A 72,089-nucleotide genomic window follows, 5' to 3' on the forward strand; every position below is an offset into this window, starting at 1 on the left:
CTATACAGGATTACAATCCACATTTGCTATACAGGATTACAATCCACACTGCTATAGAGGATTATAATCCGCATTATCATGCAGGGTTACGATCCATACTTGTGGGATGGACAAAGTCATTTGGGTATAACACACCAATCTTTTTGGAAACTAATTATCTTCAGCAAGCATAGAGTGTGAGCATGGAAGCAACCCAGGAAGCCTTCCCAGCTGAACAGGGAGCCTCAGCAGAGAGCCTGAAAACAGAGCCTGTATGTGAAGGTTTGCATTAGAATGCCAGATGTGAGCGCATTGAGCTTTTGGGGACATCCTTGAAGACTGTTCTCCAAGACAATCTCGGTTTGAAGATGTCAACACAAAATATTCTTGATTCCTTTCAATTTTCTCAAGTGACTATGATGGATGGCTCTATGCCTCCAACAGTTCAGCAGGTCCTCGTCTTTACATATCTGCTTCAGTCTGGAACAGCACATCTAAAATGTGATCTGTATTTATGTCTGACCTGCAGGCTGCAGGTCACTCTGAGAAACTCATGGCAGAGTTCAGAGACTGCTGTCCAGAAAGTCCAGGAGTCAAGTGTAGATTGATAGGATAAAGTAAAAAAACACTGTCTTCACAGATCTCCATGCGGCTCCTCGTCTTTTCTTATCTGAGAGAAGGCAAGAGCAATTGATTGTTTCAGCAAACAGATATATAGAAATGTTGCAACATAACTGGGCTTACTCCCACCTTCCCTTCGCCTTGTTATGGTTCCTGTGCCTGTTGGACGTACAAGATAAATGGGCCCTCACCCTCCTCTGGTGGTCATCCCAAAAACCCTGGACTAACACACAGATTGCAGACATTTACGTTCAGCATTCCTCAGTGAGCCTGAACCAAAGGAGTTTTCACAATTGGCCCAATCCTATCCTTGTCTGAACACCACATGCTTATCTCCAGGAACAACTCAACACTGGGCAGGAGTAATCAAAAGTTAAAGGCCATTTCTAGCCCCTCTCCTAGAGTTGTAGAGTCATAGAGCTGTACAGCATGGAAATAGATCCTTCGGTCCAACTTGTCCATGCTGATCAGATATCCTAAACTAACCTAATCTGGTCCCATTTGCCAGCATTTGGCCGATCATCCTCCAAACCCTTCATATTCATAAACCCATCCAGATGCCTTTTAAATCCTGTCATTGTACCAGACTCCACCACTTCCTCTGGCAGCTCATTCCATTCACGCACCACCCTGTGTGTGAAAAAGTTGTCCCTTAGGTCCCTTTTAAATTTTTCCTCTTCTCACCTTAAACCTGTGCCTTCTAGTGTTGGACTCCCCTACCTCAGGGGAAAAACCATGATTATTCACTCTATCCATGCCCCTTGTTTTTTATAAACCTCTATAAGGTCAGCCCACAGCCTCCTAAACTCCAGGGAGAGTAGCCCCAGCCGAATCAGCCTCTCCCTCAAACGATCCAACTCTGGCAACATTCTTGTAAATGTTTTATCAACCCTGTCAAATTTCACAACATCCTTCCACTAGCAGGGAGACCAGAACTGCATGCAGTATTCCAATATCCTGTACAGCACAACATGACCTCCCAACTCCTGTACTCAATACTCTGACACATAAAGGAAAGCATACCAAACACCTTCTTCACTATCCTATCTACCAGAGACTTCACTTTCAAGGAGCTATGAACCTGCACTCCAAGGTCTCTTTGTTCAGCAACACTCCCTAGGCCCTTACCATTAAGTGTAATAGTCTTGTTTTGATTTGCCTTTACAAAACACAGCACCTCACATTTATTGAAATTAAACTCCATCTGCCTCTTCTCAGCCCATTGGCCCATCTGATCAAGATCTTGTTGTACTCTGAGGTAACTTTCTTCGCTGTCCACTACACCTCCAATTTTGGTGTCATCCGCAAACTTACTAATTATACCTCCCATGCTCACGAAAAGCAGTGGACCCAGCACCGATCCTTGTGGCATTCCACTGGTCATAGAGTCATAGAGATGTACAGCATGGAAACAGACCCTTCAGTCCAACCCGTCCATGCCGACCAGATATCCCAACCCAATATAGTCCCAACTGCCAGCACCCGGCCCATATCCCACCAAACCCTTCCTATTCAGATACCCATCCAAATGCCTCTTAAATGTTGCAATTGTACCAGCCTTCACCACTTCCTCTGGCAGCTCATTCCATACATGTACCACCCTCTGTGTGAAAAAGTTGCCCCTTAGGTCCCTTTTATATCTTTCCCCTCTCACCCTAAACCTATGCCCTCTAGTTCTGGACTCCCCAACCCCAGGGAAAAGACTTTGCCTTTTTACCCTATCCATGCTCCTCATAATTTTGTAAACCTCTATAAGGTCACCCCTCAGCCTCCGACGCTCCAGGGAAAACAGCCCCAGCCTGTTCAGCCTCTCCCTGTAGCTCAAGCCTTCAGTCTGAAAAACAACCCTCCACCACCACCCTCTGTCTTCTACCTTTGAGCTTGTTCTATATCCAAATAGTCTGTCTGGCCAATGGTAACTAACTCAGCTTAGACCAAGGATTGAAACTTTAACCAACCTGCTCAGTTCCCAAGTAAATTTAAAATATTTGCAGATCTGAAACAAATGCAGGGAATGCTGCAGAAACTCAGCAGGTCTGGCAAGCATCTGCAAAGATAGAAAAACAGAGTTAATGTTTTGAGTTGGTTATGACTCTTCTTTACAACTGGAGAAGATTCAGACTGGTTTTGAAAGGTTAACTCTGTTTCTCTCCCTACAGATGTTGCCAGATCTGCTGAGTTCCTCCAGCATTCTTTGTGTTTGTTTCAATTCAATCTCATGCTGGCTGGGATCCACTGCGTGAGCTGTCTGTGGAACCTGAATGTTTAATCCATCACAAAACTTGAAGATAAGAAGTTCATTGCTGGAACTAGTTAAAGTATTATATCAATTGCTACCCGATGTATCGACTCCCCTTTCACAGAATAAGCAGTCACCCTCATCACAGTCAAAGACTGCTCTGCAATATTTAGGTCTCTGATAAATTCTACTACAAATTCTCCTGTTGTGTGTCCTTTCATCTATCTTTCCAATTCAGCACGTCAAAATTGGAACTTTTAACACAGCAAACCTATCTCATCAAGCAGGCTGCAAACTGAGAGAAACAACTTGCATTCCAATTTGTATATTTTATCCTGACACTGAAAAATGGTGTTTTTATTCACAAGGGTGAAATCTGTGCAGTCTCTGTATCATTGTTAGGAAAGGCAGGGATGTGGTAGTGACAGGAATGAGGTACTGTGACACATGGTTTGGTGTTTGGGGTTCTGTTTAATGCAGAGCTGAAAATGTGTTGCTGAAAAAGCGCAGCAGGTCAGGCAGCATCCAAGGAGCAGGAGAATCGACGTTTCGGGTATGAGCCCTTCTTCAGGAAGGGCTGTTTAATGCAGTTCTTCTGTTTCTTCTTCTGTTTAATGCAGTCCAGCAGAGCCCTCCCTCCTCCACAGCCAACTTGTGTGTAACAACTCTACACCAAAACAGGAAGTAAAGTCTCAGGCTTCTCTCGTGCCGTACTGAAGGAATGCTATGTTGTTAGAGAAGCCTGCTCTTAAATTAGACTTTTAATGAAGGATCTGTCTCTCCTCTTGGGTGGATATCAAAGATCTTGTTTAAAAAAGTGCAGGGACTTAATCTCCAGTGTCCAAGCAAATATCTATCCCTCACCCCAACATTACTAAAACACATGAACTGCTTATTACTGTTTCATTTGCTTGTGAGATCTTGCTGTGCACAAATTAACTGCCACATTTCCCAAACAGAGACAGCACTTGAAAAGTACTTCATACTTTCTGAAGTGGTGGAAGAGGCTATGGAAATGCAATAATTTCTTCCTTTTTGCCACCCCCTGGACTCAGTTGCTCAGGAGTAGAAATGAACAATCCTGCAGAGCTCCTGAACGGTTACTTGCTGGTGTAAGGTTCACGAAAGGAACAGACTCAGCTCTGATAGCCCATGGTAAAAGGGTCAGTCAATATTTGCTGCTCGGTTCGAGACAGCAAACAGCTAAAATCTATCCCAATGTGAGTTAGCTCTGGCAGGAGTAGAGTGTGAAAGTCCGAAAACTAATCCTAAGCAGAAGTTTAGTAGTTTCATCACCCACCCACCCCCCCACTCCCTTCTAAAAGGTTCACATGTTACAATATCACTGAACATACACAGTATTCTGTGGTTCACAATCTTCTGACCCTAATTCCAGGGCAGATCATGGCCTTGCAAAGTTACTTTGATTTCACTTGCAACTCCACCACTATCGGCTAAATTGTTACAGAATATACTGCAAGTTCAGAATGTTCTTACTTAGTCCAACTGGGCGAGGGAGTTACAAGATCCAAAAGGAGCAAACCGTTTTTTTTCTTGTTGGACTAGCGGACTGACAATACAGAGCTGCCTGTCTATGGTGCCTAACTCATCCCAAGATCTGAGCCCAGGGCCCAATCATTCACGAATGATTTGAAGAGAAATGTCTTTACCCAGAGTGTGGGGAGCCTGTGGACTTTCCCGCCACAGTAAGCAGTTGAGGTCAAAACATTGATTTTTTTTCAAGTAGGAGCTAACCCCTACAGTGCCAATAAAGGCTATTTAGTCCATCGGGTCTGTACCAATTTCCATAGGTTTATCCTACCCCATCCCTAAAAACCCATATTTACTACAGTTAAACCTGTGAACTTCAGGGCAATTTAGCACAGCTGATACACCTAATCTGCAGATGTTTGAACTGTGGAAGGAAACCCACATAAACACAGGGAAAACCTGCAAACTCCACACAGACAGTCACCCAAGAGTGGAATCAAACCCAGGTCTCTGGTGCTGGGAGGCAGTAATGCTAACCATTGAGCCACCCATAAAGGGTCAAAGGGTATGGTGAGAAGGATACTGGCAGCCAGGATCATACTGAAGGGTCAAATGGCCCACTCTTACTCTGACCTCCTATGTTTTTTAGTGAGCATTATGTCTCCTTGTCTATGTCCATTGTTAATATAGATACTCCAGAAGGAACCACTGAACAAGAGAACAAGACCAAGAACACTGGCTTAGTTTGCTCTAGTCAAGATACATCTTGACAGCAAGATATGGAGGTCCAGTGGGTTTAGCACTTCATTAGCATCCCAGAAATTATGACTGCAAATCCTGCCATGGAATATTGTGAAATTAGATTTTGAATCTGGTTCTTTATGGATATCACCAATAAAATGGTGAAAAAATCGTTCAGATTGTAATTAATGTTCTTCAGATTGCAACAGTTTGGGATTGATAAGGAGGAGGCATTGGATTAGCCAAAAGTGGATAAGGCCACAGGACTGAATGAGATACTGAGGGAAGTGAGAGTGGAAATTGCAGAGGCTCTCCCCATAGGTTTCCACCTCCTTTACCCTCAGAGATAGTGCCAAGGGACAGGCGAAGTGTACACAGTACAGTTTTTTTCAAAAAAGGATGTAAAGAGAAACCCAGTTCCCCTAACATCATGGGGGTTGCGGTGAGGGATGGGGAGGTAGTTTAGTTACAATAATTCAGGGCTTGTTTTTTATTCGCACATGGAATGTGGGTATAGTTACCTGCAAACTGACATTGGATATAATTAAGCTTGTGCAGCCATTTCAGAGGGCAGTTAAGATTCAACCACATTGCTGTGGGTCTGGGGTCACATGTAGGCCAGACCAGGTAAGGATGGCAGTTTCTTACCCTGAAGAAAGTTAGAAAAACAGATTGGGTTTTATGAAAATTGAAATAGATTTTGTGGTCATCATTACAGTCTTAATTATGCATTTTCTACTTAATTCAACTATCACCGTCTGCCATGGTGGGACTCAAACCCAGGTCCCCACAACTTTACCCAGGCCTCTGGCTGGCTACTCGAGCAACAATATCACTAGCCTATCACCTGCACTCCCCAGCTCCCCCCAATAGCAAATAGAGAGTAATTAAAGACAGCACGGATTTCAAAAAGGAAAAAGTGTTTAACAAACTTGTTTTTTGAAGGGGTAACTGGTTCATGAGGGCAGTGCAGCTGATATACTGCGTGTGAACTCCCAAATAGCATTTGACACTGAGCCATTCCCCATCCTACCTTGGAAATATATTGCTGTTCCTTCAGTGTTGCTGGGTTAAAATCCTGGAATTCCCCCCCTAATGGCATAGTGGGTCAATCCACAGCACATGGACTGCAGCTGTTCAAGAAGGCAGCTCACCCCCACCTTCTCAAGGGGCAATTAGTAGGGACGGCCAATAAGCGCTGGACAGCCAGTAATGTCCATATTCCACGAATAAATAAATTTTTAAAAACCCAGTTTTGTGGGAAAGTTACAGGTCAAGAATAAAATGAACAGCAACAACATGAATATGGCTGAGTGGCTGAAAATAGAGAGAGGAGTGGGGAATGGATATTTGTGGACTGGGGGAAGGGTTTCCGAAGATGTTTATACATTAATGACCCAGATATTTGTGTCTGGGAGACAATTTCAAAACTTGGAAGTATGGCAAAGTATGAGGAAGACAGTGTAGACCCTCAAAGGGCCATGGGTACATTGGTGCAGTGTGCAGAAAGGTGCCAGATGAAGTTCAATGGAGAAATATGGAGAAACACAGAGAGACAATATAAAACAAAAGGCACAAATCTCAAGGGGCACAATAACTAAGGAGTATATGTACATAGATCCTTGAAGGTGACAGGACAGGTTGAGAGGTTAAGAGGGCAGTTAATAAAACATGCAGTATCCTAGGCTTTACTGATCAAGTTAAAAATCACACAACACCAGGTTATAGTCCAACAGGTTTATTTGGAAGCACTAGCTTTCAGAGCGCTGCTCCTTCATCAGATAACTCCGAAAGCTAGTACTTCCAAATAAACCTGGTGGACTATAACCTGGCATTGTGTGATCTTTAACTTTGTCCAGCCCAGTCCAACACCGGCTCCTCCACATCTTTTACTGATAGAGGCATAGAGTACAAGAACAAGGAGGTGATGCTATACATGAATGGGACACTGATTACATCTCAGCCAGAGTATTGCATTGAGTGCTGGCTGCTGCACTCTTGGAAGGATGTGAAGGTACTCGAGAGAAGGTTCACAAGCATGATTCCAGCAATGAAAAGCTTCAGTTATGAAGCTGGATTGGAGAAGTTAGAACTGTCTTCCTTGTAATGGAGAAAGCTGTGCGGAGATTTGAAAGAAATATTCAAAAGTTCAAGGTGTCCTGACAGAGAGAAACTGTTCCCACTTGTGGATCAAGAACAAAAGAAGTAAAAACATGAAATGAGAAAACCATTTCACACAGTGAGTGGCTGAGGTCAAGAAGTGTGATGAAGCATTCGATTGAAGTGTTCAACAAGGAGTGTTACTGTTATCTGATAAGGATAAATATGCAGGCTTAAGAGGAAGAAATACAAAGACTGGATCAAAGTAAATTGCCCATTCAGCAGGCCAGTGTAGACATGCCGAGTCTATGTCACTTCTTGTGTTTCTTTTAGCTGAACCTGTGGCTGAATTTAGGTAACCCACTGCATCTGAGGTGGGACCCTGGGGTCTTTAACCTCTGTTTTGATTACCACATTGGGTAATATGATAAACTGCTCTATAATAAACTGCCTTCCACTTTGTAACAATGCAGTGATTCTCTTGCGAATGTTTAAATGACTCATTAATTTCTTCCTAATGTGGGTCCTCTCCCATAACTTGTCGTTGCTTCTTAATGCCCTCAGGATAATCAGGGTTGGGCAATAAATGAATGAAATCACACAACCAGAAAATATGCTTTTATAGTGGACTTGTTTTCAGTTAATTCTGGGGCAGGTAATGGCAAAACATTGTTCAGGATCCTTAATTTTACTTCTGTACCATTCACTGCCAAAACATGTTGGTAAGCAATCAGCATCTGGGAGTGCCATCAATGACATAAAGCAGGAAGTGATTGCAAAATGTGAAGCAGCTTCAACAAGAGCTGTCGTCAGATTTTTCAGTAGGTAGAAAGGTAAATGGGTCCTTGGAGAGTAAGACTACATGCCTACAATCCACATATTATCCTATCACTGTAGCTGAACATGGCTCTAAAATTGGCATTCTACCACCTGGGCATCAAGCTGTCCAAAACCCTACGGGGCATGTTAAGTGTCTGAGCTTGATTAGAGGCTTTTATTTTCTAGAATAAAAACCCATGGCCTGTCCTGTCTTGCTTTTGCAAACCTTCTTCCCTTCTTGTTTTCAGCTCATGAAACAAGTCAAGATTGTCGATTGAAGCAGTTAATGTGAGTGGGTTGTAACCCACCATGAGATGAGACATGTGGAAGCAACACAGAGGAGAATTCAATGTCACTCACTGTGTTCCTTTCGGCTGAATTTAGCCAACCCACTGTATCTGAGGCAGGAGCCTGTAGTCTTTAACCTGCATTTTGATGACCACACTGAGCAATATGATAAACTGTTCTCATGCTAAGCTGTCTGCCTAAAGAAAAGATTGACCCACCTTAGAATTAGATCAGTGAGAAACGAGAGACTGACTGGTGAAGCCAGGTTTTCAGATACAGAGATTATCTCAAGAGGAAAAAGGTACGAGGCTGATTGCCAACTAACTGCACTGTGTCTGAGAGTCACTTCCGCTCACACAGCAACAGAAGGAAAGAAGCTGGTATTGCAGAGAGGCATCCCAAGGAGATAATTCTGCAATTAATCACAGTCCTGTCCAAAAGAGCTCCTTAAAAATCACATCATGAATTTTTGATGTAAATTTCCTTATGGTCCCAGTAAACTCTAAAGCTGTTCGAAATAATCAAACAGCTGAAAGTCTGCGTGTTTAGCAACTGGGTAATGGGGCTTACTCATGCAAACCACAACAATGAGAGCCCTCCGTCAGATTTATTAATGTCAGTATCTAACTATCTCTATCTCTCTTTCTATATCTCATATCCTCATTAGGCACCTTGGGATATTCTCTCCATTGAAGAATAATCAGAAATAAGTTGGGTCTTTCCTTACTGACATGTCTTTTCCATCTCATTTTCACTTAACATTGAAACCTTAACATTGCTGTCTTCCAGGATTATTTCTCTCACCATTCTTGTTTTCTTTCTTTATTTTCAATCTCTTTCTGCATCTTTCTCTTGGCTCTCACATTGTCACCCTTTGCCTCTTTTGCTCTTTCTCTCTTCCTGCTGTCTCTGCATGCTCTAGACCAAATAAGTGCACTAAATTCACCATTCACACTCGGAATATAGTTTGCTTGACTCTGAAGGACAATGGGGACTGTGGAGATGTAAAAGGACTATGTCTAGTGACTGCACACACATAGGGTGCACACACATAGCTGCTAGGATTTGATGCCATATGGATATGACAGTCCAGCTGACACAAATTGAGAAGACTCGCTCAAGATATAAAATCCAGCAATGAAGGAGCCAGGAAATCAAAAACATTTTCATGTAGAGTAGGAGCAATCTTATTATTCAGACATTTTGGTCCCAAGCTTGCGAGATTGTGGAAAAGCCAGCATTAAGCTGCCAGTCACACTGAATTAGACACTGGCTGGTGGAAGTATAGAACATTTTCTCCTTTTGTAATTAAAGTTATTCTGTTGCATCAAGTGAACAACATAAAGAGGTGACATTGAATAGAATGTAAGTTACACAACGTCTCTGAATAATTGAGGGAAATTTCTTTTGAAACAGACAATAAAGTTAAAACATTGGAATACTCGGCCCATGGAATCACAGTGGTATTGTGAGCTAGAAAGAGGCCATTCAGCCCATCATGACTGCACTGGCCCTTCAAAGACCATCCAGTATTGACCCCATAACTCTGCATTTCCCATAGCTAATCCACTGGGTGGCATGACGTCTCAGTGGTTAGCACTGCTACCTCACAGCAGCAGGGACCCAGGTTCAATTCCACCCTCTGGTGACTCTGTCTGTGTAGAGTTTGCCCATAGTGTCCAGGGATGTGCAAGCTAGCTGGGCTAGCCATGGGGAATGCAGGGTTACAGGCATAGGGCGGGTCTGGGTTAAATGGTCTTTGGAGGGTCAATGTGGACTTGATGGGTTAAAACGTCCAGTTGCACACTGTAGGGATTCTATGATTTCTCAACTGCACATTCTTGAACACTATGGACAACTTTGCATAGTCAATCGATCTAGCCTGTGCATCTTTGGTCTGTGGGAGGAAACTGGAGCACCCAGACATGGGGTAAATGTGCAAACTCCACATAGACAGTCGTCCAAGATTGGAATCGAACCTGGGTCCCTGGCACTATGAGGCAGCAGTGCTAACCACTTGGTCACCATGCCATGCCACACCTTTATCCTTATGGCTCTTGCAAACATTTGGAAGAGGAAGGCTGTTTGGTCTATGGTAGTTCAGCCATCCAGAGACATCCTAACCCACCCTTCCTTCAATGTAGTATATAATGGCTTCTTCAGTGGATTCAGCATTAAAGTGATAACCACTGATTAATCTAATTTATTGATGTTAGATTGAGGGATACATATTGCATGGATACACAGGAGAACTCCTTAATTCATCTTGGAAATCTTCTTGAAAATAGTGATGTGATCTAATGATAACAACTTCAAGTTTAGCTGAACAAGCAGACCAGGAACACAGGTTCAAGACTGTAACCTGTAATTTTGAAAGTACTGTCAGGACATTTTTCATACGATAAATGATCAAGTTGAAGATAATCCTCCAAGATCCTGCACTTGAAACATTGTCTTCAATCTGATCACTTATTGTATGAAAAATGTCCTGATACTAGTCTCAAAATGACAGGTTACAGGCTTGAACCTGTGTTCCTGGTCTGCTTGTTCAGCTAAACTTGAAGTTGCTATCATTAGATCACATCACTATTTTCAAGAAGATTTCCAAGATGAATTAAGGAGTTCTCCCGTGTATCCATGCAATATGTATCCCTCAATTAACATCAATAAATTAGATTATTCCGTGGTTACCATGTTGCTGTCTGTGGAATTGTGCTGTCACCAAATTGGCAAGCGTATTTCAGTAATTCCACTTCAAGTGTATTTAATGTGTATAAAGCACTTTAGGAACCCTAATGTTAACACTGCTTTCTCTCCACAGAAGCTGCCAAAACTGCTGAGCTTTTCTAACAATTTCTGTTTTTGTTTCTGATTTCCAGCATTTGGAGTTCTTTTGGTTTTTAATGCTAATTTTGTGACCGGTTCTTTATTAATGAAAGGTTCTTTTCTGAAAAAAAATCACCTTCAACTGTAAATACCTTCTCAGAGGCATACAAGCTGCATCACCAGACCCTTGTTAGCTAACTTCCTTTCAATTGGACCTATTATATGATATTGGTATTTGTTCATTCATATAATCTCTTTGATCGCTTCTTGCTCTAACTCTGTTGTAGTTATTCTCCTGCTCTGATTAGAATTTCCTTAGCTGCTGGAGTATTCAGGGAAGAACAAGGTAAAATAATCAGATTGAATCATCAAATGTCCAAAACAACTCCAATGTTATTTCTGGATTGGCCAAATCTGATAAATTACTGAAATAACTGCACACAGCCTACTATCCCGTCACCAAGTCACCCTTTATTTACATGTGGGAGTCTTTGACATTGGTCCAGCTCCCTCAGAGTCAGCTCTCAGAGTGAGCAGGATGTCTGACACTGTCAGCCAGGGCTCCCTGATTGGACCAGATTAACAGCCCTAATCAGGGAACTCACATTCTATGAGGTCCATCTGGCTGACCTAATTATAATCACTACATCCCTCCCCCAATGAGTCCTAGGGCATATGAGACAGTAAGGTCTGCAGATGCTGGAGATCAGAGGCAAGAGTATGTTGCTGGAAAAGCACAGCATGTCAGGCAGCGTCCAAGGAGTAGGAGAGTTGACATTTCGGGCCAGAGCCCTTCATTAGGAATGGACATAGGCCAGTTCTTTTTTTTTGTAGCTCTTCCTGGGCATTTTAGCACTGGGGCAGGTTCCTCTGACTGTACCTCTGATATGGGTGGTGAGGAATGTACAATAGCTTACCTCTTGTACCCTGAGTGGCTCTGAAGAAATTAATTTTCTTCTTCAGGTGGCTACCATCCTTTAAGGTGTTGGCACACTATAATCCCAAATGAGATCTGATATTGATATGTGGCATTGGGGTAGCATTAGCTCATAGGTAGCTCAGTGGGGAAGAACACCCAGTAATGAATACATCCAGGATTTTGGCTAATGCAGAGAGTAAATAAGCTCAGAGAGAGAAGGAAGGTTTGTGGGTCATATTTGGAGTCAGGACATTCCACCATGACCCTTGCGGATGGAAATTTGTAATAATAAAGGAGCACAAACCCCTGCTAGGTATACTTAAAGAGGACAAGGCAGCGCTGCCCATATATTCAGGCCAGATTCAGTGGGGAGCTACAACACTTACAAGTTGGAACCCCGTCCAGGGGGCCAATACAGGTAAGGAATGTTGGTATTCTACTAATAACGGTCAAAATTCTCCAATTGCGTTAAAGTTAATTTGCGTTGAGGAAACGCATGTTATAGAAGAACCCACTGTAATCCCACAGATGCTGGTATCCTGTCACCAAATCCCCCTTGATTCACACATGGAGAATCCTTGACACTGATCTACCTCCCACAGAGCCAGCTGTCCAAGTGAACTGACCCTCTGACACTCCTGTTATTTCTTTTCTTCTTTCTTATTAATATTATATTGTCATTTTTTTTGTTAACTTCTCTATTATGCTTTAATGGGATGATGTGTGTCAGTGACAGATGCTCCTGTTTATTATTTTTTTCCTTTTTTTCAGAGTGAACTGGATATCTGACACTCCTGTTCTTTTTCTTCCTCTTCCTTCTTATTTTTCGTCCCCCCACACTACAGCCTGACAGCAGGGCTGCTTATTTTTCCCCGGCACCCACGTCGTGTGTGTGCAGGTGTCGGACACACTGAAAAACAACAAGGGTGTAAATCTTTCTTTATATTCCACCGCCAGGAAGAAAGGAAACACCCGAGTGGCCAGTGACAAGCAGTGCCCTTCTCGACAAAGGTCAATGCTGTGTGATCAAACAGTGAGGGGACGAAATCAAAATAGAGTTGGGGGGAAATAATACACTCCAATCCCTGTGGTATCCACCTGTCCCTGAAAATCTTGAGGGTGGACACCGCATGGTCCTTCTCCAGAGACACCCGGGCTCTGATGTAACCACAGAAGAGGGGCAGGCAGTCTGCCCTAACGACCCCCTCCACAACCCACTGCATAGCCCTGTTTATGCCAGGCCCAGGAGCAGACCCACAAGGAGGGACATTTCTGTTTATATCTGTACTGCAGCTCAGTGCTATAGTGGGCACACAGAGAGGGGAGCGGGAAGGTAAGCGGAGACCAATTTAAATTAACGTTTTTCTTTTCACAGTCTGTGTCTTTTTTCCAACTAGGAGCGGGAGCCCAGAAGTCGTCAACAGAGGCTCTGGGAAGGTAAGAAGTTTGAGTGGAGAAGGAACCCGAGACACTACACGTGTAGTGTCTCCCACCCTCCCTCCTCCTCTAACCTAAAAAACAAGGACTCAGTCGGCTGAACAGGTAAGCTACTTAGTGTTCTTATTTTGGAGACTAAGTGTAGAGTTATGGCAGCGCAGGCAGTGGAATGTTCCTCCTGCAGGATGTTTGAGGTAGGGGCGACCATCGATGCTCCTGCCGACTTCATCTGCAGGAAGTGCAGCCAGCTCCAGCTCCTCACAGACCGCGTTAGGGAACTGGAGCTGGAGTTGGATGAACTGAGGATTATTCGAGAGGCTGAGAGGGTGATAGATAGAAGCTACAGGGACATAGTTACACCAGAGAACAGAGGTAGCTGGATAACAGTTAGAGGTGGGAAGGGGAGGAAGCAGGCAGTGCAGGGTTCCCCTGTAGTCGTTCCCCTCAACAATAAGTATATCGCTTTGGATACTGTTGGGGGGGACGGCCTAGCAGGGGTAAGCTGCAGTGACCGGGTCTCTGGCACAAGGTCCGGCTCTGAGACCCAGAACGGAAAGGGGGAGAGGAGGAGAGCGCTAGTTATAGGAGACTCTATAGTTAGAGGGACAGACAGGCGGTTCTGTGTTCATGGGCGAGACTCTCGGATGGTTTGTTGCCTCCTGGGTGCCAGGGTCCGAGACTTCTCGGATCAAGTCTTCAGAATCCTTAAGGAGGAGGGTGTGCAGCCAGAAGTCGTGGTGCACATTGGCACCAATGACATAGGTAGGAAGAGGGGTGGGGAGGTCATTCAAGAGCTCAAGGAGTTAGGCTGGAAGCTAAAAGCTAGGACAGACAGAGTCGTCATCTCTGGGTTGTTGCCGGTGCCACGTGACAGTGAGGCAAGGAATAGGGAGAGAGTGCAGTTGAACACCTGGCTGCAAGGATGGTGTAGGAGGGAGGGCTTCAGGTATTTGGACAATTGGACTGCATTCTGGGGAAGGTGGGACCTGTACAAGCAGGATGGGTTGCACCTGAACCAGAAGGGCACTAATATCCTGGGAGGGAGGTTTGCTAGCACTCTTCGGGGGGGTTTAAACTAATTTGGCAGGGGGATGGGATCTGGACTTGTAGTCCAGCAAGTAGTTTAGCTGTTTGTCAGGATGTCCAAGAATGTAGGGAGGCTGTGGAGAAGGTAGCACTGACAGGGAATACTTGCGGACACAGAGATGGGCTCAAGTGCGTATACTTCAATGCAAGGAGTATCAGAAATAAGGTGGGTGAACTTAAGGCGTGGATCGGTACTTGGGACTACGATGTTGTGGCCACCACAGAAACGTGGATAGAAGAGGACAGGAATGGTTGTTGGAGGTTCCTGGTTACAGATGTTTCAGTAAGATTAGGGAGGGTGGTAAAAAAGGAGTGGGGGGTGGCATTGCTAATTAGAAATGGTATAACGGCTGCAGAAAGGAAGTTCGAGGGGGATCTGCCTCTGGAGGTAGTATGGGCTGAAGTCAGAAATAGGAAAGGTGCAGTCACCTTGTTGGGTGTTTACTATAGGCCCCCCAATAGCAGCAGAGATGTGGAGAAACAGATTGGGAAACAGATTTTGGAAAGGTGCAGAAGCCACAGGGTAGTAGTCATGGGCGAATTCAACTTCCCAAATATTGATTGGAAGCTCTTTAGATCAAGTAGATTGGACGGGCGGTGTTTGTGCAGTGTGTCCAGGAAGCTTTTCTAACGCAGTATGTAGATTGTCCGACCAGAGGGGAGGCCATATTGGATTTGGTACTCGGTAATGAACCGGGACAAGTGATGGGCTTGTTAGTGGGTGAACATTTTGGTGATGGTGACCACAATTCTGTGACTTTCACCTTGGTTATGGAGAGAGATAGGTGCGTGCAACAGGGCAGGTTTTACAATTGGCGGAAGGGTAAATACGATGCTGCAAGACAGGATCTGAGGAGCATAAATTGGGAGCATAGGCTGTCAGGGAAGGATGTCGTTGAAATGTGGAACTTTTTCAAGGAACAGATACGACGTGTCCTTGATATGTATGTACCTGTCAGGCAGGAAAGAGATGGTCGTGTGAGGGAGCCTTGGTTGACGAGGGAGGTTGAATGTCTAGTAAAGAGGAAGAAGGAGGCTTACATTATGTTGAGGAAACAAGGTTCAGACAGAGCATTGGAGGGATACAGGATAGCCAGGAGGGAGCTGAAGAAAGGGATTAGGAGAGCTAAGAGAGGGCATGAAAAATCTTTGGCGGGTAGGATCAAGGATAACCCCAAGGCCTTTTATGCGTATGTGAGAAACATGAGAATGACGAGAACAAGGGTAGGTCCGATCAAGGACAGCAGTGGGAGACTGTGTATTGAGTCGGAAGAAATAGGAGAGGTCTTGAATGAGTACTTTTCTTCAGTATTTACAAACGAGAGGGACCGTATTGTTGAAGAGGAGAGTATGAAACGGATTGGTAAACTAGAGGAGACACTTGTTAGGAAGGAAGATGTGTTGGGCATTTTGAAAAACTTGAGGATAGACAAGTCCCCGGGGCCTGACGGAATATATCCTAGGGTTATGTGGGAAGCAAGAGAGGAAATTGCAGAGCCGTTGGCAATGATCTTTTCGTCTGCACTGTCAATGGGGGTGGTGCCAGGGGACTGGAGAGTGGCGAATGTTGTGCCCCTGTTCAAAAAAGGGAATAGGGATAACTCCAGGAATTACAGGCCAGTTAGTCTTACTTCAGTGGGAGGCAAAGCAATGGAAAGGGTACTGAGGGATAGGATTTACGAGTATCTGGAAAGACACTGCTTGATTAGGGACAGCCAGCTCGGATTTGTGAGGGATAGGTCTTGCCTTACAAGTCTTATTGAATTCTTTGAGGAGGTGACCAAGCATGTGGATGAGGGTAGAGCAGTGGATGTAGGGTACATGGATTTTAGTAAGGCATTTGATAAGGTTCCCCATGGTAGGCTTATGTGGAAAGTCATGAGGCATGGGATAGAGGGAAATTTGGCCAGTTGGATAGAGAACTGGCTAACCGGTCAAAGTCAGAGAGTGGTGGTAGATGGTAAATATTCAGCCTGGAGCCCAGTTACAAGTGGAGTTCCGCAGGGATCAGTTCTGGGTCCTCTGCTGTTTGTAATTTTTATTAATGACTTGGAAGAGGGAGTCAAAGGGTGGATTAGTAAATTTGCAGACGATATGAAGATTGGTGGAGTTGTGGATAGTGAGGAGGGCTGTTGTCAGCTGCAAAGGGACTTAGATATGATGCAGAGCTGGGCTGAGGAGTGGCAGATGGAGTTCAACCCTGCCAAGTGTGAGGTTGTCCATTTTGGAAGGACAAATAAGAATGCGGAATACAGGGTTATCGATAGGGTTCTTAGTCAGGTGGAGGAGCAGAGGGATCTTGGGGTCTATGTTCATAGATCTTTGAAAGTTGCCACTCAGGTGGATAGAGCTTGTAAGAAGGCCTATGGTATATTAGTGTTCATTAGCAGAGGGATTGAATTCAAGTGTCGTGAGGTGATGTTGCAACTGTACAGGACCTTAGTAAGGCCACATTTGGAGTACTATGTGCAGTTCTGGTCGCCTCATTTTAGGAAAGATGTGGAAGCTTTGGAGAGGGTGCAGAGAAGATTTACCAGGATGTTGCCTGGAATGGAGAAGAGGTCGTACGAGGATAGGTTGAGAGTGCTAGGCCTTTTCTCATTGGAACGGCGAAGGATGAGGGGTGACTTGATAGAGGTTTATAAGATGATCAGGGGAATAGATAGACAGTCAGAGACTTTTTTCCCCGGGTACAACAGAGTGCTACAAGGGGACATAAATTTAAGGTGAAGGGTGGAAGGTATAGGGGGGATGTCAGGGGTAGGTTCTTTACCCAGAGAGTGATGGGGGCATGGAATGCGCTGCCTGTGGGAGTGGCAGAGTCAGAATCATTGGTGACCTTTAAGAGGCAATTGGATAGGTACATGGATAGGTGCTTAAGCTGGGGCAAATGTTCGGCACAACATTGTGGGCCGAAGGGCCTGTTCTGTGTTGTATTGTTCTATGTTTTCTATGTTCTATGTACCAGGAGTCAGGGCTTCCTGATTGGACCAGATTAACAGCCCCAATCAGGGAATTCATATTCTATGTGGAGCAGCTGGCTGACCTCGCTCCAGTTTACTCACAGCAATATTTACCGTACTACAAAACTTTCACAGCATTACATCAAGGACAAGTGGGTTAAATGTGCCTTGCATCTATTTTTAATTCATGCAGTTCAATACAACAATTGGAAACAAGTGGCACAATCAATCAGTGGGAATAAGATTGCCATTTCACTACTAGCTACCCATTGTGTCCTGGTTTCATATAAGGAAAAATTGGCGTTTTAAAATTCATTCATGGAATGTGCCAGGCAGCTCATCACTATGACCTCATCAAGGGCAACTAGGGATGGGCAATAAATACAGGGCAGATGATGGTCTAGTAGTATTATCGCTAGAATATTAATCCAGAGACCCAGGTAATGTTCTGGGGACCCAGGTCCCAATCCCACTGTGGCAGATGATGGAATTGGAATTCAATAAATCTCTGGAATTAAGAGTCTAACAATGAATGTGAATCCATTGTTGATTGTTAGAAAAACCCATCTGGTTCACTCACATCTTTTAGGGAAGGAAGCTGTCAACCTTACCTGGCGATTCCAGACCCACAGCAATGTGGTTGACTCCCAACTGCCCTCTGGGCAATTAGAGATGGGCAATAAATGTTGGCCCAGCCAATAAGGATCATGTCCCACAAGTAAATAAAAACAAAGATTGTAGATCGATTTCGGGAGTAAGGAGATGAGTTACTCACTGCAGGATTCCCAACCTCTGGCCTAATCGTGTAACCCCACAAATTACTGAATGGCTCATTCAGTTCAGATTTTGGTGAATGGTAACCCTCAGGATATTGTTTGCAGGGTAATTTAGTGATGGTAATGCCACTGAAAGTGAAGGGGAGATGGTTATATTCTCTCTTGTTGGAGTGGTCATTGTTTGGCATGGCATGTTGCCATGGATACATCATGTAAATTTCCTACAGCTGAAGGATATGGATTATAAAATCTCCTTGCACAAGCAGTTACTATCCCCGGCTTAAATCATCCACTCAAAGGGCAAACGGAATTATATGTTTTAAAAACTGGTATCAGGAGTAAGTTAAAGATGATAATTATATCTGATCATGGTGATAAACTCCTACTTTGCCATGTTTATGATATATGAATTTGTCCATTATTCTATATTTAAATAGTAATTAGTTCTAAAGCCTACAGTGAAGTGGGAATCTGGACATCATTCCTTTTAGTTAATATTTCATTTATTTACAGAATGCAACATTTCATGTGTCTACTTTCTCTTTAATCAGCATCCTGTGACCTGCAAGCCTCTTGCAAGACGTGACATCAAGGACCTTACAATCCTTAAACTTTGGATGTAGGTTTGCTCACTGAGCTGGAAGGTTCTTTCCCAGGTGTTTCGTCACCCTACTAGGTAACATCTTCAGTGAGCCTCAGGTGAAGCACTGTACGTGATTCCTGCCTTCTGTTTATATGTTTGGGTTTCTTTGGGTTGGTGATGTCATTTCCTGTGGTGATGTCATTTCCTGTTCTTTTTCTCAGGGGGCGGTAAATGGGGTCTAACTCGATGTGTTTGTTGATAGAGTTCCGGTTGGAATGCCATGCTTCTTGGAATTCTCATGCGTGTCTCTGTTTGGCTTGTCCTAAGATGGATGTGTTGTCCCAGAAAGCAGGAATCATGTATAGTGCTTTGCCTGAGGCCCACTGAAGATGTTACCTAGTGCAGCGACGAAATGTCTGGAAATAAACCTTCCAGCTCAGTGAGCAAACCTACATCCAGAACCTCAACCTGAGCTACAAATCTTCTCAAAACTCACCAGTCCTTAACCTTCATAGTACAATTATCAGATCATTAATACTAAACCACCCAAACCCCTCATTTTTATTACAGCTTGTTATTCAATTGTTAGTATCTGGTGGTCTATTTTATTTGATTCGTTTTCCTACTTTGCCTGATTATCCTTATTTTATTTATTTCTGATTTTATTTGGTTCTTTTCCCTACTTTGCCCAGTTATGCTGATGCTTCTGTCTCTAAGAATTAGGAAAAGCAGTGCAGATGCATTGTGCCATTCCTCTTTGCCCTATACGCTGACCTGTGAAGGTATTCGTTATGACCCATTGGAAACCTAGCCCACTATTCTCACAAAATTAACATTTTTAAAATAAATACGCAAATTCCTCAAATGACCTCATTTACAGACCCAGGCTGACAGGAAGCACGAACCAGGTTTCGGTGCTTAACACAGATCACCATTCAGTACGGCCTATTAGATTCTAACTACAAGTAAACAATTAAACTAAGCCAAATAAACTCTACAACTAAAACTCTAAATGCCTTATCTACTCGTCCCTTGCAAACACACAGATCAACAAACATAAACTAGGAGAATAGAAAACAAAAACCGAAATTGCTGTAAAAACTCAGCAGGTTTGGCAGCATCTGTAGAGAGAAATCAGAGTTAACGTTTTGGGTCTAATGACCCTTCCTCAGAATGGGAAACAAAGGAAGGAAAGAAAACACATGGCCGGAAGGAAACCTGGGATAACAGTTGCAAATTCTTTGTCCATTAGATCCATTGGGTTGGTTCTTGCTGATCTGAAAGTTTATCGTCGATTTATCCGATGGAAACAGGCCCTTTGGTCCAACACGTCCACACTGACCCTCTGAAGAGTAACCCACCCAGACCTAGTCTAATGCCTCTAATAGAGTCATAGAGTCATAGAGATGTACAGCATGGAAACAGACCCCTCGGTCCAACCTGTCCATGCCGACCAGATACCCCAACCCAATCTAATCCCACCTGCCAGCACCTGGCTCATATCCCTCCAAACCCTTCCTATTCATATACCCATCCAAATGCCTCTTAAATGTTGCAATTGTATCAGCCTCCACCACTTCCTCTGGTAGCTCATTCCATACACATACCACCCTCTGCGTGAAAAAGTTGCCCCTTAGTCTCTTTTATATCTAAGGGGACAATTTAACATGGCCAATTCACCTGACCTGCACATCTTCTGGATTGTGGGAGGAAACCGGAGCACCTGGAGGAAACCCACACAGACACAGGGAGAATGTGCAAACTCCACACAGACAGTCGCCTGAGTCAGGATTTGAACCTGCGTCCCTGGCGCTGTGAGGCAGCAGTGCCACCCCCTTTCTTCTTCTGAATCAGATTTCACCAGCTTGAAAGAGGCACAGGGTGGCTGTTTCACTTAGGAAAGGTCTCTGATTTTCTATTTTAAATTCATAAATTGCAGCATCTGCTGAAGGAAAGATAAGCTGGGTTTTTTTGGGTTTAAAGTGGCTTATTGCTGAGAGCTGAGAGAAAGGTTTTATTTGGCAGCTGCAGACATGATGATTTCTCTTCTGATTTGAACTAGCTGCTTTCAGTCTTGATCATAGTCCAAGCTGTTCAGCTAACTGGTAACTAATTGCCTTGTGTTGGCAGGTAAAGGAACTTTGTCATTGACAATTGATCCCTTGTCCACAAACTAATCAACCTCACTAAGGAACACAAGGACAGGAGGAGGCCATTTAGCCCCTCAAGCATGTTCCACCGTTCAATGAGGTCATGGCTAATCTGTAGCCGAACTCCACTTACCTGTCATTGGCCCCTAGCCCTTATGCCCTTGTTTAATAAAAATGTATCTGTCTCAGATTTAAAGCTAACAACTGATCCAGCATTCACTGCAGTTAGTGGAAGAGATTTTCAAACATCTCCCACCCTTTGGGTTTTGTCTCCTACAAACATCCTCATCATTTCCAATTTGTCAGCACAATTCTGGAACCCACAGTTTCAGAAACAGAGTTCACGAAAGATCATCAAATTCCATTCTTTCAAAGCATGCAGTTGTCTTTGTAAATGCTTGGATTTTAAAACAGGTCTTTCTCTTTTTGGTCCATAGTTTTTAAAAGCACAAAAATAAAAAAATATGATTTTTACACATTACAGGGAGGTTTGGGGAGCATTATTGGAGTTTGGCTGCTGTCTAGAAATAGAGCAGAGATTTGGGGGGTGGGGGGAGCTGTGGGAACCAGTAAAATCTTTTCTCTTATCTTGCATTTATGTAATTCTCTCAGCAACTGATTCTAAACTGAGAGTTAATGGAAGTTTTTCCAATTATTGAAAGGGTTGATTGTTTGCTGAACATGAACATAAAATTCTAGTTAACTTCTGTATTGAATATCAAAGAGACAGCTATTTCCACTGTATAGAATTTCCGGAGATAACATATTGCCCAATTATCTGGTCTTTAATGCACAACAGTAAAGGCAATGACTCTTCTCCATAGACTGATCCCACTGAACGTCTGTTTACACTGAATTTCTGATTGGTGATTAAAGACTTGGGACAAAGATTTGCAAACAGACTTTCATACATAAATCAAGACCAAATTGAGTGTGTACTTTCAAAATTTTAATGTCATGTGTATAAAATATTAACTTATATAATGTGATTTATTGAAAAACGTGAAACTTCAAAGGAAGCTAGAAAAGTAAATTCACAGGGTATAAATGAAAACACCAAAGTAGAACCTCCATCAGTTTGTAAAAGGAAACCCTTGAGGCTAGATGATTTTTGTGAGCAGATCAATGGATCCATTGTGTATAAATAAACTAGATTTGCATGCTCTATCAGATTATGATAAAAAAACTGTTTATTGTGTTTACTTTTCCTACTGCAATCCTAACCTTCTGCCTTCTGCATTGAAACACTAAGTGTCTTTATTAATTCCATTCTCTTTACAGATCTCAAAGATTTGAGACATATTTAAGTTATACATCTACTGGAGTTTAGTATTACACAATTCCCAAGTCTAAATCTCTGACAAAATCTACTTACAGAGATTGAGAATATCTGGAAAGGTGTCAGGATGCATTAATTTATAAATTTCGATGTGATTATAACACTGATATTGGTCAGTGCTTTATTCTAACTTGATACAAGAAAATGCAAACATGTCAGTTTGTTTTATTTCATATTAAAATTACTAGAACTCCTAAAGTAGGGCACATAGATATAGGATTGTCATTATCTTAAATTATTGAGTGGTGGAAAAATGGAAGCCGCTAGCACACGGAGTAATTAAATGAGCTAGGAAGGGTAGTACTGTAAAGGGGAGTAACTGGGTTTGAAGGGGCGATGGTGGGGGATGAAGGAACTAGAGCAGTGAGAACTATGGAATGGTCAATTCATGAGACTCTGAATGTAGTGTGATAGATCTGAGAGAGCCGCTGGTGCTGGGGGTGGGGGTGAGGGGGGGGGGGTAAAGTTCAGAGAGTAGTGGGGCCTATTGAGCTGTGAGAAGTTTGGGTTGGGTGGATTTGTGGTGGGGTTAGACTAGGGGCTCAGGTGAGTTTCCATCCCCTCCCACTCTGTGCACTCTGCAATCTGGCCTCAGATCACATTACATCAGAGCTAGTGCTAGGGCAGACCCATCAAACCACAGAAATGATACAGCACAGGAAGGGGCCATTCACCCCATCTTGTCCATGCTGACCCAGATGCCCTTTCTAATCCCATCCTCGAGTACACAGTCCATAGCCCTGCAGCTTACAGTAGTTAAAGGTGCAGATCCAGGTGCTTACCGAAAGAGCCTAGGGTCTCTGCCTCCAGCACCAACTCAGGCAGCAAATTCCAGGCACCCATCACCCTCTGTGTAAAAAAGGTTTTCCTCATGTCCCCTCCAAACCTTCTTCCACTTCCCTTGAATCTATGACCATGGGTTTTGAACTCTCTTTCAAAGCAATCAGATTCCTCCTGTCGACTCTAGCTCTTCCCCTCACCATTTTGTATACCTCAAACAGCCTTCTCCATTCCAAAGGGAACAACTCCAACCTCTCCAATCTCTCATTGCTGCAAGCCTCCTGCCCTGGCACTCTCTCCAGAGCAACTATGTCCTTCCTATAATGTAATCACTTGCCAAGTGGTTGCTCCAGACTCCCCATGCTGCCCAGAAGAAACTCATGTCCACAGTTTCTCACATCAACCCATCCTTTGGGAACCCCACGTTTCGACCTTCAACTCCATCCTGTCTTGAAACGAATGGACAATTAAAGCATAGCCATTCATAAAAGCTGACATTTTTACACCTCCCTGCAAACTGGAGACAGAACTCTGAATTTCTGTAAAGACAAAGAGGGTCCTACCTGAAAAAATGCTTGAGTCATGATGCAGGAAATTCCATCCTTGAACCAGGCCCTCAGTGTTTTCACTGGGAGAAGGAAGAAGATGAGAAATGGGTTACACTTTACACATCCATTGTCCATGGAGGTGGTAGCACATGTTAAAATGCAGTCTGCCTTCTCTCAAGTCCAATGTCCATTCCTGGATATCAAAAGCATTATTTTGCACTGTAGACTGTCAGAAGAACATCTAAAACTTCGAGAGTGCTTTGGGGAGGTATGGTAATCTTTTTGGAGAGGCAAGGTAATCCTTTGGATAGATTGAAAGATATCTTTGGGAGATGTAGATGTCTTTAAAATAGATCAAATATTTTTTGGCTGTTCAAAGTAGACAAGACTATGCATTAAAAAATAAATACTCTTTGGAATTTTCAACACAACAATCTGATCAAACCTCACATTTATACACTTGCTAATGTGCACTAACTCTCCAGTAAGTAACACATTCTCTGCTGCGGCATTACTAGGAATTGAATAAGATTAGTAGCTAAGAAGGCAAGTAATTAATTCCAGAGAGTTAAGAAAAGCAAAGAGAGGACATGAGCAGTGTTTAGCAGGAGAAAAAAGGAGAACCCTAACGCCAACTATAGGTATGTGAGGGATAAAAGGATAACTAGAGTAGGAATAGGACCAGTCACAGACAGAAGTGAGAAGTTGAGTGTGGACCCTGTGGAGATCGGAGAGGTGCTAAATGAATATTTCTCATTGGTTTTCACTCAGGGAAAGGAGAATATTGTAGAGGAGAAGAATGAGATACGAGGCATTAGACCAGAAAGGATCGAGATTAGTAAGGAAGAGGTGTTATCAATTCTAGAAGGAGTGAAAGTAGACAAGCCCACTGGGCCAGATGGGATTTATTGCAGGATTCTCAGGGAAGTTGAGGAGGAGGTGTTGGAACCATTGGCCATGATCGTTGAGTCGTCATTGTCTATAGGTTTCGTACCACAGGACTGGAGGATTGCAAATATTGTGCCCTTGTTCAAGAAGGACAGTAGAGGTGACCAAACATGTGGATGAGGGTGGGGCAGTTGACGTGATGTACACGGACTTCAGTAAAGCCTTTGATAAAGTTTCACATGGTAGGCTGTTGGAGAAAATGCAGAGGCATGGGATTGAGGGTGATTTAGCAGTTTGGATTAGAAAGAAGGCAGCGAGTGGTGACTGATGGAAATGTTCTGGAGTCCGGTTACTAGTGGTGTGCCACAAGAATTGGTTTTGGGACTATTGCTGTTTGTCATTTTTATAAATGACTTAGATGCCGACATAGGTGGATAGATTAGTAAATTTGCAGATGACACTAAAGTCGGTGGAGTAGTGGACAGTGTGGAAGAATGTTACAGGTTGCAGGGGAACTTGGATAAACTGCAGAATTGGGCTGAGAAGTGGCAAATGGAGTTCAATGAAGCTAAATGTGAGGTGATACACTTTGGGAAGAATAACAGGAAGGCAGAGTACTGGGTCAATGGAAAGTTTCTCGGTAGTGAAGTTTCGCCCGGAGGCCCACTGAAGATGTTACCTAGTAGGGTGACGATGCATCTGGAAATGAACCTTCCAGCTCAGTGAGCAAACCTACATCCAGATTCTTGGTAGTGTGGATGTGCAGAGGGATCTTGGAGTCCATGTACATAGATCCCTGAAAGTTGCCACCCAGGTGGATAGTGCTGTAAAGAAGGCATACGGTCTGTTAGGTTTCATTCGTAGAGGGATTGAATTCCGGAGCCATAATGTCATGCTGCAGCTATACAAAACACTGGTGCGGCCACACTTGGAATATTGTGTACAGTTCTGGTCACTGCATTACAGGAAGCATATGGAAGCATTGGAAAAGGTGCAGAGGAGATTTACCAGGATGTTGCCTGGTCTGGAGGGAAGGTCTTATGAGGAAAGGCTGAGAGACTTGGGTCTGTTCTCGTTGGAGAGAAGAAGGCTAAGAGGGGATTTAATAGAGACATACAAGATGATCAGAGGATTAGATAAGATGGACAGTGAGAGTTTTTTTCCTAGGATGATGACGTCAGCTTGTACAAGGAGACATAGGTACAGATCAAGGGGTGAGAGATTTAAGATAGATGTCAGAGGCAGGTTCTTTACTCAGAGAGTGGTAAGGGGGTGGAACGTCCTGCCTACCAATGTAATTAATTCAGCCACATTAGGGAGATTTAAACAATCCCTGGATAAGCACATGGATGATGATGGGATAGTGTAGGGGGATGGGCTTAGATTAGTTCACAGGTTGGTGCAAGGGCCTGTTCTGCACTGTATTATTCTATGTTCTAAAAAAGAAGGTGCTGTCCCCTCATCTTTTGTGCCCAAACCTATACTAAGGTGAACAAAGGACTCATTAGCTCGCCAAGTTAGCAAATATGGAATGGCGTTGCAAGTGATCCTCGTGTCCTCAGCTGCCAAGTGAAATAGTTTCTTGATGTATGGGCAGAACCTCCTGTAGACCAATATGGGAAGATAAATAAGCAAATAGGATCCCTAAAGTTAAGATAAACCTTACAGCTCATTTCCCTGACTGATTGAGTCAATGAAGTTGTTTCCCTGCACAGCCCAGAAAAATGGCTAACTTCGAGAACGGAGACCTATTGAAATCATAAAACTTAAAGGGAATTTGTGACTTAAGAAAAAAATACATTTTCGATTTTTTTTTAATCCTCTGTGTATAAATGATAATGAAATTCTGATTATTTTGGAGCTCTCTGCTTCAATAATTCAGAGACAGTGATGATTTAATGTCGCTCAGTAATTACCTTTCATGCTGATAGTAATTGAAGTTTTAATAGAAATGAAATACCAGACGTAAAATTAATCCTCACCAGGTCGAATTCAGGTCAATCACTTTGCCAATGTTTGATCATATGACCAGTTAATAGCTTGTTACATCAAACTACAGGGACACTCATTTCTTTGAAAACTGGGACATACTTTCTCTTTTCCTAAAGAGGTGATAAAGTAAAGATTTCCAATGTTTGGAGCTGCAGTGTGAGAATCTGCTGGCCACAAGATTAATATACATGAAGCCTCTCATGCATCATAAGACTTGAAATTGAGACCAACGTATTGTTGAAATAAAGCAAAAAAGTCTTGTTACAACTTTATAAAACATTGGCAAGGCTACAAACGGAATACTGTGTGCAGTATGGAACACCACACTATTGGAGAGACGTGATTGCACTGAAGAGGGTGCAGAGGAGATTCACCAGGATGTTGCCTGGGATGAAAGGTCTCAGTGATGAGGAGAGACTGGATAGACTAGTTCTGAGGAAGGGTCAGTCGATCTGAAACATTAACTCTGGTTTCTCTCCACAAATGTAGCCAGACCTGCTGAGCTTTTCCAGCGATTTCTATTTTTGTCTCTAGATAGACTGTGTTTGTTTTCTTGGAGCAGAGGAGGCTGAGGGGGAGTCTGATTGAGGAATACAGTTTCATGAGAGGAATAAATAGCATAGCTCATGAGAATCTTTTCCCCATGGCAGTGGTGTTTAAGACCAGAGAGCATATGCCTAAACTGAGGACCAAGTGGTTTTGAAGGGATAGGAGAAAGAATATTTTTCACCCAGGGAGTGGTAGAAATATGAAAGGTGCTGACTGAGAGGGTGGTGGGGGCAGGAATTCTCACAACATTGTCGAAACATCGGGATACACGCTGAAAATGGGGTAAATGGGATTAGTGTAGTTTGGTCAGCATAGTCATGGTGGGCCGAAGGGCCTGTTTCTATGCTGTATGACTCCCTATGACTTTAACACTAGCCCTAAGCACTACTCACCAGGTGAGAAGATTAAAGCTTTCACAGGGTATTAACCTTGTGTTAGGTTTGAAAAACTTAAACCTTACTATCTTCATGCCTTAAGATTTTCTGATTTTAATTTTATTTCTCACCAAGTTTTGTGCTTCAGTTTGAGTAGCAGGAAGGATGAGATAGATCCATAATGAAACAAAGTGAGTCGAAGCGCTGACAACAATGTCTCCCTCCTCGATGTGCTCAATATGTTCTCCACTCTGAACAGAACGTCAGAGACATGATGTCACGGGTCTGACAGACCTGGGGCACACCTGGACCCACAGTCACCACCGCAGACGCCAGATTGGCCTTCATGAGGGTGACCCCATGGGCAATGACTGGCCCAGATGTGGTCCTTGGCTGTGCACTCAGATCCTGTGTGGATAAGCTGGTGGGAATATTCGTTGACACCTTTAACCTCTCCTTACTTTGCTGTGAGGTTTCCACCTGCTTCAAGAAGACTGCTATCTTCCCAGTGCTGAAGAAAAAACAGGCAGCATGCCTTAATGACTATCACTCAGTGGTTCCGACCTCCATCGTTATGGAATGCTTCGAGAGGTCAGTCATGGCTGACATCAACTCCAGCCTCTCAGATTGCCATGATCCATTACAATTCACCCACCATCACAATAGGTCCAAGACACATACCTTCTCCTTGGTCCTACACTCAGCCCTGAAACATCTGAATACCAAGGATACCTACGTCAGATTCCTATTTATTTATTTTTTTAAATTTATTAATTTGTGGGTGTGGGCATCACTGGCTAGGCCAGCATTTATTGCCCGTCCCTAGATGCCCCTTGAGAAGGTGGCAGTGAAATGCCTTCTTGAACCATGATGTGGAGGTGCTGGTGTTGGACTGGGGTGGACAAGGTCTAAGATCACACGACACTGGGTTAGAGTCTAACAGGTTTATTTGAAACCACAAACTTTCAGAGTCTCACTTTTGATCCAGTCCTTTAGAGTACCCTACAAACTCTCACCTGAAGAAAGAGTGAGGTCTGAAAGCTTGCAGTTACAATTAAACCTGTTGGACTATAACCTAGCTTCTTGAACCACTGCAGTCCACCTGCTGTGGGTTGATCCACAATGCCATTAGGGAGGATTTTGTCCCAGTGACAGTGATGGTACCAGCAATATATTTCCAAGTTCAAGATGGTGAGTGGCTCGGTGGAGAACTTGAAGGTAGGTGGTGTTCCCATGTATTTGCTGCCCTTATCCTTCGAGATGGACATGGGACAGTGTATCCTGTAGATAGTACACACTGCTGCTACTGAGCATCAGTGAGGGAGGGAGTGGATGTTTGTGGATGTGGTGCTAGTCTAGGGGGCTTTGTCCTAGATGGTGTCAAGCTTCTTGAGTGTTGTTGGAGCTGCGCTCATCCAGACAAGTGGAGAGTATTCTGGCACACTCCTGACTTGTGCCTTGTAGATGGTGGACAGGCTTTGGGGTGTCAGGAGATGGGTTACTTGGTGCAGAATTCCCAACATCTGACCTGCTCTTGTAGTCACTGTGTTTATGTGGTGACTCCAGTTGAATTTCTGGTCAATGGTAACCCCAGGATATTGATTGTGGGGATGGTACACTATTGAATGCCAGTGTGGGGGGTTAGATGTCTTTTACTAGTGATGGCTATTTGTATGGCACAAATGTTACTTGCCACTTGTCAGCCCTAGCCTGGGTATTATCCAGATCTTGTTGATTTTGGACATGGACTGCCTCAGTATCAGAGTCATCATAAATGGTGCTGAACACTGTGCAATCATCGGTGAATATCCCCACTTTTGACCTTATGATGGAGGGAAGGTCATTGGTGAAACAGCTGAGATGATAGAACCTTGGACACTACCCTGAGGAACTCCTGAGAGATATCCTGGAGCTGAGATGACTGACCTCCAACAACCACAATCATCTTCCTATGTGCCAGGTATGACTCTAACCACCTGAGAGTTTGCCCTTTGATTCCCATTGATTCCAGTTTGCTCGGGCTCCTTAATGTCACGCTCAGTGGAATGCAGCCTTGATGTCAAGGGCTTTCACTCTCCCCTCCCCTCTGGAATTCAGTTCTTCTGTCCATGTCTCATAAAAGGCTGTAATGAAGTCAGGAGCTGAATGGCCCTGGCAAACCCAAACTGGGTACTGAATTTATTGACTTTAGCTCCATCTTCAACACCATAATTCCAACTAAACTCATCCCCAAACTCTGAGATCTAGGCCCCTGGTTCCCCTTCTGCAACTGGATCCTCAACTTCCTGACTCACAGACCGCGATCAGTGAGAATAGGCAACAATACTCTTCCTCAATAATCCTCAACACTGGTGCCCCACAAGTCCATGGATTCAGCCCCTTGCTATATTTCTTATACACTCTACACCGTGTGGCCAAATTCAGTTCTAACTCCGTTTACAAATTTGCTAATGACATTACTGTAGTGGGTCGGATCTCAAACAACATCGAGACAGAGTACAGGAAAGAGATGGCCAGCTTAGTAGCATGGTGTAAAGACAACAATCTCTCCCTCAATGTCAGCAAAATGAAGGATCTGGTCATCGACTTCAGGTAGTGGAGTGGAGGACATGTTCCTATCTGTATCAGTGGTGCTGAGTGGAGGTTGTTGAGAGCTTCAAGTTCCTGGGAGTGATGATCACTAACAATCTGTCCTGGTCCACCCACTTTGATGCAATGGTCAAGAAAGCACAACAACGTCACTACTTCCTCAGGAGGCGAAGGAAAAGCAGCCTGTCCACAATGATTCTTACCATTTTTCTTGATGCACCACAGAAAGCATCCTATCTGGAGGCGTCACAGCTTGGTATGGCAACTGCTCCATCCAAGACAACAAGAAACTATAGAGAGTTGTGAACACAGACCAGTCCATCATCAAAACCAGTCCTCCATCCACTGACTCCATCTATACTTCCCATTGCCCCAGGAAAGCAGCGAACATTATCAAAGACCCCTCCCACCCCGGTTATTCTTTCTTCTATTCTATTCCTTCAGCAGAAGATACAAGAGTTTGAAAACATGTACCAACAGATTCAAGAACAGCTTCTTCACCACTATTATCAGACTTATGAACATACATCTCATATATTAGATTAGATTCCCTACAGTATGGAAACAGGCCCTTTGGCCCAACAACTCCACCCTGACCTTCCGAAGTGTAACCTACCAGACCCATTTCCCTACCCTATACTTACCCCTGACCAATGCACCTAACACTACGGGCAATTTAGCATGGCCAATTCACCTGTCCTGCACATCTTTGGACTGTGAGAGGAAACCAGAGCACCCAGAGGAAACCCACGCAGACACAGGGAGAATGTGCAAACTCCACATAGTTACCGGAGGCTGGGAATCAAACCCGGGACCCTGGTGCTGTGAGCCACCGTGCATAGATTCCACAGATTCCCCACTCTCTGGCTGAAGAAGTTTCTCCTTATCTCCATTCTAAAAGGTCTTCCCTTTACTCCAAGGCTGTGCCCTCGGGTCCTAGTCTCTCCAACCAATGGGAACACCTTTCCAACATCCACTCTGTCCAGGCCATTCAGTATCCTGTAACTTTCAGTTAGATGCCTCCTCATCCTCTAAACTCCACCAAGTATTGACCCAGCGTCCCCAAACATTCCTCCTATGTTAAGCTGTTCATTCCTGGAACCATTCTTGTGATTCTCCTCTATCATGCTCCAAGGTCAGTCCATCCTTCCTCAGATATAGGGCCCAAAACTGCTCACAATACTCCAAATGTGGTCTAACCAGAAGTTTATAGAGCCTCAGAAATACAGATTTTCTTTTACATTCAAGTGGTTGGCACAGTGGTTAGCACTGCTGCTCTCACAGCGCCAGGGACCCGGGTTCAATTCCCGCCTCAGGCAACTGTCTGTGTGGAGTTTGAACATTCTCCCCGTGTCTGCGTGGGTTTCCTCTGGGTGCTCTGGTTTCCTTCCACAGTCCAAAGATGTACAGGGCAGGTGAATTGGCCATGCTAAATTGCCCGTAGTGTTAGGTGAAGGGGTTAATGTAGGGGAATGGGTCTGGGTGGGTTGCTCTTTGGAGGGTCGGTGTGGACTTGTTGGGCTGAAGGGCCTGTTTCCACACTGTAAGTAATCTAATCTAGTCTAATAAATGCCATCATTGCTTTTGCCTTCCCAACTACTGACTCAACCTGCAAGTTTACCTTGAGAGTATCTTGTTCTAGAACACCCAAGTCTCTTTGCACTTCAGATTTCTGAACTTTCTTCCCATTTAGAAAGTAGTCATGCCTCTATTCTTCCAACCAAAGTGCATGATACCATTCATGGTTTCATTCTTGTAAATCTCCTTTGCACTCTCTCCAGGGCTTTAACATTCTTCCATACATAAGGTGCCCAGAACTGAACACAACATGGTCTGACCAATGATTTGTCACAGAATAATGTTGTTCAGGAGAAATAATTTGGAATTATGGATTTAGTTCAATTGTTGTGGGCATAATGGTCAAAGTATTGAACAAGTGGACGTAACTGCTGTCTATTATAGACATAAAACAGTTACCGAAAGCATAGCTTACAGATCTTAACTGATCAGCCTTCTCACTGATCAGTTCTTTGCTCAAGCAAATTTATCTCATGGTTGGGTTAGCTTCTATCATCTCATTACTTCTCTCTCTCCTGGTTATGTCCCAGTGCAGCAGAGTTATGCAGCTGCTTTGGAGGTAAAAAGCAATTTTTAAAAAAAATCTACAAATGCTGGGAATCTTAAATAAAATCAGAAATGACTGGAAACAGAACAGGTCAACCAACATCTGTGAAGACGAAACGCAGGATGACATTTTAGATGAATTCTTTTGTTCAAAGCTAAGACTAAAACACAAGAAATATTTTCATTGAATCAGAAAGAAGAGTAACAGAAGAACAAGATATATGAACATTCAGTAAAATTTATCAATTGAATGTTTAAAGAAAAGCAGGAGGTATCTGCTGTAACAGATGATTTCAGTCAGACACTGGAAAGCAGTATTAAAAAAACTGCCTTGTACCCACGTGGAGAACAGAGACTGGATATAAATTGAGTTTCAAATACAATTTTGTCAGAATTTTACTTCGATCTTTTTATTATAAAGGTACATCCACTGCTCCCCTCAATTTAGTACACACTCAACCTTCATTGGCAACTTATTTTTCCCAAAAAATATATCTTATTCATAAAATTGATAGAAATACATTTCAACATGAGTATTACAATATTCACAAGAAGATTCAACTTGTCCCTGCTCAGGATGTTACACTCGATACAGTTGCAATAATGTTTGCAAATTACATTCTGCGTCAGGCATACAGAGCAATGGTGAAAACATTTCAAATCGGAAATGACAGAAAGTGCAATAGATATGAATTTCTCTATACACTAAGTTTCACTCTGAGTTGATTCAGTATGTTCTCAATGCTCTGGATTTACAATGTATATTCTCTGTAAGGCACACAGCTCAAGTCATTTTGCAGATTCCAGCTACCTCAGTGTAAACAGTTGAAAAGCTTTAGTCTGCTACCTCTCCTCATTGCGCTTCTTTGACAGTGACCTGATCTTTAGTGTTTCACTCAGCACGTTGACATGGACCGATATCCCCAACACACAAGTCGGTGACTGGAAGACCAGTAGGTTCCAAGCAGACCTCTCACTGAGCTGTAGGCCTCCAGGTGCAGTTGATGCTGTTCCTGGGATATGACCCTGTACAGCAAAGATTCAACAAATCTTTTTTGCAAGAGACCATGCCATTCTACCCTTCACCATAGCCATCATAAGGGTAACTTGTGGAGGATCATAGAGTTGGAGAATTTTTATAACACGGAGTTAGGCTGTTCTGTCCATGCTGGTCATCAAACATCTATCTACCCCAATGCCATTTCCCAGCACTTGGCCAGTGCCCTTGTATCCTGTAGCATTTCAAGTGATCATCTAAATAGTTCTTAAATGTCTCGTGGGTTCCTGCCTCCACTATCCTTTTAGGCAGTGAGTTCCCGATACCTACAACCCTCTGAGTAGAAACGCTTTTCCTGAAATCCCCTCTAAACCACCTGTTCCTTGCTTTAAGTCTGTGCTCCCTGTTTATTGACCCCTCTACTAAGAGGAACAGTTTCTCCCTGTCTATCATGTCTATATTTCTCGTAACTTTGTACACCTCAATAAGGTCCCCACTCAGCCTTCTCTGCTTTAAGGCAATTAACCCCATTCTCTTTTAACAGCAGAGTCACTCCAGCCCAGGCAACATCCTGCTGAATCTCTGCACCCTCTCCAGTGGTGATCAGAGCTCCATACAGTACTCCAGCTGTGACCAAACTATTGTTATGTACTGCTCCAACATAACCACCTCATCCTTGTATTCAAGGCCTTGACTAATAAAGGCAAGTATCCCACATGTTTTGTTAACCACGTTACCTACCTGTCCTGCTGCCTTTAAGGATCTGTGCATTCACACCAAGATCTCTCTGATCCTCTCTACTTCTGAGGGTCCTGCCATTCAATGTGCATTCCCTTGCTCTCTTAATCCTCCTAACATTCATTACCTCACATTTGTCAACATGAAGTTCTGTTTGGCACTGCTCATCACTAAACCAATCTGTCTAAATCATCCTGGAGTCTAATGTTTTCTTCCTTGCTATTTCCTCCACCACCGATCTATTAACTTACTAATATATAGATGTTGGCTATGTTGGCCATGCTGGCTATGGTGGGTTTGTTGGCCACATTGGCTATGTTGGCCATTTTGGCTATATTGGCCATGTTGATTATGTTGGTTATGTTGGCTATGTTGGTTATACTTTGAGAAACTGACAGAAAGGTTTCAAGAATTTTCCCTGTTTTGCTTTGTTCAACAGCAAAGAAACATTAAAATTCAAACCAGCTTACCACAACCAGCTTACCATAACCAGCTTATCACAAACATCTTACCACAAACCAGCTTACCACAACTGGCCTACCATAACCAGCTTACTATAACCAGTTTATCATAACCAGCTTATCACAACGGCCTACCATAACTAGTTTACCATAACCAGCTTACCACAAACTAGCTTACCATAAACCAGCACCATACCACAATGAGCAAAGAACCACCTGAGCTGTGGAGGCTCCCCCCACCACCCCGAACCTGGTTATATCAGCACTGATCCCACTGAAAAATGGAGCAGGTCCGAGGGGCCAAATGGCCTACTCCCACACGTTCTACAAGTAACAGGCTAAATTACTTAATCACGGTAAAACCTTTTCGGGTTGAAGAAAAGCACATTATAGCAGAACTGACTGTACAGGTATATGAAACTCATTATGGCATACCCCACTTGGAATCAGGCAGACTGTACTGAGCAGACCTCCACTGGTTCACATTCAGGTTACATTATACGGTCTGTGTTTATGCAATAAGCTGCAGGCCTCAAAATGCAGGGGTCCAGCACTTGATGCATAGCTGCACCAGAGATGCTGGAATTGTATTGTCAACTCTATAACTAATAGGTTCACTTGACCTTTGCTTCAAACCCCTTTGTTATTTTACACCTCGAATTCTTTTGCAGTTTTGAAATATCTGCTTCAAGAAACTAGGAAGGACAGAAATACCTACCGTTACAAGATATGTTGTGTTATGTTACTGGAATGGAGTCCAAGATAACATCATAAATATAATTGATGTTTTTGAGCAAGTGCTGTAAATGTTTAGTGCTTCTCCTTCTTAACTGGCTGCATGCACAATGCTATAGATTTAAATCACGCATGCTGAATGGAGTTGCTGGTGGTGTTCCAGATCCTGAACTGAGAATTGGCATGTTCCAACAATTATACAAAAGGTTCAAGATTCCTACGTGAAGTGTTTGGTGATTTTACAAACCAGTTCTTTACAAACAGGTTTACAATTCCTTTGCAACAGAGGATAAGAAATGTCCCATCCCTTGTGACAGTTGGAACAAACTGAATTAATCATATTCTTTGTTTAAAACAAGGGAAAGGGAAGGCAGAAAATAGAATAAAGGGTGAAAATGTGAGGAACTGCACAGGCAGGGACATAATAACAACAGGAAGAAAATTTAAAGCTTGCAAAAAACACAATATAAATGCAAGTTCTTTCTTCCTTGTTCTTTCCTATGAATGCAAATAAAGGCAAATCAGGGCAGAATGTACTCACTTCAGGGAGTGTTGTTGAACAAAGGGACCTTGGAGTGCAGACCTTGGAGACCTTGGTTGTACTGGACATTGGTTAGGCCACTTTTGGAATATTGCATTCAGTTCTGGTCTCCTTGCTATAGTAAAGATATGGTGAAACCTGAAAGGGCTTAGAAAAAATTTACAAGGATGTTGCCAGGGTTGGAGGATTTGAGCTATAGGGAGAAGCTGAACAGGCTGGGGCTGTTTTCCCTGGAGTGTCAGAGGCTGAGGGGTGACCTTATAGAGGTTTATAAAATCATGAGGGGCATGGATAGGGTAAATAGACAAAATCTTTTCCCCAGAGTGGGGGAGTCCAAAATTGGACAGCATAGGTTTAGGGTGAGAGGGGAAAAATATAAAAAGGACCTAGGGGCAACTTCTTCATGCAGAGGGTGGTGGGCATATGGAATGAGCTGCCAGAGGAAGTGGTGGAGGCTGGTACAATTGCAACATTTAAAAGGGATCTGGATGGATATATGAATCGGAAGGGTTTGGATGGATATGGGCCGGGTGCTGTCATGTGGGACTAGTTTAATTTAGGATATCTGGTCGGCATGGACGAGTTGGACCGAAGGATCTATTTGTATGCTCTATGACTCTATAACCTCTACAATAGGAAATGTACCGTTACTGCACCATATATATAACCATACAATAGTGCAGCAAATGCTATTGGCAAAGAAACCCCAAATTGCATGTTATAATTTTACATAAAGACTGAAAGTTCTGCAGAAACTCAGCGGAATCTGGTAGCATCGATGGAGAAAAATAAGAGTTCATGTTTTAAATCCATTACGATTCTTCTTCATCTGAACTTCTGCTTGTATTTCAGATCTCCAGCATCTGCAACGTTTCAGTTTCATTGTAACAATGAACAAGCCCCTTGCGTGTTCCTTCTATTTTACCGAAGCCAAACTGAGATTAGCCCAATTATAAATCACAAATTGGCTCACTGCACCTATATAATTAATATGAAATCGGTATTTCCAGTGAATTTTGAGTCCCTTAGAAATGCAAACATAAAAATCCAAAACATGTCACTCGATCCCATCAAAGGACTGCATACACAATTCTGATTAGGAATTCCTCTGAAATTAAATTGAATGGAAACCTTTCACTCTGTAATAAACCAGAAAATGTTGCAAATATTCAGCAAGTAATCCAGTATCTGTGGGGGAGTGAAACATGTTTAATATTTCAGGTGAAGGACATACCACCAGAACTCTCAGTTCTTCATTGAAATCTGCAGATGTCTGAGTGCCTTTTCATAGGTAGGCAGGAAGTCAAAGTCACCGCTCCCTCAGCTCACAGCCTCATTCCTGATGAAGGGCTTTTACTTGAAATGTCGACTCTCCTGCTCCTGGGATGCTGCCTGAGCTGCTGTGCTTTTCCAGCACACACTCTTGATTCTGATCTCCAACATCTGCAGTCTTCACAATCTCCAAGGAAGCTAAGGTGACCTCTGACCCTTTCCCATCTCTCAGCTCTTACTGAGTGGCCAGTTATTGCTCTTCTAGATCAGGTCTCCACACCTAACCCGACGAAGCTCAAATGAATGAAGCTATTCCAAAATACTACATGTGAATGTTGGTAACAACTTGTAAAAACTCTGTTTAAGGTATCGTGGGTGTGATAAGTCATGAAGCTGATGATCTTCAATTACTGTGATGTAATATTTATGCTCACTCCAATAAGATTGGAGTAAGATATGGGTCATATAGCACTGAAGAAACAATGAATTTTTCTTACAGTTCTTGATACTGAGACAAGGTGTAACAATCACAGGCCATTCTAATCTCGGTTCAAGCTAGGCAATCCTGGAGTATTGTAGTACACTTCCCTCAGCATGTCATGCTGCTAGAGGACTCAGTAAGATGGAGACCGAGACCTTTGTACCATTAGGTGCCACTCTATGGTATGATAATGATATCAGTGAGCATTAAATCTGAGATAGATAATTCTTTTGTTCAGCAAAGATATTAAGGGATGTGGGCCAAAGGCAAGGATATGGAGTTATGTCATAGATCAGCCATGATCTCATTGAATCAAGGGGCTTAATGGCCTCCGCCTGTTCCTATGTTTTATACCCCGTTAAAAAACAGCTGTTGTGAGACATTACACAACATACCATTTTCTCCAATCAAAAGAAAGCCCAAATAAACAAATATTATTGAACACAGACACATGAAGTCAATTCAATAATTATACAAACATATGCCAATAGAGTTAAGAAAATCAATAATTCAAACTTTGGTATAAGGTTTTGAAGGGATGACAACTCATCGTAATATAGGCAGAAGTGGGTATTGCAGATGCTGGGATCCAGAGTTTAGATCAGATTGGTGCTGGAAAAGCTCAGCATGTCAGGCAGCATCTAAAGAGCAGGAAAATCGATGTTTCGGGCAAAAGCCCTTCATCAGGAATAGGTGATGCCCACCAGTTTCCTCATTTTCCCTCCCCCCACCTCACCTCAGTTCCATCCTTCCAGCTCAGCACTGTCCCCATGACCTGTCCTACCTGCCAATCTCCTTTCCCATCTATCTACTCCACCCTCCCCTCTGACCTATCACCTCCATCCCCACCCCCATTCACCTATTGTACTCTTTGCTACCTTCTCCTCAGCCTCCTCCCCCTACCCCCCCACCCCCATTTATCTCTCCACCCTGGAGGCTCCCTGCCTCTATTCCTGAGGAAGGGCTTTTGCCCGAAACGTCGATTTTCCTGCTCCTTGGATGCTGCCTGACCTGCTGTGCTTTTCCAGCACCATTCTGATCTCAATTCATCATAATATGCTGACTGTTCATCTCTGTGGAGAGAGATGGCACTGTATTATTCTCAGTTGACTCTATCTTCTAATGCCTCAAGCAATAACTTTGCTTCATGTGTGATGCTCCCAAGTGAAGGTCTGTTTCAGGAATGTAGCTTCCTTCCTTTGGTCTGAACTCCCTACACACAAACACGTAAACAATGCAGCTGAACCCCGATCTTACCTCATCATTTAGCTCTGTCCTGGGTGACCCTCCCCAAAATAGCCACAGCTCCATGGCCCTGCTGAGCACAGCACCTTGCAGCCTCAGGATTGGGCTGGCTGCTCTCTCTCTGTTGGGGTGAGGATGGGAGGGGGTCTTCCACCATCCACCCGAGGATCCTAATTCCAGAGAAGACCCACCAATGGTCACCACTCGGAGCCCCAAAGCCTCAGAAAAGTTCCATTCACTGGTCAGAAAACAGAAAGTTGATGGATGGGGATGCAAGTTTGCTCGCTAAGCTGGAAGGTTTATTTTCAGACATTTCGTCACCATCTGAGGTAACATCATCAGTGAGCCTTTGGTGAAGCTGGAGTTGATATTTTTACTGAGTTGTTGAACTTAGATTATTTCAAAAGACAATGACGTATCCATCTGATTTGGACAATCTACAAAGCAACATTAACTGAGCCATGACTAATCTTTAACTGACATCAATGAACAACTGAAAGGGAGAAGATTTTCATTGCAGACAATAGCTTGTCCATCAGCTTGTCCATTTCAGGTCAAAATGTAGCATTCAGGAATCTCTATGGGAAGCATTCCATCATCGTCATATATATGCATACTCACATTTTGTTCAGGGATTGTCTGGAGTCTTGCATTTTTGTTCTACTGTCGATTGATTTTTTTTCCACTTTACAGGCTCTTTCTCTTTATTTATAAATATCATCATCATAGAATCTCGACAGTGTGGAAACTCCATATGCTTACAGTTAAAGAAATAGCTTACCGAGTACAATTTCCTGGATAAAGCCATTCTACTTGACTTGGGATCTGCATCCTCCAAATCTTCAAACTCAATCTTTCATTAAGGAGATAAGAACCAAGGGCAGGGACCAGCTATCTGACCCTTTGAGCCTGCTCCACCATTCAGGAGGATCATGGCTGATCTTTCCGTGGAACCAGCTCCAATTACCCACCCACTCACCATAACCCAATATTCCTTTGCCTTAAAAACATTGAGCAACGCAGCCTCAACTGCTTCACTGGGCAGGGAATTCCACAGATTCACAAGCCTTTGGGTGAAGAAGTTCCTCCTCAGCTCAGTCCTCAACCAGCTCCCCCTTTATTTTGAGGCTGGACCCCCGGTTCTAGTTTCAGCCACCAGTGGGAACAACCTCTTTTCAGTTCACAAAACATCACTGAGAAGAATAACAGAGCTCAAATGATTGATTTGCTAAGATTAGACATTGCTGCTCAACAAGGGTTTGATTTAAAATAAACATTTTCTGATGCTGTTGAAGATTGTTCTTAGTGTTAGGTACAATCCTAATTGAAATAACTGCCCTGAGACTGGTATTCCACCACCCAGTCCCCCTTTATGTACACGGGGAGAGTCCATGATACTGATCCAGCTCCCTCAGAGCCAGCTCTTGGAGTGAACAGAACCTCTGATTCATGTGTTCTTTTTTTCTTTTTTTCTTCTTTTTTCTTTTTCTCTTATTTCCCCCCACATTACAGCCTAACTGCAGTACTGCTTATTTTTCCTCAGCAGCCACGCCGTATGTGTGCAGGGGTCGGACACAGTGAAGAGCAACAAGTGCATAAATCTTTACTTTATTGCACCACCAGGAAGAAGGAAAACACCAGAGGGGCCAGTGACAAGCAGTGCCCTCCTTAACAAAAGGGACACTCCTGTTCTTATCTGTCAGCCAGGGCTCCCTGATTGAACTGGATTAACTGCCCCAATCAGGGAACTCATATTGTATGAGGTCCACCTGACTGACCTCATTACAATCACCACATTCATATTATTTTATAAGTTTACTAGGAGTTGTGTAAGCCAGCAGCAGAAATATAGCAGTTGCATTATTTAGACTTCATTGGGAGCTTATGCTGCATAAGTGCTCTGTATGAGGTAAGAGGCTAAGGCCCTTGGGAACATAGGTTCTTAAATTTTAATTTAAAAAGTTTGATCGATAATTTACTTGTTATGGAAAATCTTTCTGCAGTAGAAAGTGTTTATCTGCAATGCAATGTGTCTGGGAGGAACTGCACTCTCAATAACTCTCAGAAGAAGAGGTGTCAATCCCAAAAATTCTGTCTGTCTGATATACCCCAAATTCTTTTTCCTTTCATTTTAATAGAGGCAGTAACCATTTAAAATATATGAGTTAATACCTCTATCATTGGCATTGTGTGTTTGCTCATTGTTTCCATTTGTAAAATGTGTTTTTTTAAAATATTAATGGTGCAATATAAATGCACATTTTCTGTGCTTCAGGACCTTGAATGTGTGACACAGGTGAATAAAACTGCTACTGTATCTCACGCCTGTATGCCACAGGAGCAGACAATGGATTACTGAACTGCAGACATTTATACAAAGGAAGATCCCAGCAGGCCCACTTTGTAAGTTGTATGTCTCCTTTCTCCTATCAAGCAAAATGTGACTGCCCTCATTTCCTCACAAACAAAAACAGAAATTGTTGGAAAAGCTCAGCAGCTCTGGCAGTATCTGTGGAGAGAAATCAGAGCTAACGTTTTGGGTTGAGTGACCCTCCATTCTGATTTCTTTCCACAAATGCTGCCAGACCTGCTGAGCTTTTCCAGCAATTTCTGCTTTTGTTTCTGATTTGCGGCATTCAGAGTTCTTTTGGTTTTTGTTCTGATTTCCTCATAGGTCTGTGCCTTCCCATGTTTTGAAATATTTGTCTAATTTTCCTCCAAACAGTGTAATGGCTGAGTGACTCAGTCACTGTATGTGGCAATGCATTCCATATCTCAGCAATACCCAACATGACAAAACTCCTCACCTCTCTTTTCCCTCCCATTTGAAAGATGACACTTTGTCAATGGCTGCCAACCTACACAAATAACCTTTGCTTTCACAATACGGCTAAACGCCAGAATACTTTATTAAAAAATCCATTACTTATTTCTACTTGTTCATGAGATGAGGGTGTTTGAGGGTGTTGATGGCTGGGTCAGCATTTATTGTCCATCTCTAATTGCCTTGGAGAAGATGATCGTGAGTTGCCTTCATGATCCGCTGCAGTTCTTCCACAGTGTTGTGTTCTGATGTTTCTGTGCAACTGCTTCTTTTACCAATCTCGGTTGCGGAAGTCACAGGTTTGGAAAGAGCTCCTCAGGGGAGCTATGGTTTATAATTCCACTGAAAATTGTTGATAGCCCATTCTGCTACCCCTGCGCCTGAGTGATGAATGGAATCAACGTTGACGGTTGTCGATGGGGTACCTATCAGTAAGTTGCTTTGTCTGAATGTTGATGAGCTTCTTGAGTATTGTTGGAGCTACAATAATCTGGGAGTATTCCACCATTTTGACCTATGCCAAGTGGATGTGGAACAGGCTTTGGGGAGACAGGAGATGAGATTCTCATTGAACATAGAACATAGAACATAGAATGTTACAGCGCAGTACAGGGCCTTTGGCCTTCGATGTTGCATCAACCTGTGAAATTACTCTGATGCCCATCTATCCCACACTGTTCCATTATTATCCATATTTATGTCCAATGCCCATTTAAGTGCTCTTAACGTTGACGAATCTACTACTGTTGCAGGCAGGCCGTTCCACGCCCCTACCACTCTCTGAATAAAGAAACTACCCTGATATCTGTCCTAAGTCTATCACCCCTCAATTTACAGCTATGTCCCCTTGTGTTCGCATTCACTATTCAAGGAAAAAGGCTCTCACTGTCCGCCATATCTAATCCTGTGATTATCTTATGTCTCAATTAAGCCACCTCTCAACCTCTTCTCTCCAACGAAAACAGCCTCAGTTCCCTCAGCCTTTCCTCGTAAGACTTTCCTTCTATACCAGGCAACATCCTGGTAAATCTCCTCTGAACCCCTTCCAAACTTCCTTATACTTCCTATAATGCGGTGACTAGAACTGCACGCAATACTCCAGGTGTGGCCTTACTAGTATCTTGTACAGCTGAAGCATGACCTCATGGCTCCAAAACTCAATCCCCTGACCAATAAACACCAACACACCATTTGCCTTCTTAACAACCCTATCAATCTGGGTGGTAACCTTCAGGAATTTATGCACCTGGACACCAAGATCTCTCTGTTCATCTACACTGCCAAGAATTTTACCATTAGCCCAGTTCTCTGCATTCCTGTTACTTAGTCTGAAGTGAACTACCTCACAATTTTCTGCATTAAACTCCATTTGTCACTTCTCAGCCCAACTCTGCAGCTTATCTAAGTCCCTCTGTAACCCACAACATCCTTCAGCACTATCCACAACTCTGCCGACCTTAGTGTCATCCGCAAATTTACTAACCCATCCTTCTACGCCCGCATCCAGACATTTATAAAAATGACAAACAGCAGTGGCCCCAAAATAGATTGTTGTGGCATACCACTAGTAACTGAGCTCCAGGATGAACATTTCCCATCAACCCCCACCCTCTGTCTTCTTTCAGCTAGCCAATTTCTGATCCAAACCACTAAATCACCTACAATCCCGAAATTCCGTATTTTGTGCAATAGCCGATCATATGGAACCTTATCAAACGCCTTACTGAAGTCCATATACACCACATCAACCGCTTTATCTTCATCCACCTGTTTTGTCACCTTCTCAAAGAATTCAATAAGGTTAGTTAGGCACAACCTACCCTTCACAAAACTGTGTTGACTATCTCTAATCAAATTATTCCTTTCCTGATGATTATTAATCTTATCTCTTATAGCCTTTTCAACACCTTACCCACAACCGAAGTAAGGCTCGCTGGCCTATAGTTTCCAGGGTTGTCTCAACTCCCCTTCTTAAACAAAGCAACAACATTTGCTATCCTCCAGTCTTCTGGCACTATTCCTGTAGACGATGAAGACATAAAGATCGAAGCCAAAGGCTCTGCAATCTCCTCCGTGGCTTCTCAGGGAATCCGAGGATAAATCCCTTCTGGCTCAGGGGTCTTATCGATTTTAGACCTTCCAAAATTGCTAAAACTTCCTCTTTGTCAACCGCAATCCTATCTAATCTAGTAGCCTGTATCTCCGTATTCTCACTAACATTGTCCTTTTCCAATGTGAATACTCACGAAAAGTATTCATTAAGCACTTCCCCTATGTCCTCAGATTCCGCACACAACTTCTCACTACTGTCTTTGATTGGCCCTAATCTTACTCTAGTCATTCTTTTATTCCTGATAGACCTATGGAAGGCCTTAGGGTTCTCCTTGATCCTATGCACCAACAACTTCTCATGTCCCCTCCTGGCTCTTCTTAGCCTTTTCCTTAGATCCTTGCTGGCTAATATACTGGAGAAAGTGAGGACTGCAGATACTGGAGATCAGAGCTGAAAATGTGTTGCTGGAAAAGCGCAGCAGGTCAGGCAGCATCCAAGGAGCAGGAGAATCGACGTTTCGTTCCTGAAGAAGGGCTCATGCCCAAAACATCAATTCTCCTGCTCCTTGGATGCTGCCTGACCTGCTGCGCTTTTCCAGCAACATATTTTCAGCAGTAGCTAACATTTACTCTCAACTTTTCTGGCTAATTTACAACTTGCAGGATTCCTGCTCTTGTATCAACTGTATTTATATGGCTAGTGAAGTTCAGTGTCTGGACAATGATAAACCTCTAGGATATTGATAGTGAGGGATAGTGATGGTAAGACCATTGAATGCTGAGGAGTGATGATTAGATTCTTTCTTGTTAGAGTGGCCCTTATATAGTATGGTATCTTTTATGGCTATGTCATACACATTTCCTACAGATGAAGGATATGGATTATAAGATCTGATAGTACAAGCAGTGACTGCCCTGAGCATAAATCATCTAATCAAGGGGTTAATAGAATTGTAACCTGAGGATATTGATAGTGGGGATTCAAAGATGGCAATGCAATTGAACGTCAAAGGGAAATGGTTCGATTCTCTCTTGTTGGGGATAGTCATGGTCTGACACTCATTTGGTGCAAACATTACTTACCATTTAGAATCCCAAGCCTGGATATTGCACTGATCTTGCTGTATATGGTCATGAGCTGCTTCAGTATCTGAGGAGTTGTGAATGGTGCTGAATTTTTGTGCATTCATCAGCAAACATCCCCATTTCTGACCTTATGATGGAGGGAAGGTCAGTGTGGAAACAGCTGATGATGGCAGGCTGGGCCTAACCCCGAGGAACTCCTGCTGAGAAGTCCACAGACTAAATTATTGACCTCCAACAATTGCAACTGTCTTCCTTTGAGCCAGGTTAAACTCCAACCAGAGAGTTTACTCTTGATTGCCATGACTCCAATTTTTCTCGGGCTCCTTGATGCCACACTCAGTCAAATATGACGTTAATGTCAACAGCAATCACTCTCACCTCACCTCTGGGAAACAGCTCTTTTGTCCTGTTTGGGTTCAGGCTTGAATGAGGTCAGGTGCAGGTTGACCTTGACAAAATATTTCTTGTTGCGTATAAAACATCCCTGGACAATTATCCACAATTTTGAGCTCTTTCCTGTTAGTCTTCTCTACTTCATGTAACTAGTCCCCGTATCTTGTCCCTCCTCACAACAACACTTTCTCATCCCCAGATCATCTTCGTGCTTTGAGAAGTATAATCCCTGAGGCTTTAATGACCTTTACCTAATGGGCACCCAAAATTGACCATTGTTCTGTAACTGTGACCCAGATATAGATTGGAACAAACATGGCTTTACTCATCTAATCTTTCATTCTAGTCTGCTATTTATAAAAAAAAACAAAATGCTAGTAGCCTTTAATATCACTATTGACCTTCATTCTATACTCTAACAGGATTATATGTTGGAGAATAAGAATTAGGAGCAGGAGTAGGACACTCTCCCACTTGGTTGTGTTCCCTATTCAATAAGATAATTGGCTGATCTGATTGTAACCTTAACTCCAGATTCCTGCCCATTGTCCAATTACCAAAGACTCTCTTGTTAGACGAGAATCTATCCACCACTGCTTTGAAAATATTCAATAACTCTGCTTCCACCACCTTTTAGAGAAGAAGGTTCCGGAGAGTCAGACCCTTGGTGAGAAAAGGTTCTCCTCATCACTGTCTTTAATGGACAGCCGCTGATTTTTAAACAGGATTCCCTCATCCCAGATTCTCCTTTCCACAACCAATTCGTCAAGAACAGATCCCAATCAAGTCACCTCCTACACTTCCTAAACCCTGTGGACACAAGCTTAGCCTGTCTGGACATCCCTCATGAGACAACCCACTCATTCTAGGGAAAATCAAACAGATGTACCATTAGGTGCTGGTACCTCTCCAAGATCTGGATTTGGAAATTTATCACTGTTCCTCCACTGTCGCTGTGTCAGCATTCTAGAACTGCAGGTGCAGCAGGTAATTAGGAAGGCAAATGGAATTTTGCCCTTCGTTGCTAAGGGGATTGAGTTTAAAAGCAGGGAGGTTATGTTACAGCTGTGTAGGGCGCTGGTGAGGCCCCACCTGGAGTACGGTGTGGGTCTCCTTACTTGAGAAAGGATGTATTGACACAGTGAGGAGAGACTGAATAGGCTGGGATTCTTGGAATGTAAAAAAATGAGGAGGGATTTTATAGAAACATATAAAATCATGAAGATCAATGTAGGGAGGATGTTTCCACTGGTGGATGAAACTAGGGCAAGAGGGAATAGCCACAAAATTAGGGGAAACAGAATTAGGACTGAAGCGAGAAGGAACTTTTTCACCCAGAGCAATGTGAATGTGTGGAATTCCCTGCCCAGTGAAGTGGTTGAGGCTTCCTCAGTAAATGTTTTTAAAGCTAAGATAGATTTTTTTTGAACGATGAAGGAATTAAGGGGTACGGTGAGAGGGTCAGGTGGGTGGGTAAGTGGAGCTGAGACCATGAAAAGATCAGCCATGATCTCATTGAATGGTGGATTAGGCTCCAAGGGCCAGCCGGCCTCCTCCTGCTCTCACCTCTTCTGTTCTTGTGCTCTGTCCATACTCTCCAAATGGAACTGTCGATGAACCAACACCACATGGACATCAGTGAATCAAGAAGGGAACTCACTCCTTTTGTTGGATAAAGTGGTTAAGAAGGCAATGTACACTTGCTTTTATTAGTCAAAACATAAAGGTTAAGAGCAGGGAGGTGTTGGAACTGTATAAAATGCTGGTGAAGCCACAGCTGGAGAATTGTGTAGAGCTGTGGAATCCACATTATAGGAGGGATGCAATTGAACTGGAGAAGCTGAAAAGGAGATTTACCAGGGTATTGCCTTGACTGGAGGGTTTCAATGATGAAGAGATATTGGACAGACTGCGGTTGCTTTCCTTGGAGCAGAGGAGACTAAAGAGCCAACATAATTGAGATGTATAAAGTGATGAGGGGCATAGACAGTACAGACAGGAAGAGATCTTCATCCTTGGTGAAGATCAATGACCCGGGTCACGGATTTGAGGGAAAGGAAGGAGGTTTACAGGGGGATGTGAGGGAAATCCTTTTCACCCAAAGGGAGGTGAGAATTGGGAACCCACTGCCTGGAAAGGTGGGAGAGCCAGAAACCCTCATCACATTAATGTATTTGGATGTGCACTTGCGATGTCAAAGCAGGTAAGGCTATGGGCCTGGGAAGAGGGACTGGAACAGTTAAGTGGTTGCTTTGCCCAGCATGGACATGATGGGCCAAAGGGACTTTTTCTGTCACGTAGATCTCTTGGACTTTATGACCACCTTCTCAAGGGGAATTAAGGATGTTCCTAACCATCCCACTCCTCCATTTCTCTTGGTGCACTTCAGCTCCAGGAGATGACCTATGTGCATGGCAATTGTCTACAGAGCAGATGGGATATTATTCAACCCAAGCAGCTTTCAATCCAAAACCAAACCCCACTCCACCTTTAGTCACACCTTTGTTGTGAAGGTGACATTTGAATGTGCCCACACTCAGAAACAGAGCTCCAAGCCATTGTGTCTCTAACCCCAAAATGTGTGGAAAAATGGCCCTTTCAAATCATAGCTGAAAATGTGTTGCTGGAAAAGTGCAGCAGGTCAGGCAGCATCCAAGGAACAGGAGAATCGACGTTTCGGGCATCAGCCCTTCTTCAGGAATGAGGAAAGTGTGCCCAGCAGGCTAAGATAAAAGGTAGGGAGGAGGGACTTGGGGGAGGGGCGTTGGGAATGCAATAGGTGGAGGGAGGTCAAGGTGAGGGTGATAGGCTGGAGTGGGGTGGGGGCGGAGAGGTCAGGAAGAAGGTTGCAGGTTAGGAAGGCGGTGCTGAGTTCGAGGGATTTGACTGAGACAAGGTGGGGGGAGGGGGAAATTAGGAAACTGGAGAAATCTGAGTTCATCCCTTGTGGTTGGAGGGTTCCCAGGCGGAAGATGAGGCGCTCTTCCTCCAACCGTCGTGTTGCTATGGTCTGGCGATGGAGGAGTCCAAGGACCTGCATGTCCTTGGTGGAGTGGGAGAGGGAGTTGAAGTGTTGGGCTACAGGGTGGTTGGGTTGGTTGGTCCTCCATGTCGTCCTCACCTACCACCCCACCAACCTCCATGTCCAACGTATCATCCGCCGTCATTTCCGTTCCTCCGCTACATCGATGACTGTATCAGCACTGCCTCGTGCTCCCATGAGGAGGTTGAACAGTTCATCCACTTTATCAACACTTTCCACCCCGACCTCAAATTTACCTGGGCCGTCTCAGACTCTTCTTCCTGACCTCTCCGCCCCCACCCCACTCCAGCCTATCACCCTCACCTTGACCTCCCTCCACCTATCGTATTCCTAACGCCCCTCCCCCAAGTCCCTCCTCCCTACCTTTTATCTTAGCCTGCTGGACACACTTTCCTCATTCCTGAAGAAGGGCTGATGCCTGAAACGTCGATTCTCCTGTTCCTTGGATGCTGCCTGACCTGCTGCGCTTTTCCAGCAACACATTTTCAGCTCTGATCTCCAGCATCTGCAATCCTCACTTCCTCCTTTCAAATCATAGTCATCCTCAACCAGCCTCCACAGCACATGACCTCTCCCCATTGATTACAGGGCGTGCTGAAACCCTGGAAAACATTCCCTTTTCCTGGGACCCTCCACACATGAAGCAGACACATGTGGCAAACGTCATCATTACTCTGATTATAAGCTCATTATTGCTCTCAATAATGGTATTTCTGAAGTGCCCTGAGGTACATATTTGACAATGTTGTTCTAGGCATTCGAATTATTTGATTAGGTTCTGAAATAATGTTCTAAATTAAGAATCTAATAGTGGTCTATTTAAAGTCTTAAATTAACATAACATTGATTCGTGGATTATTTAAACTGTAAAATATAACCTTTATTTCAGAAAATCAATTATACTATTCTCCCATTGTTTAATCATTCTATTTTGTTGTGTAGTTTGGTCTTTATGGCTTTCTACTTCTCCACAGTAATTACCAACTGACTACTCCAGGACTCAGCACTGTAGATTAATGTCTTATTTTTTAGAGAATTGACAGTGGGGAAAGACAGACAAGAAAAGTTACTCCTTTCTGTGACTAATTATATTTATATTACATCCATTCACTTCTCTTCCTCTTTGCAAATCTAATGATTAGCGTCACTTCTATTAAATATATGCAAAAATCTATAACTGCCCGTACTCAGAGAGGGCGGCACGGTGGTACAGTGGTTAGCACTGCTGCCTCACAGCACCAGAGACCCGGGTTCATTTCCCGCCTCAGGCGACTGACTGTGTGGAGTTTGCACATTCTCTCCGTGTCTGTGTGGGTTTCCTCTGGGTGCTCCGGTTTCCTCCCACATCCAAAAATGTGCAGGTCAGGTGAATTGGCCATGCTAAATCGCCCATAGTGTTTGGTGAAGGGGTAAATGTAGGGGAATGGGTCTGGGTGGATTGCGCTTCGGCGGGTCAGTGTGGACTTGTTGGGCCGAAGGGTCTGTTTCCACACTGTAAGTAATCTAATCTAATTGTGCATTGTTCAAAAAGGTGGTGGCTTATGGTTTATTACTAATGAAGGTTCCTGCCTCTGGCTTAGCTCAGTTTTCATCGAATTTTGGTATTTTTCCAGGTGAACGGTGTCAGTACCAGGAATGCAAATGTACTCTGTGTGAGTCCAATCATTCTCAGCTGAAGGACACTACCACAGCCAGCTAATACTATACCATAGCATTTTCCTGTCAATTACAAGGATCTTACCAAAACCTTTAGAAGGATGATGCTGGGAATGAAAATGTGAACACACTGAGGCTCCTTTCTCCACAAAATAGAACAATGGAAAGAGAACATTATGGCACAGATAATGGCCAATCAGACTGTCATGTTGGCACTGGTTGAACAAAGTAGCCACCCATTCGAATTCCACCTTCCAGCACCTGGTCTACAGTTTGTGTAGGTTCAGCCCTTCAGCCACTGATCCAGGAACCCTTTGAAATGAGGTGAGACATTCCGTCTCAACCACCAAACTGGACAATGAATCTCACATTCACACCACCCTCTGGGGCAACATGTCTTTCTCATACTCCCTTGAGCCAATCACCTTAAATCAAGGTCCCGCTAATTGGCCTCCCTGCTAGGAGAAACATGTCCACTTCATCCAACCCCCTCATTATTTGTCACACCTCGATTAAGTCACCCCTCAGCCTCCTCTGTCCAAGGAAAACAAACTTAGCTTATCCGAACTTTACCCATTGTCAAATAACTCCACAAAGGCTGGTATCCTGTCATTCTCTCACCTTTATCTACATGTGCATAGTACATGACACTGATCCAGTCAGCACAGAGCCGTCTCCTAGAGTGAGCAGAACCCCTGACACTCCTGTTTATCTCTGTCAGCCAGGACTCCCTGATTGGATCAGGTAAACAGCTGCAAATAGAAAAATCATATTCTATGAGATCCACCTGACTGACCTCGTTACAATCATTACAAATAGCTGTAACTTTCAAAGCCTGACAACATTCTTGTAAATCTCCTCTTGTGTTCTCTCTGGAGTAATTATGCCCTTCATACAATGTGGAGTACACAGAACTTCAGCTGTGGTCTAACCTGTGTCTTATATATTTCCAGGGTGACACCTCTAGTCTTGTATTCAACACCCTGTCCAATAAAGAAGAGCATCCCATGTCCCTTCTTTATCACCTTATCTACCTGTCCTGCCTCCTTCAGGGATATGTGGACATTTACTCCGAGATCTCTCACCTCCTCTACCATGCTCAATACCCACCCATTTTTCATGGATTCTTTGCTTTTATTGTCCAAATATTTAACCTTGTACTTCTCCAGAAAAAATTCCATTTGTCACTCAACCGAACCACTGATATCATTCTGTGATCAACAGTCGTCCTTTTCATCTTCAACTGTCCAGCCAATTTTTTTTTGCTGTCCACAAATTTTCTAATCATGTCTCCCATGTTTAAGTCTAAATCATTAATATTTCCTACAATCAGTAAGGGACCAAAACTGAGCTTTGTAGAACACCAGTGGAAACTGTCTTCCATTTGTAAAAACATCCACCGGCAATTACCTTTGTTTCTGACTCTAAGCCAAATTCTAATTCTGCCAACTTCAGGCAGAATTTTCCATTTTGAAGTTGAAATGAAGCATCCTGGGTATTGCATAGCTTTATATCTCCCATTGCCCAGGGTGAGATATCTCACAAGATTATCTGCTTTTCAGCTCATTATTAATGCAGGGCTGATGTTGCATTGAGTTACTCAGTGAATTTTGCAGAAGTGTACAAATGCTCTCACCACCTGAATTACTTTGGATTTTATGATTGGGCAGGAATTGCATCTGGGACTCTGTGCTTGAATTGCATCAGAGCATTTGCAAAGTAAATATTGCATTTTGACTGAGAGTAGTTTTAATATAGCCCTTGTAGGTTGTGTGTGGGGGTGTTTGGGAGGGGGAGGACAGTTACTATTCCTTAATGGTTAATGCCTGGTTGAATGCAGCCCGTTATTACCTCTGCTGAATAGCTCCTTCTGCAAGCTGAAACATAAACTTCATTTCAAGGTATGTGCACTTAGACAATGGGAAATTTATCTGCGTTTCTCGTTTCCTTGACGACATGTATTTGTTTGCCTGTCCAAACTCAACAGAAAGCATCTGTCATTATTCATACACCAACTCTGTAAGGGGATAGAGATTGCATAAACATTGGCTGCAACAAATCAATTGAGCTTAGGCCTACCCTCTGCTGTATGCTTGTTACACTGTGAACATCTGGCCAGCTAATGTCTTTGTTTCACAATCCGTCCGTTTGTGACCTGCAAGCACAGTTATCATTAGATTCACCATTTCATTGAGAAAAATAATGACAAAAGAAACAAGCTTTAACGTTCATCTAACGAAAATTGCAAAGTATTTTTTAAGATTAGCTGACAACTTCAGGCACATGATTTGCTAAAACATTCTTCTATCGTTCTTCTTTTTTTTTGTGTTTATGGAGCTCGATATTTTTAATGCTGCAATTTGATCCCTCTTTTTTGTCAGCTGTTTTAGAGACCCTCCAATCCACAGATTTCAAACAGTAGGAGACTTCTTCCCAAGCTTACATTGCCATTCTTTCCAGATGGAGCATGGTGGATGATTCCACTTCCTCCCTCTTCATTAATGAAGACTTTAATTAATGTTTTGATGAAATGTTATTGTGTTGTGGAAATTTTACATATTGTAAATTGCACCACACGTAGGAACACCCAGCTCACAGGTAGTTATCTATTGAGGTCCTGGTATAAATGGAGAAGAATTTTACAATACATGAAGTCCCTGATTTACAATTGCCCAAGTTATGAGCAGTCATACTTATGAATGCAATTCCCTACAGGCTGTAATTTTAAAGGTCTGACCTGAAAATTTTTCCTGTCCTTACAAATGGCTACTTTATATTGTCCACCATTGTGTTTTAACTTGCATACAAATCAACTGTCCAAAATTCCACTTGCTCCATTGTGGCTACACCTACTACCAATGACCTAACTGCAAAATTTGATGTTGCTGTCTGTCCCTTGAACATATCCAGATTTGGCTTGTTAGGAAGATGTGGGCCTGAATGTTCATTAAAATATCATGAACTGAAGATGTATCTATATCATTGACCTCCTGGAAAGAACACCTGTACAAATCAGAGGATACCTGGTACAGCAGGGGAAAAGGTTGTGATTGCAAAGAACACTAACTACAGTCACTGACTCCACAATACATTCAGAGAGAAGTTTGTGGGTGCAATAAAGTTTTTGAAACTTGACCTCACACTTCTCTTTCTCATCAAAGTTTGGGAGTTGGAAACCTACAGGAGGATGTCATTACCACAAATGAGAGAGTAGGCATGAGGTGAAACAAATTAGCTGAGGTGAATTGGAAAAATAGATTGAAGGCAAGTAAGAAAAGTTTATAATGGGGAACAGAGAAATTGCAGTGAAACTAAATGATTACTTTGTATCTGTTTTCACTGAGGAAGATCCGGAAACCTTGCGTAAGTAGAAATCCAAGTTGCTAAGGAGAAAGAGGAGTTGAAGGAAATTAGTAAGAAAATGGTACTGGAGAATTAATGGGATTGAAAGTTGATAAATCCCCAGGACCTGATGGTCTTTATAAAGGAGGGGGGTACTGTTGATGCACTGGTGATCATCTTCCAAAATTCCATACATTCTGGGCTGATTCCTAAAGATTGTAAAGTAGCAAATGTCACCCCGATAGTTAAGAAGGGAGTGAGAGAGGAAACAGAACTGCAGACCTGTGAATTTCACATCATGCCATGATTCACTATGGTAGCTCACTGGGAAATCAAATCTTGTTATTCCTGAAGTCATCACAGAAGTGAAAGATTTCAAAATAAGTCCACAAAATTCCCCAGCATACTTGATTTTTCAGCCCAAGTTGATAGAGAGCAGGAAACCACATTTATGTCCTTAACTAGAATTACTGTTTATTGCAAATAGTTAAACTCTAGCTAATGATTAACAGCTGTAAACTGTTGGCATATAACAGATATATAATTAAAATGCTCATTCCTTAATGGTACCTCCTTACACACATAGACAAACACAGAGGGAAAATAGGTTAAAGTCAGAGGGAAACTGGGAAGACAGTCCTATCCAATGTTGCTGAGATGATCCTTATGATTCTTTCAAAAAATAAAAACTGAAAGAGATTCTGAGGAAGGGTCACTCGATCTGAAACGTTAACTCTGATTTCTCTCCACAGATGCTGCCAGACCTGCTGAGCTTTTCCAGTAATTTCTGTTTTTGTTGCTTATGATTCTTATGCCGGGTGGAACATTGCTGTTGAGTTGTCTCTCTGGATGCTTCCATTGGTTCGCAGGAGGCACAGACCAACTGGTTCACTTTCAGAAGGTTTTTGACTCATCAGCTAAATGTCACAGTTTACAATATCTGCTGAAGGGAAGATAAGCTGGTTTTGTTCAGGTTGAAAATGAGTTCTGACTGGAGAACAGACAGACAGCTTTCGTGCTGGTAAAGAAAGCTTTCCCCAAGCCAAACAGTTACCTGAAAACCAGTCACATGGCTGTTGGAAGGCAAAAGACTTATGTTATTGATAACTTGTCACTAGTATACCAGGCAGCATCCAAGGAGCAGAAGAATCGACGTTTCGGGCATGAGCATGTTGCCTGACCTGCTGCGCTTTTCCAGCAACACATTTTCAGCTCTGATCTCCAGCATCTGCAGTCCTCACTTTCTACTAGTAGACCAATCAACATCTTGTTCTTACCCAGCTACATCTAAGCACAATTGGTATGGCTGGTAGCCTGTGTCCAGAGGGTTCAGTGCTGTTTCTTGTGTACATTGATGACCCAAACATGAGTTTAGGAGGTAGGACCAGATGACACAAGAACTGGTAATGGGATAAATAGCAAGAAAGAAAGCCTTAGGATGATATTGAAAGATGGTCACATGGAATAACCAATGGAAATAGAATTTAAGGTTGAAAAATGCAAGGTGATGCAGTTTGGGAGGACACTCCAGGCAAAGAGTATATAATGAACAATAGGAGTCTATAAAGTAGAGAGGATCAGAGAGACCTTAGTGGTGTATGTCCATAGATTCTAGAAAGAAATAGGACAGGTAGATAAGGTGGTTAAGAAGGTAAATGGGATACATGCCTTTATTAGTCAAGGTATTGAAGAAAGCAAGGAGCTTACAATGGAGCTGTACATAACATTAGTTCAGGCACAGCTGGGGTACTGCGATGTTGTTACACTTCGATATGACCACACTGGATAGGGCACAGAGAAGATTCACCAGGATGTTCCCTTGGCTGGAACAATTCAGTGATAAATAGAGACTGCATCTGATTAGATTCGATTAGATTCCCTACAGTGTGGAAACAGGCCCTTCCGCCCAGCAAGTCCACACCGACCCTCCGAAGAGTAACCCACCCAGATCCATTTCCCTCTGACTAATGCACCTAACACTACGGGCAATTTAGCATGGCCACTTCACTTGTCGTGCACAGCTTTGGACTGTGGGAAGAAACTGGAGCACCCAGAGGAAACCCATACAGACTCGGGGAGAATGTGCAAACTCCACACAGACAGTCACCCGAGGCAGGAATTGAACCTGGGACCCTGGTGCCGTGAGGCAGCAGTGCTAACCACTGAGCCATCATGCTGTCCATCAACTGGGGTTGTTTCCTTACAGCAAAAAAGGCGGAGTGGGGTTGGGGGTGGGGGGGGGGGGGGGAGGGGGAGGATGGGGGAGGGTTGATTTCCATGCTGTAAAAACTCTCTGATTGCACAAGATTTTGAATGCTGTAACCCAAGAATTCTTAAAGGAGAATCTGGAATTAACCACCACGACCTCCAGGAAAAGTGAATTCAGCCAGCCATACCTGATTCTAGAAAGAATCCCAATGACAACAGCTTGGGAAGAAAGTAACTTTGGTACAGACCAAACATTTGTGTCAATCTGTGAATAATTATTTTTCTGAATATGACTGTTACTTGGCCAAAGTACTTTAAAGATAATACTCTGCAGTGCTCTCTTTCCATTTTCCCTGTTTGAAAAGAGAGAGAGAGAGTGAGAGAGAAAGTGTGTGTGTGTGTATCTGTGTGTGCGTGTGCTTGTGTGTATCTGTGTGTGCGCGCGCGTGTGTGTGTGTACGTCTGTGTGTATGTGCATGCATCCATGTGTGTATCTGTGTGTGCGTGCATATGTGTCTGTGTCTGTGTGAGTGTGCTCGTGTGTGTGTGTACGTTTATGTGTGTGTGTCTGTCTATTGTGTATAAGTTTTCAGAAAAAAAAGAGGAGTCATCTTTATTTGCCCAGCTTGAACCTTTTATGAATATTTGGTACTTATTAGTTTGAGTAAATTTTGTTTGCAATTAACTAGTTCTTTGATTGTTACTATAGTAACCTGACTGACTTATTTCTGATACTGAGCTGGTGCAATCTTACAAACATAAAATTGGTCATTGCATGTCCTTAATGAAAATCAAAATGGATGAGACTAACTGAGGGAATGAAACCAGAAAGTGAATCAGTTCATTCTTCGGAACTCAATCCCAGTAATGTCTTCTTGTTAGTTATGTTCAAGTGAGGTTGTGTTAGAAGGTAAGGGATAATTTAACTGGAACATCTTGATTGTATTTAATATCCCCTTTGAAAGTTTACATTATAACAAGCTTATATCGCTTGAGTGGCATGGTGGCTCACAGTGCCAGGGACCCGGGTTTGACTCCACCCTTGGATGACTGTCTGTGTGGAGTTTGCACTTCCTCCCCGTGTCTGCGTGGGTTTCCTCCAGGTGCTCCGGTTTCCTCCCACAGTCCAAAGATGTCCAGGTCAGGGAAACTGGCCATGGGAAATTGCCCATAGTGTTAGGTGCATTAGTCAGGGGTAAGTGTAGGGGAATGGGTGGGTCGGTGTGGACTTATTGGACCAAGTGGTCTATTTCCATACTGTAGGGAATCTAATCTAATGTCCAATGAAAATACTTATTTATAATGATAATGGAAACTGCCTATGCAAGATTGTCACAAAGTAATTGCACCCTTGAGGGACTTCTCCAGCACCTCTATTAGCTGGAGAGTTCCTTAGACATAGGAATCTATAATGGGGAACATAGATGTGCTAAGATGGTATGCATTCTGGTTCCCATACATTAGAAATAATCACATTGCCGACTCCAAATGGCCATAGGCTGTGTGGAATGTGTTCAACTGCGTTGCTCAGCTTCACTTTTCTTCGGATAACCATCTTATTTCAAATTTTCAGGCGAGACCCTCTGGTAGACTCTGAGCATGATGATGTTATTCTGTACTCCAGTATCAAACTTCGGATACACTGATGTGGGCTTATTTTTCACTGCCTTCCTGATTTGAATGATTGGGTGAATTCCTTTCCTCTGGGAGCTGTCACATACAGATATTTTATGCAGTTATATGTTTCCTTGCCTGTTGTGTTCTCAATCTCATTATCATCTTCCAGAATATGAATGTTCCACTTTCTTTTTCATCTCATCCATCCTGCTGCTCTGGCTCTGGTAACTCATCCACTGTTTCCTTTCTGTGTTCCATTCATCTTTGTGCTGTGGTTAGGTTCAGCCTAATCAAGGCCAGCAGTTTGATTTGGGTCATTTTTATCTGGTTGTGATTTCATGTAAATTTCCGCGCTGTATCACACTTTGTCTCTGTTTGGTGATCTTTTGGTTCGCTGTATAAACCTTGCTTTCTCTTCCCTTGGCTGAAAGCTAGCCATTTTAGTTAACTCTGTCTGTTCATGGGTTCACATACTTTCTCAGTGATATCGTGAGTGTTCCTTTCCACTTTCCTTTTTGCACTTCCACATGTAGAGAGCCTCAAATCAGCTGATGTGGCAATCCTTCAACTAAACATAAAAATTTACATTTTCTGACTGTGTTTTTTCCATCTTATTAAGAAATCATTAGCCAACCCGTCTTATTCCTGCTGCTGACGTTCATACTGGTCTGTTTATTTGACTTTGGCTGGAGATGGGCACTGAACTTTCCAAAAATGTTCTGTGTGTCCTTCAGCTTTTGTTTTTGCTGAGCTCCCAGCTCTTAAACTACACTTTCTCTCCCTCTCACAAAGCTGCAATTTTCAACAGTTTTGACTTGTAAAGGAATTCTTAATGTCTTTATAAAGTCAAATGTTGTTTGGATTTCAGGCATAATATTTAATGGTAATTTACAGTTTAAATTCTATATTTCATCCAAGCTTAAGCAGAGTATTTCAAATCTCTCTCCACTTGACAGCAGATGAAAAGATTTATTAAGGAAATCAACTTAAATTGTCCTTTCTGTACGTCACTCTTTAGTTCAATGGAGACACAGTGGCAGACTTCTAAGGGGATATTCCAGAATACACAGAGTAGTTCCATTACAACAAGAAAACACATTCACGGGGCAGCACAGTGACTCATAGCACCAGGCACCTGAGTTTGATTACCCTTAAGTGACTATCTGTGTGGAGTTTGCACATTCTCCTCGTGTCTGCGTGGGTTTCCGCTGGGTACTCCAGCTTCCAAAAAAGCGCAGGTTAGATGGGTTAGCTACGGTGGAATATGGGGTCATGGAGCTAGAGTTGGGGGTGCTGGTCCTGGGTGGGATGCTGTTCAGAGGGTCAGTGCAAACAGCATGAACCAAATGGTCCTTTTCTGCAGAATGTTCTGCACTGAAAGGGATTCTCTGAAGGGAAGACCAATCTGTGATTGTCCAAACCATTTAAAAATAACTTTAAAATTAAAGACAGGTGGCAGGTCAGAAGATTGGACACTGTAAAGAAAAGCAAGGAATTACTAAAAGATCAATAAGGTTGGAAAATGTGCACTATAGAAGGAAACTAGATAGGAATGTAAAAACAGTCATGCTTTTACACACTGGGATTTTAAAACATCATAACACATGAAAAGGTTAATAAAGTCCTTTCCATATTTGCCTAAGACCCATTAGATTTCTATGTCTCTATTGTCCATGGTGAAACTGAAACATTAGTAGGAGAGTATGTTATCGCCCTTTTAGCTGACAGTTTACCCTTAGACAAAGGAGTATATGGATTTGACAATTGCATGCTGGTTAGAAGTTATGAAGTAGTTCTGGAACCTGGAAGTTCATAATTTTAAATGTGAGGATGAATTGTACGGAGCATTATGCATTTATACATAATGTATGACAAATAAGCAAGATTATCTCCTCCATTGGTCATTAAATTATAAACACTTTCGTCTTACGTTTAAGATACTGCTACGAAGAATAAACAAAAAGTTAACATATCTCACATTCCTAAGATTAATTTTAAAACTTAGGGGAAACACTTTCAAATTGTTAGCAAGTTATTTGGTTTGATGTTATTTCCTGCCCTGATTTATGTTTTGGTATGATCACTATCTCAACAAAATAAAACACATGACAAATAGCTGATTGGATCTGCTGGTGAATATTAAAGCCCGTCTTTCCTACATAGATGCTGCTGTGAAGCTACTTTGAGATACTGCTTGGCACTAATTGATTTTATCCCCCCAATGATTTTAACTATATGTACATATACAACGAGAGTCAATACATTTGCTCAGTATGGTGAATTTGGGTTCTGCTTCAGACGCTCTCTCTGTGTCAGTTTCTCCTGTACACGGTCTGAAAGGTTTGTACTGTGATCATTTATCTTAACTGATGTATAAACTTTAAAAGAGCACAACGCAATGGTCTACAGTAGGACCAACTTGTGATCTGCATGTTTGTGTCTTTCATATTTGCTTCTATGTCACTTTTCTAAGGCAGACCAAAGAAGTATTAACTCAGAAAAAGTGGTCTTTGCATAATAAGACAAGATTGTGAACACAGTGGGTTCCTTTGCTTTAGGGTCTTAAAGAAAATCACTTATTTTCTATATTCTATTCTCTTTTATTTCCCAGTGTTCACAACCTGAAGAGATTGGTTATGTCAGCATTGCCAAATGGTGGGGATCAGAGCTTTCAAACACAGATGGTGTATGTACTTTCGTTGACTGCTGACATTGTTTAACTAGTGTAACTTATTATCGCTCTTCGGAGAAATAACCTTAAAGACCAGGTTATTTGCTTTTAACTACTTTGTTTTAAAATGTATGAATGTATTTAAAACTTATTTTTTGTTTATTTATTAACAGGATGTGGGCATCACTGGTTAAACCAGCATTTCTTTCCCATCTCTAATTGCCCAGAGGGCAGTTAAGAGTCAACCACATTGCTGTGGGTCTAGAGTCACATGTAGGCTCTTCCATCAAGGAGTGAATCAGAAAGATCTTTAGCAACAAGCAATGTTGGTGACAGGGTCAACATGAGACTAGCTTTTTCCCTCCACCCTCCATATTATTTCTTTTTACTGAATTCAAATGTCACCATCTGCTATGGCAGGGTTTTTATCCATAGTCTATTTTATTAACCTATGGGCTGGAGGAATACTAGTCCAATGACATGAACACTATGCCATCACATCCCCAAAATACAACTCCACCAACTTCTTTCTCTAAAATTCAGAGATTGACACAATTTTGATGATAGGAGAGATACTAAGTACGTGTGCAGATCTGCCAGTGAGCAGAATCTGCTCTAAATTAGCCAATTCCACTGAATTTTACAGTACAGAAGGCCATTTGGAAAATGGTGCCTAGGTCTCTAAAAGAAATATCCTTTAAGTCTCATTCTACTGCTTATTGCCCAAAACTTTCTAGAATTAACTTTTTACAAATATTTATGCAGTTACACTTTAAAAGCCGATTAAAGCTTCCCCTTCTGCTCTTGTTGTTAATTTAAACATCTTCTATTGTGCCCCTCGACTGACTCACTGGCCAGAGCAGATAGTCTCATTGATTATCATCGAAATTCTGCAGGATTTTAAACAGCAAGTTGATTTTATTTTGCAACCTTTATTTTGGTTTCAAAAACCTCAATTTCCAAGCTTTCTACTTTAGAATATTGTACCAAATGATTACTTTTATGATTGCAGTTGTCAGTAATAATGGATAAGTCAGAGCCCAGGATAAAATCTGGATTGATAGACCATTACGTTTTTTTTTCAATTCATTTGCTATGGTGGTCATTCACAAGAGGCTGCCAATATGTTTTTAACAAAAAAGATCAAAGATTGTTACACATAAAATGAAAAAGAAACTATTTTAGAAAATGTAAGAAACTATTTGAAATGATCTTATTATACCAGTAATAGAGAGCTAAATCTTTTTTTGGCTGAATGTAAGTTGTGTTCAGTTTTTTGGAGGGTTTCACACTGAGTTCTAATAAGATTTCCTGCCATATCATTCCAAATGTGTCTCATTAATTACCTGCTCCATCCCAATAATGTCATTCATGTCCAATTCTCGCCCCATCTCACAGGTGTCATTCCCAGAATAACTCATCACCATCTGGTTATACGTCAAAAGACCAGCCTCCCTGGGACCTGTGCCATAGTTTAAAGGAGTAGTACTCCATCACAAACACTGGCATCCTGAAGTCGCCCTGTTTGGTGACAGACAGATTCATGTGGGATAAAGGGAGGATGGCATTGCCATTTACCAACAGGGGTACAGAAGCTCTGGTGGACAGGGTGGGACAAAGGGAGGGGAGGGGGGCATTCTCCTCCTGAGGGACCAGGAGTGGGGGTGCCATGTCACTAGACCTTGGTGAGAGGGCTGGAGAGGTGGCAGGTGGTTCAGTGCCAACTCCATGCTCCAGAAGAACAGCCATCGGTGAAATGCTGGAAGTACTCAGCAGGTCCGGCAGCATCTGAGGCAAGAAATGGTTAGCATTTCACTATGCTCATTTTGGTAATCTCCAAGAGGCAACAATGGAGACGCTCCAGCCAGCCTCCAGTTCTTGAGTGTTCACTGCCATCTTATAGATAACAACAGGATTTATAAACAGTGATCCCATAAGTGAGGTGCTCCAGCTGTACATTCACCAACACAGTTGATACAATCCTTGCAGTGCAGAAAGAGGGCAGTCAGCCCATCAAGTCTGCACCAACCCTCCAAACAGCATCCTGCACTCTGTAACCCTGCATTTCCAATGGCTAATCCACCTAACTTGCACATCGTGGGGCAATTTAGCATGGCCAACCCAACTAATCTGCGCATCTTTGGACTGCAGGAGGAAACCAAAGCACCTGGAGTGAACCCACACAGAGAGAATGTGCAAACTCCACATAGACAGTCACTCAAGGTGGGAATCGAACCCTGATCCCTGACACTGTGAGGCAGCAGTGCTAACCACTGAGCCACCGCGCCACCTGTTGTATGCTGTGAATGGGTACAGCAGGTTTGAACTTGTCAGCGTGTATGAGAACCATGCTGGAAGTGCTCATGGCTCTGACAGGGCCTGATTTTACGATGTACCCCGCTACCTTTAGCACACTAGACCAATGCCGAATCCTGGTCCAGATTGTGTTTCATGCTGCAGTTTATTTTCATTCTCCACAGCATTCATACAGAATAGGGTCAGCAAGTTGTCAGCAAATTGCCGAGAAAGCAATTCTAGTATCATTATGAGCCTGCTGTAGAGCTACAGGTGACAGGTTGTTAGCCCCTTGAATTGGATTACACATTTGAAATGTCAGTGTCTTGGTCACACTTTTATACAGATTGTGTTAGTTCAAGAGTTGTAGCATTGTCTTGCTTTCCTTTTACCTGGGAACAGCAGTGGGTAGGAACATGTTGATTTAACCCCCATCATTCTTCAAGGTATCTCCAGGTATCGTGGTGTCTTGTATTAACTCCAGCTGCAATAATTATGTTTTGTGTTCAGAATCCCAGAATTGTTATAGAGCAAGAGAAGGCCATTCAGCCTATCAAGCCTGTATCAAATGAGCATCCTTACCTAGTGCTCGTCTCCTGCCTTTTTTCCCCTTACCTTGCTATACCTATCTTAATAAGTACTGATACCTCTTCAATTGAACCTGCCTCCACTATATTTCCAGAGCTTAACCTGTGAAAAAACATTCTCACATCACCCTTGCTTCTTTTCCACGCCACTTTAAATCTACGTCCTCTCACTCTTGCCTCTTTTCTGAGTGGGAACTGCTTCTCCTTATCTATTCAGTTCCCTCATCATTTTGAAAACCTCAATTAAATCTTCTCTTAACTGCCTTGTCTCCAAGAACAACAGTCTTAACATCTTCAATCTATCCTCATCACTGAAGTTTCTTATTCCTGGAGCCATTCCTGTAAACTGTTTCTGCACAGTCTCTAATGCATTCACATTGTTCCTATAATCCACAACTATACACAACACGCCAGCTGAGGTGTAAAACAGCATCTTATTCAAGTACAACATCACCTCCCATCTCTGGTACCCTATGCTTCTGTTGCTACCTCAACAGAAAATGCTGCATTGTGCATCTATAAGAGTCATTATCTGACAAATCATGCAGACATTTTAAATCCATTGTTTATTTAAGCACATTTTTGAAATGGAGTATAGATTTCAGAAAAGATTTACAAGGTTGTTGCCAGGGTTGGAGGATTTGAGCTACAGGGAGAGGCTGAACAGGCTAGGGCCGTTTTCCCTGGGGGGTGACCTTATAGAGATTTATGAAAATCATGAGGGGCATGGATAGGGTAAGTAGACAAAGTCTTTTCCCTGGGGTGGGGAAGTCCAGAACTAGACGGCATAGATTTAGGGCGAGAGGGCAAAGATTTAAAAGGGACCTAAGGGGTAACTTTTTCACACAGAGAGTGGTGTGTGTATGGAATGAGCTGCAAGAGGAAGTGGTGGAGGCTGGTACAATTACAACATTTAAAAGGCATTTGGATGGGTATATGAATAGGAAGGGTTTGGAGGGATATGGGCCAAGTACAGGCAAGTGTGAACTAGGATTAGGTTGGGATATCTTGTTGGCATGGATGATGTGGACCAAAGGGCATGTTTCCGTGTTGTACTCCATGACTCTGTGAATCTATCTGTGCCAGCAATAGGTAATTTCTTCATAATGACATAAATTTCAAAAATTTACATTGGAAGAGCATATTTGGAAGTTACTTTGAAAACAGTTTCAGTGAAGGGAATGATGCATGATGTACGATGAGTTGGAAAACTTGTTGAGCACTGTCTTCACCCGTAATGGAAGCACAGGCTAATGGTGCCATTGTCAAGGTTGTGAGGGTCCACTTCAGTTATTCTACTGTAGGAAGGCAGGAAGACATGAGTGGAAAAGGGCAGAGCAATTCATGGTGGGGTTTGTTTGTGTATCCTACAGTGACCAGCTACAAGAAAACACGGCAAAATATTGGGGAACAGCTCGGCAGAACATATAACAATTTGAACCCATTCAGTGATATAACTTTTATTGGGTTAAACGATAAACTTGTAAATTCAAGGATGATGCTTTACTTTGGTACACCATTGGGTAGTGAATGTTTTGGCCACCTATTGCCACTGTGTAGTTTTGGTGGTTGATGAGATCAAATATTGTTGATGCCCTGTGAGAAAGCCACACAAATGCTTTCTTGGATATAGAGACGTGAGGCTGAATTTTCCTAGAAATTTGGGAACTTTCATAGAGGGTTTCTCTCCATGAATCCCAGTGAGATTTCCCAAGCTATCTTCAGCAATTTGCCTCATTACCTATGTACCACATGGCTGCCCAATCTTCCTCTCTTCCTTCCCAACATGGGCAGGGGTAGTCACCATTCCTGGAACCTCTTTGGTATCGTTTCCATATTGAAAACACATCTGGAGTTGCCGTGCATAGCTATTGAGTTATACGGCACGGAAACAGACCCTTCAGTCCCATTCTTCCATACCAACCAAGTTGCCCAAGCTAAACCAGTCCCATGTGCCTGCATGTGGTCTATATCCTTCTCAACCTTTCCTATTCAGATATCTACTCAAATGTCTTTCAAATGTTGTAATTGTACTTGCATCCACCACCTCCTCTAGCACTTCATTCCACACACAAACTACTCTCCGTGTGATAAAGCAGCACCCCCCTCCCCACCACCTCCCCCCCCCCCCCCCCCACAACCTGGTCCCCTTCAAATCTATTCCTTCTCACCTCCCACCTGAAATACGATATAACCTGCAACCTTTTGTATTACTTTGGACTACACCTGTCTCTCGCTGTGAGCCATGACGTTTTCCCCAGGGCCATGCAATAAGGTCTGTTAATGTTCAAGGTCTGACTCCCGAGACTTTCTACAACACATTTGTTACAAATGTATCTGTCCATGACAGTATTGGTAGCAATGGCCATTGCCCAGTCATTTGGAGATGTTAATCTTCACTTTGAGGAACTCTTCTGTTGTGTATTGTGGCACAGCCACCAAGAAAACTAAGCAGATTCAGGGTCATGGCTCACTGGGCAGTGAAACCATACCCCACTATTGCCAGAGTCACAGCAAATGTGTAGATTTAATGGAGCCACCATAAATTCTTTTGACCAAATACAAACCCAAACGTGTTGATGTCTTCCACAGCATTGATGTCTGGTTCGGAAAGTTACTGACAGACTCACTCACCTCAGGGGCCCATGCAGCAAAAAGAGAAAGTTGATGGGATAATTGGATACTGAAAATGTGTTGCTGGAAAAGCGCAGCAGGTCAGGCAGCATCCAAGGAACAGGAGAATCGACGTTTCGGGCATCAGCCCTTCTTCAGGAATGAGGAAAGTGTGTCCAGCAGGCTAAGATAAAAGGTAGGGAGGAGGGACTTGGGGGAGGGGCATTGGAAATACGATAGGTGGAAGGAGGTCAAGGTGAGGGTGATAGGCCGGAGAGGGGGTGGGGCCGGAGAGGTCAGGAAGAAGATTGCAGGTTAGGAAGGCGGTGCTGAGTTTGAGGGATTTGACTGAGACAAGGTGGGGGGAGGGGAAATGAGGAAACTGGAGAAATCTGAGTTCATCCCTTGTGGTTGGAAGGTTCCTAGGCAGAAGATGAGGCGTTCTTCCTCCAACTGTCTCCAGGCCACCTACTTGCGGAACGTTTCAGAGAACACCTCTGGGACACCCGGACCAACCAACCCAACCACCCCGTAGCTCAACACTTCAACTCCCCCTCCCACTCCACCAAGGACATGCAAGTCCTTGGACTCCTCCATCGCCAGACCATAGCAACACGACGGTTGGAGGAAGAGCGCCTCATCTTCCGCCTGGGAACCCTCCAACCACAAGGGATGAACTCAGATTTCTCCAGTTTCCTCATTTCCCCTCCCCCCACCTTGTCTCAGTCAAATCCCTTGAACTCAGCACTGCCTTCCTAACCTGCAATCTTCTTCCTGACCCCTCCGCCCCCACTCCACTCCGGCCTATCACCCTCACCTTGACCTCCTTCCACCTATCGCATTTCCAATGCCCCTCCCCCAAGTCCCTCCTCCCTACCTTTTATCTTAGCCTGCTTTCCTCATTCCTGAAGAAGGGCTTTTGCCCAAAACGCCTATTCTCCTGTTCCATGGATGCTGCCTGACCTGCTGCGCTTTTCCAGCAACACATTTTCAGTTCTGATCTCCAGCATCTGCAGTCCCCACTTTCTCCTCGGGATAATTGGCTACTATGTCAGTAAAATCTCTCACTAATGGGAGCTTCACAACAGGGCATGGTGGTACCATCTGGGATGGTTTTGCATAGACCATATTTTCATTAATCTCCTTCTAGTCAGAAATACTGGAGATAAAGTGGGTCAGACAGTATCCATGGAGAGACAACAAGCTGATGTTTCGAGTCGAGGTGACTCCTCATCTCAACTTGAAACATTAGCTCGCTCTCTCTCCGTGGATGCTGTCTGACCCGCTGTGATCTCCAGCATTTGTTGTTTTCAGTACAGATTGCAGCATCCATATATCTTCTAATAATATCCTTAACCTGTGTCAAGAGGAATAAAAAGGTGCTTTTTCCTCTCTAAATGCCCCTACCATCTGTCGTCATTAACACAAGATGCTACATTCTGTTAAAAGGATCTGTTAAAGTCCTGATTGGGTAAATTGCAAATCCACTGATTTTCTAGGGACAATCGCTTTTTAATGTTCCAATTCCGATTTCATTTGCACGTGAGCACACAGTGATGGTGCTGTAGCTTTACAGTGAGAGTTACCCGGGCAACCTGAGGGGACAGTATTGAAGGGCTGTAAGGAAAATGGAGATGTGCCTACAGGTTGCTCCATCGGCCTTGATGAGGCTCATATTCTCGAACCTTCCAGGTCATTTCCCAAGTCACATGATTGCAAACAAATATATAATGTTAGAAGGTCGGCTAATACACAAAACATTTTACCTCTCAATTGTCCTTTCTGTTTAATTGCACATTAAACTGAGCGCACGCATATTATAATATTGAATGTTTATCACATCTTTAACTCCATTCACTGTTTAATGATTATCACATTCTATTGATGGCTGAGAGACTTATAGCCCAAGGCAGTTAACGGCTCTCCTAGAGCTTGATTTATGTCGGCAATTGCAATTAACAGTTTAGCAACGTTACACATCATGAAAGGCCTGGATGTTAGATATCAAACATCATGATGTATTACAAATTGTGAGAACAAGGGCCTTATCGCAGTTTACATCATCCAGTGCTTAGGAACAGGATGGCTTCATTAATGTAGCCATCAGAATAACGATGTTGTGACTTTACAAAAGGTCTACAGGAGATTGCAGCATTTACGTGTGCAGTAATTCGGTTTATCTATTACACTGCCTGCCTTGATCTTCACAATGTTGTGGCTAATAATTGTGAGAAGCCAACACGAAAAATGATCTTTTGATATTTTGGAAGGTGCTGTGGGACTGACATACATTCTTACTGGAGTTTGTATCTCATGCTTATTGGCTTTCTGGAAGGGAACTTAGACCTCTGCACTTTGAAGTTGTAATAATTGTTCTCTCGCTGTTTGGGAATGTTAAGTGCACTCACAGAGTTGGACTCAAAGTTTTACAGAACTGTCCCTCCCCCAGAAACTTTTAAAAGAACTATTTTGAATGTCCCATAAAAATCTCATCAGCTGATACACTTGTCTTGTTTGCCTTGTTCACAGAAGCCACTGGGGGGACAAACATTCTTAGAGACAACCCTGATCTATTTTGTTAGTTTTAAAACAATTTCTTTACATTTAAAATAACTGAAGACATTAGGTGAGTGATTTAGATTAGATTACTTACAGTGTCGAAACAGGCCCTTCGGCCCAACAAGTCCACACCGCCCCGCCGAAGCGCAACCCATCCATACCCCTAACCTAACACGATGGGCAATTTAGCATGGCCAATTCACCTGACCTGCACATCTTTGGACTGTGGGAGGAAACCCACACAGACACGGGGAGAATGTGCAAACTCCACACAGTCAGTTGCCTGAGGTGGGAATTGAACCCGGGTCTCTGGCGCTGTTAGGCAGCAGTGCTGACCACTGTGCCACCGTGCTGCCCAATGTGGCATGTGTTGTATTTTTGGTTTATAATATTTCTATGATCCTTCTTCAGCTATTTCATAATGTTAAAGGTGCTGTTGGTCACGGGCAGTGAGTTTTGTAAGCAAGGCCAAGGTATATTGGCCTTGGAGGGAGTACAACATTGGTTTACAGGAATGTTACCAATATTTCAGGGGTTAAGTAACAATTATACAAATTAAGCCTATTTTCTCAAGAGTTTATAAGGTTAATAGGTAACCATAGAATCATAGAATCTCTACAGTGTGGAAGCAGGCCATTCAGCCCATTGAGTCTACATTAACCCTCCAAAGATTCTAGAACTAGGGAGCATCGTCTAAAAATTAGAGATGGAGTGATGTTAGGGAGTACTTCTATACACCAAGAGAGTAGAGGTTTGGAATTCTCTTTCACAAACAGCAGTACCTGCTGGATCCATTGTTAGTGTTAAAACTGAGATAGATACATTTTAGTTAAGGAAAGGTATAAAGGGACATGCGCCAAAGGCAGATCTAAGAAGTTATACAACAGATCAGCCATGACGCTAAATTATAAATGCCGTTAGGTACATTAGTCAAGGGAAATGTAGAGAAATAAGGGAATGGGTCTGGGTGGGTTACTCTTCGGAGGGTCGGTGTGGACTTGCCAGGCTGGAGGGCCTGTTTTCACACTGTAGGGATTCTAAGTTCTATGTTCAATCTCATCGAATGACTTGAAGACCTGAACAGCTTTCTCCTCTTCCTATGTTCCTGTCTTGAACAACAAGAGTATATGTGGTGTGACTACTTTATTGTTTGAAATATAAGATCCTGAGGGATTTTGACATGAATGAATGAATGATTTTATTGTCACATGTATTTTACAGCAAGTAAAATAGTAAAATATAGTGAAAAGCTTTTCCACTGTCACCACAATCCAGTGCTATTTTGAATAGTTTAAGAATAAGAAAAAGTATACAAAGAGAATCCATCCGTCCTGAACCAGCTCATCATCAACATCGCCTGTGCTATGGGAGATGTGGAGAGAATGTTTCCCTCCATATGGGAGAATCGAGAACTAGAAGTGACTGTTTAAAGATCAGGGGTTGCCCATTTAACACAGAGATAAGGCAAAAATCTTTCTTGCACAATGTTGTGAGTCTTTTAAACTCTCTTCATGAGAAATTGGTAGAAGTGGAAGCCTTGAATATTTTTAAGGCCGAGGTCAATAGGTCCTTGTTAAACAAGAGGTGAAAGGTTATCAGGAGCAGGTGGTAATGTAGATTTTTAAGTTACAATTAAATCAGATATAACCTTTTTAGTTGGTGGAGCTGCTCTGAAGATCTGACTAGCCTTCCCCTGCTCCAATTTGTCATCCACAATGTGATTACAAAACAAGTTCCAGCATTTTGTCCCAGTGACAGTAAAGGAACAGGGATGTCACTCCCAGTCAGGATGGTGTGGTACCTGGAGGTAACCTGTGTGCAGTGGTGTCCCGTGTCTCTCCTGCCCATGTACTGACTTGTAGAAGTCACAGATCTGGAAGGTTTGGTTGAAGGAGGCTTGATGAGTTGCTGCAGTACGAGTTGAAAATGGTACACACTGCAGCAGAAATAAGCTGTTTTATAAAACAAAGGACCAAGGATACTGGAATGAGAACAAAAACAGAAATTCCTGGAGAAACTCAGCAGGTCTGGCAACATCTGTGGAGAGAGAAAGCGAAGTTAATGTTTCTGAGTTCTGAAGAACAGTCGTTGGACCAGAAGTATTAACTCAGCTGTATGTTGGAACTGGTCTTCAAAGATCAGCACAGTGTGGGATTCACTCACTGAGGGTCTGTTGTATAGCCATTGCTAGTGTACCCCCTACGTTCATGATGATTCAATAGAAATTAATATACTGCTGAACAAGCAGAAAGCATGAGTTATAATGGCTATTTACTGATAGACTGTATTAGCAAAGGCCTTGTTCAACCTTCCAGTAATTGTGAGATTGAAGAAGATGAAAGGGGAAGCTTTGATATATTTTAAAATTTCTGCCAATATCCAACATGGTTAAATGCTACACCTGTTGTACCAGTGAGGCAGCTAGGCCCAGGTCCAACTGATGATCTTGCTGAGTTAGCAAGTGGAGTGCTGGAGCAAATTGTTTACAGTGCCCTGGGCTAGGAATGGAAAAATCAGCATCTGATCATTAGCTAACCCTGGCCTCGTGTGGATGTCAGTTGGGGGCATGTTGTGATGCCATGACTGTCGTGGCTCATTTGACAAACAGCCACCGGCCCAAAATACTGGGCACTAACGAGGTCCCCAAGATGTGTTGTCTGGGGATGAGCATCCAAACAGCCTTAAGTAAAATGCACAGGCATCGAGCACAATAGTGTACTCCAACATAGTGAATGATAGTATATTTGTAGCATTATATAAAGGTTAGTTCTATTATAAAATTACTGCTTAAAACGCAACCCACAGCAATTAAGTCTTGCAATGACTACATTCAAAGGTGTTTATTCCTTTTTTTAAGTTGTTAATTTTATGATGGTTTCTGTTTAACAACATAAAATAGGCAATAATCCCAGAGCCTGGACTCTTGGTGGTGGTGGTGCCTAGAGCAGGGCCTCCTGGGAGCAGTAGGCCTGGAGCCTGGACTCGTGGTGGCAGTGCCTAGAGCAGAGCCTCCTGGGAGCAGTAGGCCTGGAGCATGGACTCTTGGCAGTGGTGATGCCTAGAGCAGGGCCTCCTGGGAGCAGTAGGCCTGGAGCCTGGACTCGTGGTGGCAGTGCCTAGAGCAGGGCCTCCTGGGAGCAGTAGGCCTGGAGCATGGACTCTTGGCAGTGGTGATGCCTAGAGCAGGGCCTCCTGGGAGCAGTAGACCAAAAGCCTGGATTCCTGCCAATGTTGGTGAGGCGGCAGCAGCAGCAGAGCTGAGGTCTCCTGGGGCATCAACCTCATCATTGCTGTTCCTGGACCAGGGTATCCTTGAGGACTGGCGAACCTTGCACAGACCCTGAAGCTGGGCTTGAGACCTAAGCTGATTTGAACAGAAGATGAACTCTAACTTAAGTAATTTCATTTTATCCTTTTGTAGCTTAAAATAGTGCTGGATTATGGCGACTTCTCACTGTCTTCAAGATATATGTGACAATAAATCATTCATTCATTCAAATTCAGCTCTTGGTTGTAACCTTCTGAACTGATATTGAACATAAAGCATTTTGGTGTACATCTATCATTATGGTTTGGTCGTATCCTACTTTAGTTTAATGGATGCAAGTCATTAGAGTGATCCAAACAACAACAGGATTCTGTGCTAGAATATTTTTAAAATTTCAAAAGCTTTTATAGAATTGTACAGTACAGGTGAGGCCCATTGAGTGTGTACCACCAAAAATAAACAATTACCTACACTATCTGATAATGAAACCATTCAGCCTGATCTATCTCTTTGTCAAGAACAGCCTGAATTAGATCCCCCCCCTTGCTTGATTTCCTGTAACCTTACGAATCGTCATAGAATCAGACACTACATCTTCATCAATTAAAAGCAACTTTAAGTCTACACTAGCCCCACTTTCCAGCACTTAGCCCATAGCCTGGAATGTCATCATAGAACCCCTACAGTGTGGAAACAGGCCCTTCAGCCAAAAGGTCCACACCGACCCTCTGAAGAGTAACCCACCCAAACCCATTCCCCTACATTTAGTCCTGACTAATGCACCTAACCTAGACGTGCCTGAATACTGTAGCATGGCTAATTCACCTAACCAGCACATCTTTGGAAAGAAACCAGAGCACTGGGACGAAACCACGCAAACACAGGGGAAACACGCAAACTCCACACAGACAGTCACCTGCGGCTGGAATTGAACCCAAGTCCCTGGTACTATGAGGCAGCAGTGCTAACCACTGTGCCACCATGCTTTTCAAGTGCTCATCTGCCTACGTAATAAAGGTGTGAGGTTTCCTGCCTCAACTATCCTTTCAGGCAGTGCATTCCAGATTCCCACCACCCTCTGGATGAAAAAATGTTTTCTTCAAATCCCTTTTAAATCTCTTGCCTTTCACCTTAAAATTGTGTGCCCTCTTGTTATTGACCATTCAACTGCTTTCTATCTACCCTGTCCTTGCCCCTCTAATCT

Source organism: Chiloscyllium punctatum, chromosome 23, assembly GCF_047496795.1.
Source record: "Chiloscyllium punctatum isolate Juve2018m chromosome 23, sChiPun1.3, whole genome shotgun sequence".
NCBI classification, from domain to species: domain Eukaryota; kingdom Metazoa; phylum Chordata; class Chondrichthyes; order Orectolobiformes; family Hemiscylliidae; genus Chiloscyllium; species Chiloscyllium punctatum.